At 37.9% G+C, this 64,737-nt stretch overlaps 3 protein-coding genes and 1 long non-coding RNA gene across 22 annotated transcripts in view; 1 reads left to right on the top strand and 3 right to left on the bottom strand.

Moving 5' to 3' along the window:
• Nucleotides 1-12,072: 12,072 nt before the first annotated feature.
• LOC103932842 lies at nt 12,073-12,391 on the bottom strand. The gene is made up of 2 exons (XR_665051.3): nt 12,268-12,391; nt 12,073-12,121 (listed from the first exon to the last, which is right to left on the bottom strand). It is a non-coding gene; the product is annotated as an uncharacterized LOC103932842 (long non-coding RNA).
• Nucleotides 12,392-15,192: 2,801 nt separating this feature from the next.
• On the bottom strand, nt 15,193-34,934 carry LOC103935322. 14 transcript variants are annotated; one of them, XR_007259563.1, is made up of 25 exons: nt 34,777-34,933; nt 33,906-34,336; nt 33,014-33,080; nt 32,867-32,895; nt 31,920-31,972; nt 30,392-30,437; nt 29,327-29,410; nt 28,267-28,312; nt 21,283-21,673; nt 21,091-21,155; nt 20,706-20,895; nt 20,491-20,576; nt 20,073-20,335; nt 19,855-19,977; nt 19,649-19,733; nt 19,521-19,549; nt 18,926-18,996; nt 18,716-18,811; nt 18,466-18,531; nt 18,261-18,295; nt 16,981-17,032; nt 16,493-16,557; nt 16,182-16,273; nt 15,960-16,073; nt 15,193-15,588 (listed from the first exon to the last, which is right to left on the bottom strand). XR_007259563.1 is itself a non-coding variant. In XM_048587322.1 (24 exons), the coding sequence occupies exons 14-24, from the start codon at nt 19,926-19,928 to the stop codon at nt 16,037-16,039; spliced, it is 702 nt and encodes a 233-aa protein (XP_048443279.1). In that variant the 5' UTR covers nt 19,929-19,977; nt 20,073-20,335; nt 20,491-20,576; nt 20,706-20,895; nt 21,091-21,155; nt 21,283-21,762; nt 28,267-28,312; nt 29,327-29,410; nt 30,392-30,437; nt 31,920-31,972; nt 32,867-32,895; nt 33,014-33,080; nt 33,906-34,336; nt 34,777-34,934; the 3' UTR covers nt 15,663-16,036. The 14 variants fall into 14 exon arrangements, 13 of the variants coding, with proteins under 13 accessions (XP_048443279.1, XP_048443278.1, XP_048443277.1 ...); XM_048587322.1 differs by lacking the exon at nt 15,193-15,588 and having other exon boundaries at nt 15,663-16,073; nt 21,283-21,762; nt 34,777-34,934; XM_048587321.1 differs by lacking the exon at nt 15,193-15,588 and having other exon boundaries at nt 15,663-16,073; nt 20,695-20,895.
• Nucleotides 34,935-36,196: 1,262 nt separating this feature from the next.
• On the bottom strand, nt 36,197-40,603 carry LOC103932846 (glutathione S-transferase zeta class-like). Of its 6 annotated transcripts, none has more exons than XM_048587368.1 (11): nt 40,442-40,602; nt 40,219-40,345; nt 40,056-40,112; nt 39,837-39,922; nt 39,630-39,701; nt 38,744-38,797; nt 38,574-38,649; nt 38,362-38,423; nt 37,566-37,622; nt 36,682-36,804; nt 36,197-36,534 (listed from the first exon to the last, which is right to left on the bottom strand). In XM_048587368.1, the coding sequence occupies exons 1-10, from the start codon at nt 40,442-40,444 to the stop codon at nt 36,703-36,705; spliced, it is 696 nt and encodes a 231-aa protein (XP_048443325.1). In that variant the 5' UTR covers nt 40,445-40,602; the 3' UTR covers nt 36,197-36,534; nt 36,682-36,702. The 6 variants fall into 6 exon arrangements, with proteins under 6 accessions (XP_048443325.1, XP_048443326.1, XP_048443329.1 ...); XM_048587369.1 differs by having other exon boundaries at nt 40,219-40,333; nt 40,442-40,593; XM_048587372.1 differs by lacking the exon at nt 39,630-39,701 and having other exon boundaries at nt 40,442-40,603.
• Nucleotides 40,604-63,751: 23,148 nt separating this feature from the next.
• Nucleotides 63,752-64,737, top strand: part of LOC103932841 (endoglucanase 25-like) — a 3,348-nt gene continuing 2,362 nt past the window's right edge. Inside the window, exon 1 of the mRNA XM_048587357.1 lies at nt 63,752-64,531. Within this exon, the coding sequence (XP_048443314.1) occupies nt 64,147-64,531 (385 nt within the window). The 5' untranslated portion in view covers nt 63,752-64,146. The remainder of the gene's footprint in view (nt 64,532-64,737) is intronic.

Here is a 64,737-nt window from a genome sequence, read left to right as displayed (position 1 = left end):
TGAGATCATTACTACTTACATTGCACAAACCATAAGGTGGAGGAGAAACTCTAGTCTTCCTTAATTAATAAGTATGACGATCCCAATTCTCTCTATATCTCTCTCTCTCTTAAAGAAATTAAAGCTTCATTTGAAGGGGAAAAGGAAGAGAGAAAATAATCGACCTCCCTACTTTTTGTCTCTTGTTTCTTTACTCTTAAGAAAATGAATGTTCGCTCAACCATCAAGCCTTCATACTTGGTTAGCTAACTCAGGCATCCAAGGTTTCTGGGCTAGTATCACATTGGTGCCTTGCATAATATCTCTATTTAATGGAAGAAGTGGCTAAGGTAAGGTATGGAAGTCCAAATAGAGCAAATCAATCAAGTTCTACCTTCCTTTCGGCTAAGGCATGGGTACCTTACTCTCGGCTAGGGCATGGGTCTTATGACATTGTTTCTAGCTTGTCTTAGTTTAGAATTAAGGGATTGTGTTCCTTTGTTTTTATAATTAGTTGGTAGCCCTTATAGGAGTGATTTAAGGAGATTGGTTGGAGGTTACTTGTAAACTCTCCTTCTATCATCTTCTCTTATATATGCTTCTTCCTTGTAAATGATACATACAAGAAATATACATCTAAAGTTCAACATGCTATCAGAGCAGGAATTCTAAAATCCTGACTCTGAATTTTTTTCGTTGCAATTTTTTCTTCACACTAAGATGGCGGAAGACAGTTCTTCTGAAGCTTCTTTGGCTAATGCAGCAGGTTCTGATGTTGAGGTTAATCCAAACCAACGTCTCAGTTCTGTCTTGTTGAATGAATTCAACTATCTTCCATGGTCTAGAGCCATATCTCTTGCACTGGAAGGAAGATCTAAGCTTGGATATGCCAACGGTGCTATATGGGCATGATAGGATTAAAAGCACACCACAAAGTAGCACACAAATGTCCTATTGATTTTCCTTATTAACACTAAGATTTGTCAATTGTAACATATGAAAATAAGGGTCTTTCCCGCAGAAGATTGTTTTATCTAACTACTTAAAATGTCACAAAAACTGTGTTGCTGTCCCTACTGACCAGTCACTGAAAAATAATTATTAGACCGACTTACACGTATCTAAAGTCTACGAAATTTTATATGAAGACACTAGACACACAGAGCTACAGTCACACAAATTTTTGGGATTTTTGGAGTTGATTTGCTATTTAAATTAAATCGAACAAAGACAGAACAGAAACAGATTTTTAAGTAGTTCACAAATTAAGAAAAACGAGTTAGGGGAATTTCTATCCACCACCAAATAATCATGCAAACATGTTATGTTTCATTCAAATTCTTTTCATTTTCGGATGAAGATGCTCAAGTTGGCTCAATGTTAAAACTCAACCTATTACTCTTTCTTATGTAGTATGTTAAGAGAATGGCGTTTTCAACTTAACTTAGTCCCTAACAAGCAATCTAGAATGGTGTGTTCATAGATTTAACAAGTAGAAATCATCAAGAATGAAAAGAGTTTGAGTCATCACAAGGCATCGTAAGTACTAGCGTTGTCTTACTTATCCTAGTAATTGATTCACATGTTAATCGCAATTAACAAGTACTACTCTAGAACATATGTAGGTCATCATTCGAGAAGGGCAGACACACACATATTCATAGCATTAGAATCCTAGATATACTTACTAAGTATGCATCCATAGAAAACACATAAAGAATTCATCAATGAGACAAGTAGTGAACCAATTTTCATCCATTCATAAAAGTAATTCAAACGAAATGTCATAACAAACTTGCAATCATATTCGGGGCTTCAAACAGCCCCTAACTACTAAAAATTTAGTTACACAATCTTTAAGTTAAAACACAAGATATACATGAGTTTGAGAAAATAGAACCGAAAGAAATCGCCTGAGGCTTCCCCTTTTCTTCCTTCCCCAACACTACTTTTAAACCAATTCTTGCTGCATCATTTTCTTCTCCTTAACTCACCCACTAATAGCCATTTAGTGATGACAATAAGTGAGAGGAAATGGTAAAACAATTGTAACTCCTTGGGTAGCCTTTATGCCAATTACTCCCTCTTAATCCTCATCTTTAATTCCATTTCCTCTGATATTTGAATAAGTGTCAGCTTGTTTGTTCTTGATCGCATCAGTTTTGGCTACTAGTTTTATTGGATTTATTGCTTTCAATGCTTTCTTGTCAGTTACAAACTGCCCAGCCTCTTGGGAACCTTTCAGTGTTAAAACGGCCATAACTTCTTCTAGAAAAATGATATTAACAATCCGCGAAATGCTCCAGAAAATAGACATCCGTAGGTTTCCAAGAATAATAGGCTCATTCTCTAATTCATTCTGAACTGTCCGCAACTTGCTTCCAAATTCAGCTGACCTGCACAGACAGTTTTGACGAATTTGTTACTTAAAATTCCACTTGTGCTATTTTTCTTTTCTTTACTTGACAAATCCTACAAAACACAAAAACAAAGTAAATAGCTCAAAAATATAAGGAACTAACTAAGAAAAGACAAGTGAATTTGATGTAAAATTTATATAAATAAGAGCTTGTCAGGGCACCGGCTACCACGACTACTACATTTGAGGCATGGCAATGCAAAGATCAACTGGTTATGTCCTGGTTGCTTGATTCTATGGAGCGTAAGATTGCTGAAATCTTCAGTTATTTAGAGTCATCCATGCATTTATGGAATCAATTCAAAGAAATGTATAGGAATCAAAACAACGCTGCTCGTGTTTTTCAGCTTAAGAAAGACATTGCAAATCTGCAACAAGAAGGCACGTCTTTTGTTCAGCATCTCGATAGCTTGACGAGTATGTGGAACGAACTCGATATTTATCGACCTCATACCATTGATGCTACTATCCTCATTAAGAGAGGAGGATGAGATCTTTCAACTTTTGGCAAGCTTGGGACCAAGGTTCGAAGATCTTAGAAGCCATGTATTAATGAATGTCGAACTACCATCTTTCACGGAAGTGTGTGCTATCATTCAAAGGGAAGAAGTGAGGAAGAAAGTGATGAACTTAGAGACCAAATATACCTGAAACTAAGGCTTATATCTCTAACCATAGTCACAGTGAAGGAAGGCCTTACAAAGGTAAAAGACCTGACCTGAAATGCAACTATTGTGATTCTGTTGGGCACACTCGAGACAAATGTTGGATTCTTTATCCAGAGCTGAAGCCAAGCTCCCTAAAGGATAGCAAAGGTCCCCATAAAAGTTTGAATCATCCTTTCCACCGAGCCAACCACGTAGCTGGTTATTCAAATGAAGGGATGATCAATTTCACAGCAAATCCTGCCACATTGATCAACGAGTTTGCAGCTTATCTGTCCAAGAAACAGTTGAACAATGACTGTTTGGAAACCACCATGTCTGAAAGCAACGATCACATTGCTTTATTGGGAAAGTTCGCTGGATTTCTTACAGAAACTGATTGTGTTCAACAGGGTGATATTCTAGGTATCTTAAGCTCCTTCTCTACTGCTCTTAATGCTAGTCATGTGCATGATTATTGGATTATAGACTCGGAGCTACGGATCATATGACAAATCAACTCACCAAATTGCATGATTTCAAAACCATGTCTATACCATTTCACGTGTCACTAGCTAATGGGAAAGGAGCCTCCATTGTAGGAAAAGGAAAAATCAATCTTCTTTCAGACCACATAGAATCAATAACACTTTATGTTCCATCATTTCCTTGTCAACTTTCATCAGTAGAAACCCTCACAAAATCTTTGAATTGCCTGGCCATTTTCTCCCATCACAATGTTGTTTTTCAGGATATCATCACCAAGAAGACGATTGGTGAAGGTTTCCTTTTGAATGGACTTTATTATCTAGCCAAAGATTTCAAGACTTCCAAAGTTTTTCAAGCTAGCTCCAGTGTACCACAAGACCAACATCTTTGGCACCAACGGTTAGCTCACCCCTCTGAAAAAGAGATGTCTATTTTGTTTCCAAATCTTTGTAAAGACAAAATTCAATGTGTTTGTCACTTGTCTAAATTTGTCAGATTACCTTTTACCTCATCCTTGTCTAAGGCTAGTAATCATTTCAAAATCATTCATTCAGATATTTGGGGACTAGTTATCGAGTCCTTTGATGGATATAGGTATTTTGTAACATCTGTGGATGATTTTACAAGGATCACTTGGTTGTACCTCTTAAAGTTTAAAAGTGAATTCACTAGTGCGTTTCAAGATTTCCATAAACTTGTTAGCAATCAATTCTCATCTATATTCACATAATAAGATCCGATAATGGCACTAAATATATGTCTAATAATATGTCACAATATATGAGCAATCATGGCATTCTTCATCAAACAAGTTGTGTTGGCAGCCCTCAACAAAACGGGGTTGCCAAAAGAAAAAATCGAGACCTTCTTGAGAAGACGAGCTCTCATGTTTCATATGCATGTACCCAAGAAGTTTTGGTCACAAGGAGTACTTACAACTACATACCCCATCAACCGTCTCCCTAGTAAAGTGCTAGGTTTTAGATCTTATGAAGTGTTGAAGGAGAGAAAGATTGATCTGTCTCACTTAAAGGTTTTTGGGTGTATATGTTTTGTTCACACTCAACCTACTCATCGTGACAAACTTGATCCTCGGGCTATTAAGTGTGTGTTCATGGGTTATTCACCTACACAAAAGAGGTATAAGTGTTATAATCTAGTCACTAAGAAGCTTGTAGTGTCTAGAGGTGTTAAGTTCGATGAGTCAACTCCCTACTTTACAGAGGAAGTGATTTATACAAATTAAGGGGAGTTTCTGCATGATTTATTTCCATTACCTAGCATACCTTCTTGTCAATAAAAAAGCATAAGGAATGACTCTCCAAACCCTCACATAGAGTCCTTATCTCAAATCTCTGAGTTACTAGCTCCAACACAAGTTCCAACTCGGAGAAATCCCACAAGAGATCGCCATCCTCCATCTAGACTTGTTGATTATGTTACTTATACTACAAGATATCCCCATGCAGATTTTGTTACTTCAAAAAATTGTTCATCCTCTCATGCTGTTTTTCTCAGTGCCCTAGATAATACTCATGATCCGCAGAGCTTTCAAGAGGCAAATGATCATGATATTTGGAACTGCTATGAAGAATGAACTTTAAACTTTCCATGACAATGGAACCTGGAGTGTTATTAAGCTTCCTCAAGGAAAAAAGGCAGTAGGTAGTCGTTGGGTGTATAAGACAAAGTTCAACTCTGATGGGACTGTTGAGAAACACAAAGCTCGTTCGGTAGCTCGTGGCTTTACTCAAACCTATAGAGTAGATTATAAAGAGACTTTTGCCCTAGTTGCCAAGATGAACACAATGAGAGTGTTGTTGTCTGTTGCAGTTAATCAATCTTGGCCTTTATATCAAATGGACGTGAAGAACGCATTTCTGCATGGTGAGCTGGAAGAGGAAGTGTACATGAAGTTGCCCCCGGGTCATCCTCAATTTCATGATACTGACATGGTGTGCAAACTTCATAAATCTATCTATGGTTTAAAGCAGTCTCTGTGGGCTTGGTATTCAAAACATAGCTCAGTACCTAAAAAATTTGGCTTTCATAGAAGCAATGATGATTCCTCTCTTTTTGTTCGAATTGGTTCAGTAGGCAAGTTGGTTGTTTTAATTTATGTTGATGACCTTATAGTGACAGGTGATAATATTGAGGAAATTAATTCTCTCAAGCATTCCCTCCATGTCAAATTTGCTCTCAAGGATTTGGGAACACTCAAGGATTTTCTTGGCATTGAAATCGCCACATCTCAGAAATGACTTTCTAAATCAAAGAAAGTATGTTCTTGATCTTCTAAAAGAGGCTAATATGGGGGATTATAAACCTGCTCGGACTCCTTTTGACAGTAAACTTCAGCTTGATATACAAAATGATGCTCCCACAAATATCACTGACTATCAAAAATTAGTTGGGAAATTGATTTATCTTACAATCACACGTCTTAACATTTCCTATGTCGTGAGCCTTGCTAGTCAGTTCATGCATGCTCATACCATTGCTCATTTACGCATTGTTAAAAGAATCATTCGTTATCTCAAAGGCTCTTTTGGTCAGGGCATATTGATGAAAATGAATGGTAACACTGCTATCATGGGGTAAACAGATGCAGATTGGGCTGGAAATTCCCTTGATCGTAAGTCAACCACTGGTTTTTGCACATTTGTGGGTGGAAATTTAGTCACATGGAGAAGCAAAAAACAATGTGTCATAGCTCGATCAAGTGCAAAGGCTGAGTATCGAGTAATGACATCCACTGCTTATGAGCTCATTTGGCTTAAAGGTCTTCTCTCAGATTTAGGGTTTCCAAGTAGTCAGCCTATGTCTTTGTTCAGTGACAATCAAGCTGCTATGCACATTGCTTCTAACCCAGTTTTCCATGAGAGGATTAAACATATCGAAGTTGATTGTCATTACATTCGGGCACAAGTTCAATCAAAAGTTATTAACACCCATTACACACGTAGTCATGATCAGTTCGCTGATATTTTTACAAAATACCTCTCTATTGCTCAATTTCAGCGTTTATTGTTCAAGCTTGGCTCAACGAACCCCCTTGATCCAGCTTGAGGGGGAGTATTGGAAGAAGCGGCTAAGGTAAGGTATGGAAGTCCAAATGGAGCAAATCAATCAAGTCCTACCTTCCTTTTGGCTAAGGCATGGGTACCTTACTCTCAGCTAGGGCATGGGTCTTATGACATTGTTTCTAGCTTGTCTTAGTCTAGAATTAAGGGATTGTGTTCCCTTGTTTTTTATAATTAGTTGGTAGCCCTTATAGGAGTGATTTAAGGAGATTGGTTGGAGGTTACTTGTAAACTCTCCTTCTGTCATCTTCTCTTATATATGCTTCTTCCTTGTAAATGATACATACAAGAAATGTAAATCTAAAATTCAACAACATTCCTACCCAACCCATCTTCTCTCTTTTTGCCGGAAGTGATAGTTGCGGCACCGTTCAAAGAAATACAGTGGTCACTGTCTTACATTTGACCCTCTCCATTGTTCCATGGCTTCCGCCGGCCCACCTTATTCCCTCATTCCCTTCTTCCCTGTCATCAGGGTTCCTTCTCTCTACAGCTTCAATTCCGCGTGTTCCACGTTGTTTCCGTTAACTAATGATTTGAATTTTAGTTTTACCTAAACTTTTATGAAGATTGATCTAACGTGCTGCCTGCCTGCATTTTTTAAGGGTATTGCCATCACACTCTCTTCTCCTCTATTAAATTTGAGATAATTTTATCTTATTAGAGATTAGATAATCTTCAATATCTCTCAGCCTGTATTGGAACCCCACGCAATCGTCTACGCAGCTCTATCACTACACAATACTGAACAACGCCATTGGCAACAGTATCCTCCCCATGGGACACTAGACACAAACCGAAATATAATTCAAGTCAACAATCCAGAACACCCAAGAGATGGACGAAATGGAAAAACTTCATTTCATCCAAGGGTTGGGTTGATGTAGTTGGGAATCCTTCCCTTGTTAAGAGTACGCACACAAAATCATTTAAATCATACACACGCGATTGCTAAACAACTAACAAGTCAAGTACATTTGATGTGTACTTCAAAAGACTAGTTTGACAGACATTCCAAACCATTACATCACTCAACGTTTCAAACACAACATTCTACAGTTTCATCATTGTTCCATAAGAGCAACTCCGGCGTTGGAGCCCTCCCCCCTGGCAATGCACTATTCAATCCACCTAATGAACAGTAACTGCCCTTAATGAACAGTAAATAGCCCTGGCAATAGAATTTGCATCTCCACCGTTACACTTCATTAGCCCTGGCAATAGGCAATAAAATATTAGTATTTTTTTTATTTATAAAATAATACAAAATAATTTTAATTGTAATATCGGATAAGATTTGTAATCGTTCTCGTTGCGCCACGTGTCATTATCCGAAGTATTATTAAATAATACAAAATAATACAATTATTGGTGATGGATTTCTGATAAGATTATTAACCAATCACGTCGCGCCACATGTCATAATCTGTTCACAATCTTTGAGGATAGATTTCCATCAGATTTTTAACGAATGATGGCATGCCACATGTCATAATCTGTTCACAATCTTTGAGGATAGATTTCCATCAGATTTGTAACGAATGACGGCATGCCATGTGGCATTATGCACAACCTAATCCTTTCTGGATCCTCTATATAATCCACCATCCATCCTCACAAATCTCACACCAAAATTCTCAAGATCTCTATCAGTATTCATAGTTTCTGCTTCCTTATTCACAAAAATCTGTATCATTATTCATAGTTTCTGTTTCTTTCTTTCAATGTCTTCTTCTTCTTCCTCAAGGATGATGTGGGAATTTAATCAGGAAGAGGAAGAATTGTTTAACGAATCAGAAGCAATGTTCAATCACCAGGGGTAAGAAATGAGAGGAAAGAGGATGAGGAGCGTCAAATGAGAGATGACGAAGTAAGAAAGGGCAGAGCCTCACATTCCCGTCGAGTCATCCAAGCTGCGGCTCAGATCTGCAGGCCCAGCCGTTCCGGAAACCTTGATAGAAGCAGGCAACAACGAGGTATGGAACTCTTGGATGATTATTTTGTTCCTAATAGTGCATTCCCTGATACGTACTTTAGACGTCGTTTTAGAATGGAACGACATTTGTTCAACAAAATCATGATTCCTGTTTGCAACCATGATTCTTATTTTGTGCAAAAAAAAGATGCTTTTGGTGCTATGGGTCTATTACCTGAGCAAAAAATTACTGCTGCCTTGCGGATGCTTGCATATGGAGCATCTGCAGACCAAGTGGATGAGATAACGAGGATGGGGAAATCAACCATTCTTGAGTCCCTGATGAGGTTTTGCGGAGCAATCGAATCTATCAACACCGATGAGTACCTCCGCAAACCTACACACAAGGACTTGGAGCGGCTGTTGAAGAAGGCGGAGATGCGTGGCTTTCCTGGGATGATTGGAAACATTGATTGTATGCACTGGACGTGGAAAAACTGTCCAAGTGCATGGCAAGGCGCTTACGGGGACAGAAAAGGAGCAAAAAGTATCATTCTGGAGGCGGTGGCATCTTTTGATACATGGATTTGGCACGCCTTTTTCGGGGTCCCGGGAGCTCAAAATGACATCAACGTCCTTGCCCAATCCCCAGTGTTCAACGATGTGCTGCAAGGAAAGGCATCAAAAGTTACGTATGAGGTCAACGAACGTATGTACGACAGGCCATACTAACTAGCTGACGGCATCTACCCGCGCTGGTCAACATTTGTCAAAACAGTGCCACGTCCGCGAAGTGCAAAGGAAAAACACTTTGCAAGCTGTCAAGAGGGGTGCAGGAAGGATGTGGAGCGTTGTTTCGGTATCCTCCAAGCTCGCTGGTTGATCGTCAGAGGTGCTGCCAGATTGTTTGATTTAGAGTCGCTTCGATCCATCATGATGACGTGCATCATTCTTCACAACATAATTGTGGAAGATGAGTACGATTATGAAGTTGTTGATGAATATGAGCCAGACCCGATGAACAATTCAAGAACACGTATATATTGTGCTCATGACGCCACCGATGAGCCCGTGCAACATGACCCATTACAAAGGGATGGACGTTACAATGAAAGGCTCATTCAACGATATACTGCATTTCAAATGTCAGACATGCACAATGCCCAACAAATTGACTTGATAGAGCACCAGTGGGCATTAAAACAAGCTGAAGATAATTAAGTTCATTTAGTGTGTTTTTTTTAATTCGGTATGTTTATGTTATTTTATTTGGTGTGTTTTATTATTTGGTATGTTTATGTAATTTTTTTATGTTTATGTTTATGTAATTCTTAGTATATGTAATTCTTAGTATGTTTATGTTTATATTTATGTAATTTTTTTATGTTTATGTTTATGTAATTCTTAGTATATGTAATTCTTAGTATGTTTATGTTTATGTTTATGTAATTTTTTTATGTTTATGTTTATGTAATTCTTAGTATATGTAATTTTTTTATGTTTATGTTTATGTAATTCTTAGTATATGTATTATAAGAAGAAAACAGAGTCACACTTCGTGTGGGTTTTAATCTATGTAAAGGACTTTTAATTAGAACCATGGACTTTTAATTATTTTATACAAGGACTTTTAATTAGAACGATGGACTTTTAATTATTTTATACAAGGACTTTTAATTAGAACGATGGACTTTTAATTATTTTATACAAGGAGGTAGAGGGTTTGTTAATAACTTACCAAGGAGGCAGAGGGTTTGTTAATAATTTTCATGTCGTGAGGAAAGCAAGGAGGCAGAGGGTAATTCTTAGTATAAATAACTTACCAAATTAATTTGAATAAATATTCAAGAAATTGGAAACAACATAAATAATACAAACAATAAATAATAAATTACAACCCAAAGTGATTGGAAAATTATGGGCTCCGATTACAAAAAGTACTCTATTCATCATCACTTAATCAATTTGTGGTGTTAGGATGATCTTCTCTTGCGGTGCTAGAACCACCTTGGCTTGCTATTGTTTCTCTTGCATGCCTCCTTCGCACCACGTCCGCTTTCTCTAACTTCCAAAAAAATTTAGAATTTGGAGACTTCCCTTCTAAAGACATGTTCATAATCTCACGATCTTGTTGAGCCCGTCTTTCTTCTCTAACATGTTCCCTTTCTTGCCTAAGTAGCTCTCTTTCTCTCTCATTAGCATAAAATTCTCTCTCAACAGCTGCTGCTTTTGATGCCTCTCTAGCCTTATCAGCCTCATCTTTCGCCAGGTCCCTCGCCAAAGTCAATTCACCTTGGCGAGTAAGTTCTTCCATGAACTTTGCATAATCCTTCTTGGAAGCACTCCCTTTTCTCTTTGAAGCCTTCTTACCTTGAGGCCTAATTGGAAAACGGGTCGAACCCGACGCTTGTTCAGGGAGGGGCGTTTTGGGCACTTCTTCTGCATCATCTTCATGAACATGATCGGGTGTAGAGTGTAGAGGGGTGCTGTTCATGTGCACTTCTGGACCGACTGGCACAACTCTAAATTTAGGACAATCTTTGACAATATTCCAACATTCCCACCGGTTGAATGATTTATTTTTGCTTTTGGTTTTGGCAGCGTACCAAGCTTGTGCTTGAAGTTCCTACACAATAAAAATAAGTAACAAATAAATAATACAAATAAATAATTATAATGAAAATAAGTAACAAATAAATAATACAAACAACATAATTATAATGTAAGTCGGTAACAAATAAATAATACAAAACATAAATAATAAATTATGTAGGTAACAAATAAATAATACAAATAATAAATAATAAATAATACAAACAATAAATAATAAATTATGACGGTAACAAATAAATAATACAAACAATAAATAATAAATTTTGTACGTAACAAATAAATAATACAAACAATAAATAATAAATTATGTAGGTAACAAATAAATAATACAAACAAATAATTATAATGTAAATTTGGGTATCAAATAAATAATATATTGTTACCTGATCCGAGTAATTTTCCCCACTTCGAATATTACTACTAGCTTGTGCCAAGGCGTCTCTCCACGTACTAAACGATTGGCTAAGTAATTTCTAACGCACCGTGGGAAGCCACGTTGCTTCCCAACGGTAACTGACAGAATTTTTTTTTTCTGATTTTTGTGTCGTCGGCGACGCGCCCCCACGCGTAGGTGGGGTGCACGCGCCTGACACAAAAAAATTTAAATATTGCGCTGACGCCACCCTGGCGTCAGCCTTACGTCACCCCCACCTCGGACTCTCGGGCTGGCAATCCCCCACGAGCCCGGAGCTCGGGCCTCCCCCTTCCATCGGGCTGGGCAACGCTGGACCTGATCCCCTGGCCCTCGGGCCCTTGGTTTCTCCCCTGTCCCCCGAGCAAAACCCAACGCTGGGCTTGCTCTAATGGGATAATCCTTATTTGGACAGGAACAACACCTGAGTGATATACAACATTTCAAATGCCTCAACTCAGACCTTAATTGTCGACCCTTTATGCTGCACTTTGGGATGGACAAGCTTCATCTGATTCTAAAAAGGAAGTTTCAGAAGAATGGAACCGACGATTTCAAACAGGGTCCCTGAAGCACCAATCAACACAAAAGCAACAATAAGCATTTCGTTCGTATGGTGCCTCACATATACGTCAAATGCTAGATTTAACCAGAACATTAGATAAATGCTGTACTCCAACCAAGAGAGTAACTTAATAAATGTTAATTCAAACCTCTTCAACCCAATTTTTTAACTATGGAGAAGGAGCATCCGGCTGCTTTTCTGGTATAGCATCTAGGAATGCCGGTATCTTTTTGTATGCCTCGTGCAACCTGGCCAGAAGGGGGAACCGAGTCTGCACAAACATTGATTATAAAGAAATTAATCAGAAGATGCCGATGGAGAAAGCCACTTGAAAGTTGGATCATAAATTCTCAAAAAGGCAAGCGTAAGAGAAACCCCTTAGCTCAAACAAGCCAATTAAGAGATGAACAGAGACTTGCTACACTGAACACATTGATTAGACTTCAAATGTCAACCTAGGCCTTGAACTAGTAGAATTGAGTTCTTCGCACCACCCCACCTCAAAAGTTCTAGCAAATGATACGAAGTCCCATATCAGGAAGAGGGAGATACGGTTATTCTAAGTTTACATATCGAGGGAGAAGGAAATATGAATGATAAGCTGTTTGTATTATTCTGAAGGAAAGAGACATTTGGTGCACTCTCTGCATGTACCTTTTCTTAACCAAGTCCCTGTAAGTACCTTAGTTGTGGTAAACCAACCTTTGATATAAACCCCTAATTAATGAACACTACAATTTCCACGTCAATGTGAACAGCTACCATTCGTATCAGAAGAACAGATATGAATGTCAAAAACGAGCTCTTACTGTTTGTGATGAAAAAAAAATATAGCTAAAAATAGAGGAAAGACAGGTTGCTCCTGAAAGTTGGATCAGATAGGAACTTGATTTCTGACCCAAGGAACAACAACTTGATCATGTGATGAAAACATTACAAAACCACAAAACTGGATAGTTTCGATCATCACGCGAATCAAGTGAATAAATGTTCATGGGGTGTGATATTCACACACCCCTTTTTACTTCTCACACATCCTTTTGATTTTCGGCCATCGGATCGGATGAATTGAAGAAGATCAAGGGACAGAAATCAACAAGAGGTGTGTGAGAAGTAAAAAGGGGTGTGTGGATAGCACACCGCATGTTCAATTGCAACAGTTGTAACTTGCACAAGAATCGAATGGTAAGTACCATGTCGAATGGTAACTCAATTTTCGACCCATAATATATCAAAATGAAGATAGGAAAGTGTAAAATACGATTATACCTATTTTGAAGCCCAATGATTGCTGTAGATGGCCAAAAAATAGCCTCAAAGTTGACTAGTTCGAGGGAAAACTGGAAAACTCGCCGAAAACTGGGTAAATTTTAAACGTTCATAACTTCTTCAATACTCAACGTAATCAAGTGATTCAAAAACAAAAATCATACTTATCGATGAGACAAAGATAATGGTGCCTTTTTTGATGGCTAACGCGTCGTGGTTTGGCCGGAAAATGGCTCAAAAGTGGCTGTCTTGGTCTCGAGTTAGCCACTTTCGAGCCGTTTTCTGGCCAAACCATGGCAATTTAGCCATCGAAAAAGGTATCATTCTCTTTTTCTTGTCAAGAAGTATGATTTTTGTTTTTGAATCACTTGATTTTGTTGAGTATTGAAGAAGTTATGAACGTTTAAACTTACCCAGTTTCCGGCAAGTTTTCCAGTTTTCCTTCAGACGAGTCAACTTTGAAGCTATTTTCCGGCCATCTTCCGCAACCATTGGTCTTCCAAATAGGTATAATCTTATTCTACACTTTCCTATCTTTATTTTGATATATTATGGGTTGAATTTGGTTAAGAAACGATTGAGTTACGAAACTTTGAAAATTGCCCAAACTTCTGGCCAAGAGCCTCGAGACACTTAACGGAATGACCAAAATGATGGATGGTGGACAATCTCAGGGACCACTTCTATTGATTTGAAATCTCAGGGACCAAAATAATGAGTTATGCAAATTTCAGGGACCATTTTGGCTATTTAGCCAACTCTAAATTCTCAATCTGAATTCCATATTTCAAGGGTTGTATTTAATTGGAATTTTGAGAGAGTTTCCGAGAATCTAATTTCATGGAATTTGGGAGAATTTGAGAAAATTTGAGAGAAAAAAAATCACTTTCCAGGGATTTTGAGTTAAAGTTTCATAGAATTTACATTAATTGTGAGAGAATTCTTTGTGTGGGCTTAGAGAATTTTAGAGGGTTTATTCATGAATTTCAAGAGATTTGTTTGAATTCCCATGAAATCTGATTATTTTATTTCAAGAAAAGCCAAATTGATTGGTAAAATTGGGTTGTCCCAGAAGGCAAAAGATCCAATCACATCACATGAATACGCATTAAAATATATTGTTCCAAAGCACAAGAGCATCATCGACCCTTCTAGCATTGAGCAACCCGTCCATTAATGTTGTGTAGGTAATTACATTTGGTTCTCTGTCTTCACCAAACATCCTGGAGAGGTAAAGTATCACTTTATCAACATGACCTTGAAGGAAAATAATATATTCGGTAAGAAAAAGAACTCACCCTAAGGAAGCCTTTCTACACTTCATCATTAGCCGCAAACTTCTTTGTGATAGGGTCCCAACCAAATCCAGAATTACGCCTAAAAAGCTGACATATTGATTAATATCGACCTCTCAATGTTTTCACACAGTTCTTAACATGATCTTTAGTTTTTTGACACCCAAATTTTTCATTAAGCACAGGAACAATTTTGGCTTCTATAGTCTGCTTGCTTATTATGCCATTAGCATTACGCCATCCATTTTTTACGGCCTCAACAAGTAGTTGCAACAACATGTTGCTCTCTTCCACGGACCATTGATTATAATTTCCTTTTCCCTTTTCTTGTTGTGAATCTCCCATTTATGATCTTAGATGATACATCATAATTATCTTATTATTCATACATCTTTTATACAACGAATCAATGTAAACAATAAAGACTGAACTACATGCATAGGATTGCAAAGAAGACAAATTGAACAAAAAAGAAATTGAACAACAAACCAATCAAGTCTCACCCTAGTTACGTTGACATTTTGACCGAACTTTGCAAACATCAATTCGATATCCAATTCGACATCAAATTAAAAGCACCGAACTTCAGAACAATTTTTTTTTTTTAATCAAAATCTTTATATTAGCATTCCACTTTGAATTCTCATTTGTCTTTTTTTCGTCTTATACCCATTCTCGGTTAACTTTGGCCTTCTATATTGTTTTTATTGGGAAATTTTTTTACGAACAGAAGAGTGCATTTGAAAAAACACCGCAAGGAAATTTTTTTTTTGATTACACATCATCATAAATCCTTCTGAAGTTTCCAACAGCAAACATCAATTCGATATCCACCGTGCTTTTAATAGGATTTACTAGAAAATATGCCCGCGCGTTGCTGCGGGACTTGAATGCATCACCTTGAACTGCATGGATAAGATACATTTTACCTGAATAAATTCAACACAATCATAAATGAAGAGAGGGATAGATGAGTGAATGGGGTCGGTAACATATGCAGCTTCATTTTTATATACGTTCAACTGAGCTAACATGAAAAGACATTGTACAATGAACAGGACAAAACTAAACGTAACAAACCCATGATGCTACGAAGTGCCTCGTAGCATCGAATCGGGCTACAACACCCCAGGGTGAGATTCAGACTACTTTACATATTTTCATTTTAATGTACCAACAAGGAAACGATAGTATATTCCAAAATTAGCAGTTTACAAAGAAATATAAATATTGTTTTCAATGAATTAATATGATTGCAAATGTAATAGCTCCATACATAGTGAGGTAGGATAAATGATGAAAGACGCACTGAAATTTGAGGTCCATAGGTTGAGAAGAGTCCATAGCATTGATCTATATATGGATAGCTTGCACAGATCTACAATTCAAGCTCTGAACAAAGTATCAATTTATCAGCAATTGTGACATTCATTATTCCTAAAAAAGTTATTGATTCACAAATAAAAAAAATGAAAGTAATCGGAAAAGAAATGCTTACCACATGCTAGTTGAATCCGAACTCAAAATGACCATGATATTTTCCCAGCAATGATCACAAAGAGATTGCTGCCGGGGACTTCTGTCTATCCCCTGAAAACAATGGAATAATATATCCATTAGAAAACATCACAAAAAGATTTACGGTAATTGTCCCAACTATTATAATTATATGGTTCTATTGGCATATTCAGACTTCAAAATAAAATCTGGTAGTTGTTTGCACTTGTAAACAATTTCTCTTTATAAAACTACATAAATTGTAATGACCCAAGAAATCAAAATTTGATTAGGCATTAGAAACAATGTTACCGTTTGGAGAAAAGGATGCTCAACCAAATGGAAGCCCAAATTTAAAACAGCAACTGAATAAGAATCTGACGTTATAAAATCCGTAAGAAGCGTGTAGTGTGTCTAATTTAAAAAGTCTCTCACATATGTAATTGCACGTAGCGCACCGGATTAAAAAAAAAAAAAAAAAAAAAAAAAGAAACCTGATACCAAAGGACTGCAAAGGATTTTGCTTTGTCATAGAAAGTAAAAGACTAAATTGAATCAATTGAACGTGCTTCTACCAACCAACAAAGTAAAACACAGGGCAACAAAATCACAAATCAACATAGGCATCTCTTAAGAATTTAAATAACCAAGATTTCGATGAACTGATTATAAGCATTTGTAAATAGATGTGTCACTATTTACATAAAACATGTGAAGGACAATCAGTTTAGAGTTTCAAAATATAAAATATTAAAATTTCCATAAAAGATAAGTATTGGGAAACAAAGTTGGCATCTCACCTTCCACAATAGGTCGACAAATCCCTTGATTACGGTTTAGCTTCTTGTTTAACTGGAAACACAAATTCATTGTTCAGAATATCATAATTTCATGAAATGGTTCACCTTTGAATCAAGAAGAACTCCTTTGTTTTATGTATAGTACTGATAATCAACTCATAATATTGGATCTCAATTTATTTCAAACTTTTATGCATTTTTTACTATTCTAGGATCCATTTAGGCAATCTCTTAGACCATTAGTTTGTTCCCCTTGACTAAAATTAAAAACAGCACATCTGCTTGCTGCTTAGTGACTTGATAAGTCGGTCACAAAGATAACATGTAGAATGCAAATATGGATCAGGAACAAACAACAGCTATAGAATTGATTATATAGAAGAAGAATACATACTTATTGTGAGGTTATCCCAGCTATCCACTATGACCCAATATATATAGCAAGTAAAAACTATGGCAGCAAAGATCTCACGTATTACATAAACTTTGTTTTTGTACAGTGTCTTCTCCATTCAATGACAGTTTGTTTCTTATCCAGAAAAATAAAATGAGTAGGTTAATGATACTCACATGTGCAAAATGCTAATCCTATGGTCTAAAGTTAACTGAGTTTTTTAGTGCAAAATCCCTAATTTCACTGCATTTCGATTGATCACAGTTCGTGACTTGTTAAACTTGATATATCCTTAGACATTTTGGGAACTTGACAGCTTAAATTTTCTTTAGTCACAGATGTGCTCATAAAAGCAAATTACAGCGACCCAATATATACTAAAGACTTGGAGAAGGGACTCAATTAGTCAACGAACAGGTGCCTCACCTTTCATGTTAAAGACCAAAGAGAGAAAACCAAGCCGAACTCTTCAAAATTCGTTGGCACACATGCATCAATTGAATGTATAATGCATACTTAGATACAACCATTCAAACAATTGTCATAGATTGACATAAGCCTCCAAACTTCAAAAAAATTGAAACCTTAAAAAAGCAAAACCTTTTTTCCTTCATATTTGAACTGTTTCGATTAGCTTATCTCTCTATCACTTGATTCATTATTTCTAAAGGAAGTTCTAATCACTACCAAAACAGCTTAATAACAATTGATTATCTCTAAAAAAAAAAAAAAGAGGGAAAACATGAAATACTAACTGTACTCAAAATGTCAAATGCGTAACACATGGGTCTAATCTAAACCCTGATTCTAAAATTTAGAATTCAACACAAAAATGAAAATTGGAATGATTAGCATGGAAATGAGAGAGGGAGAAGGTCTTCCTTACCAACGACAATGAAATCCAATTGTCATTCAAGCTCCCTCAATCACGACCTGTAGGAAAATATCAAACCCAAACATAAGTTCACTGAAATCCGAATTCAATATAATCAAACACAAACAAAATACCAAAATTATAAATAAATTAAAAACTAAACTAAACTATAAATTAAAACTTTCAATTGAATAACCCCAGAATTTAAATTACTTACCAGTAACAGATTTCTCTGAGTAATCAACTTCTCGATTATGGTCATCGAATACAACATTCTCCAAAACTGCCAAACACATGCAACCATGTTTGATAAGATTTTGAAATATCGCTCCAATCATGACACAGAACATAAACGTTTCACGCTAACTGTCATTTTTAAAGTAGAATGTTCAACTAAATCATGATGTTAACTACCAGTCCCAAATTTGAGTCCTTTGACAAATCAATGCACTTGGCATAGCAACCACCTTCAATGTTTGACACACCATTGTTGCCCCAGCAGTGCTCATCATCTCCAATTAGATACCGATTATGATCCGTAGACAGAGTCATCTTCCCAGTGCCTGCAACAAACATCCCAGGATCAGTTACAAAAACACAAAAGAAACTGAAACACAAAAGATTGATGTATCATCGCTAATTGATCATTGCACACATAAAATTATCATGATTCATACCTCTACGTCGATATGGAATTTTATAAACTGGAAAAATGGAACCCAATTTCATTGACTTCATGGTGCAAGTGCTGTAAAAAAAAAAAGCAAACATTGGCAATATGATCAAGCACATTCCAAGTATTAATACATCCAAATAAAACCTAACATTCATATGCGAATAACAATGAAGGTAAAGATGATTGCAATTGAGTGAATCCGCAGAACTCAATAGACTCAAATTGCAAAACAGGCGGGGAAAAATCAAACCCATCAACAGAGTGAAGAGAAATTTTAAATCTTTAAATGAATTCTAGACAAAATCATGTAAAGGGTTTGTTTTGGCTACCGAGAAACTTAGTATACATTTGAATATTATTACATTTTAATACAAAACTTTAGCTTCATTCAGATGGGAGAGATCAAAGGTTGCATCATTCAGTTTCACACATGGCCACAACACAATTTCAAAAACTCTGTCATCTCAAAGTCACATTCTTTATCAAACTCCCACTCCAGAATCGAACAAAGGTTGATAACGGACAAAAAGAAATACAAAGTACGAAATATAATCAATATCATCAGTCAAAACTTGCTGCAAAGGGTGAGGGTCAACCATGTGACCTTTTGCCCCTTAACCTCTGCCTGCATGGACAAACAACGGAAGAATTAATACCCAAATAACACAAGAACATAAAATGCACATTGAAGATTTGATAAGCAGTGTACAGTACATAACCAAACCTGATAATATATGCCTTTAACAGATACAAAGACTTTACACAATTTATGAGTCCGAAATATGTAAGCTTGCCATTCATGACTCAACCTGGTACGAAAGCAACACCAATATTAAGGGAAGATTCCACAAAACCATTAACTCCTAGAAGTAACTAAGCATCATTTCATACTTCAGAACTCCTTTTATTTAGAAAAATTCAAATATCTACCTTCGACAGTTATGAATGCGTTTGACATCAATTCTGTCCTCAATAGCAGGTAATGCCGCAAAGAGGTGAACCATTGTGAGGCAATCGTCTATATCTCTGAGTGCGTCAACGAATTTTGGATATCTGCAGTTCCAAACATACCAAACAACTGTTAGAGGCTCTACATACAATAACAGACACGCAACTAATTTTTTAACAGTACGAAAAACCCAACAAACCTCTGCAAAATAATTCTATCTAATTTGTAAGTGGGTATTCTCTCTTTCAGGAGAGCAGCTCATTCCTTGTTCTTCTTCGCATTGGCCTTCTTTACTTTTCTTTCGTATGCTTTTATCTCTCTCAACTGCTCGAGTTGAGAGAAACAACAGCTCGTTCATGCTGAATGAAAGAAACATCCTTCAAGTGATAATAGGTATGGTGATTTCCTTTCACCTTTTTGTTCAACTCCCGAGGGAACACGCCCTTTAGAATACACAATTTCCTATAATTTCCAACAGCAAGCACATGTATTAAGTAATCATACAATAATTCAACCGATAAATCCGAATAATGCACAAACCCTAAACCCTAGATTAACATAAATTACATAAATCATGTGAAAATACAGAAATTACAACTTGAATACCAGAGACAGACCTGAAGAGGGGAAGACTGACTTGAAGCTGCTTGACAGCTTCTCACCTGGTGACGTACTTTGCGACATTTCCTTCCTTCTTCTTTCCCTGCAAATTCGAGGGACAATCAACGGGAAGTGTGAGAAAATGGTGAAATTAAATATTGGAAATTGTTCTTTTAATACTGATGTATATAGGAGAGCTTATCGGAGACGGAGGAGGTGACCTAGAACTTACTGCAGGCCTGTAATGCTTATGCTTCACCAGGGCCTCGATTTGCAGATAGAGGCTCGGCCCGATTGAAATGAAGCACAGCATCTCTCCCCCTTGAAATCTGAAATCCCCACCCAAAAAACCACGCATGGGCATTCCTGATGCAAACGGTGGAGTAAGACGACATAGACCAGAGAAGGGATTGGCGAGGGATCTGAGGGAAATTACAAAGTGAGAAAATTTTTACTGGGATTTTTATTGTATCATTTAAGTAGCTAAAAGAGGACTACAACAGTCAAATATAGTGAAAGAATAATTAAGGGCAAGTTGATTGTATGATTAAAGAAATCTCATACCTTCCATTAAAAAAAAAAAAAAATCAAAGCAAAAACCAGGAAGAGATTGATACCTTACCGGACGCTGGGGGTAGCCCAAGTTGACCGAAATGGACGAAACCTTGCTCGACCTCTCTCTCTATCCACATGAGAAAACAACATCACCCAAAAGGTCAGAGATTTCCAAAACCAAAAGGAAATTAAGAGAGAGAAACGGAGGAGAGAGAGAGAGAGAGAGAGAGAGAAAGAGAGAGAGATCGGAGTACCGTTAGTTAAAGCGTGGACGGCGTCGGTTCTCCGACCACTATGCGTAACCCGTTAACCCTAAAGAATACACATACCCATGCTTTCCGCTCTGTATCTCTCTCCCTGCCCATCTCTCTCTCTAAAATGGGAGAAAATCTCATAGATCCTGACAGAGCATCTACCTAAATCTCTCTCACTCAGTCCAAACCCGTAGCTCCCATCTCTCTCCAATCTGTCAGGCCCTGTGTCTCCTTCCTCTGTGATCGCTCTGTTCCCCTCTCTCCGCTCGCCAGAGGCACACCCAGCTGTCTCCGAGTCAAAAATGGGAGTGATTGTCTCCCTCCAATTTGTCAGGCCTGATGTCCCCCTCCCCTCTCTCTTGCGGAGTCAAACATGAAATGCAGCCAACGGCTGAAAGAAGGTTTTTAAGCGTCAGTGGCAACTTTGTAAATTAAGTGAAAGTGGGTTAAAAGCATCTGAGTGGCTATCTTGTAAACAAACTGAAATTTAAGTACAATGAACAGTCAAGAACAGTGCCAATTGCAATGCTTTCTTTAGACTAAAGTAATTTTGAAGTTTTAGCCGATAAAGAAAATACATAACTTAAGTATTTATGAGTTAATGATACTTGTAGTTTGAATGTTAACATCCATAAATTTTTCTGAACATCTTAGCTGCATTCATGCATTGTTAAAAGGTCACTCATTTTCCTAAGTACAGAAGTTGTGATTTTTTCAAAAAAAAAATGTCTAGTTCGTTGAGAGAGCGCAGTTGTGAACAACACATGTTAAAGAAATTTAGGAATGAGATAGTTCACTATTAGAAAACCTAACGAAAATACCAACCAACCAATAACAGAATCACAGATTGAATTGTACAAACAAAATTAAAAATAAATAAATAAAAAACAAACAAACCATTCAACCTCTGGACAATGAGAGGATCACAAAGACAACCAAGAATGAGAGCAAAGCAAACAGCAAACGAATAACATAAAGTGATCAAACCAAACAGTTAATAAAAAACAAAATCATAAAGATAAGCTGTCTGAAACGGAAAAAGAATGGGAAAATACCATATTTAAGTTCAGGTGATATATGAAAGTCTTGATTCAAATGTGATTTAAATATAAGCAAAAGAATAGATGCATATCATTTGTATACACACACCACCATCTGCATAAGCAACAACTTCAATGAATTTGCACAGAATTGCAAACTCTAACCCTAAACCACACCCACCTTCTAAAATCTCGAAATATCCATCGTAACAGAATGAGACCGGAAATCAAATTTCAAAAAGCCTCATTTCTACATCACAACTAACCACTGCAACTATATATTTTGCAACCAGAAAAACGATAATAGTTTCTTATTTTATACCTGTATAAATCCCTTAGGAGAAATGGAGTTAAAATAATATAAACTAAATGAAAACTTGAACAAATATTTCAAACCAACGAAAGTTTCACCCGCCAACACAGATTACATGGTAATGCATTAGCTAATTGTAACAATTGGGAAAAACCACTTAAACAACTCAAAAAATCAGTTTGATCCAAAGCTATAACACAAATCTTAATTTGTTCTTTGCTGATGTTGCTAATTTTATGATCAAGATGGGGAATATTACTCCTCTTACAGGTACAACCCAAAGTATGTGACGACTGGTGAGTGTGTGTGTAGTGATTCTAGTGAAGCATTCACTTGAGATGCTTAAGATAATATTCGAGCAAACTCTAGCCTCAAGGTTTTACTTATCTCAAACCTTATTAGGGAAAATGACAAGTCACCCATTTCAGTTACTGTAAAATAGTCTGTTATCTCTAAATGTACTTAGCTGTGCTAATGTTTGTGATTAGTTAGAACTGTTATAAGGTAGGTAGTTAAGGGGTATCTTTGTAAATAGCCAAAGGCTATATATATGTCTTCACAGTGTACAAACTAATTAATTCAGAAATACAATTGGAAAGCTTACAGAGGAAGTTTCCAGTTTCTAGATGGTATCACGCCATTTCTGCTTCACAGCATCGATCCTTCCGCTCCCTCGACTCGATCGATCGATCGATTCTTGATCGATCTTTCTGTTCTTCTCCTCTGATTCTTCAGTTTCTCTTCTCCGATCTCTCTTGCATCAACGTCTTTGCAAGCTATGGCGGCGCACTCATCTTCGCCACCACCTGAATCGTCTTCTCCGTCGGTTCAAAACCCTAATTTCTCTGGAAATCCAAGTCCTCTGAGTTCCTACACCTCCCTTACGATCCATAACATCGGCAGCATGGTGCCGATCAAGCTGAAACGATCGAACTATCTGCCATGGCATGCGCTGTTTGGCCCAATTCTACGGCGTTACAAGCTTCTTGGAATCATTGATGGTACTGATGTTTGTCCATCACCTTTCCTACCTGATCGCAACATTAATCCTGCCTTTGAGGAATGGTACGAAAAAGATCAAAATCTCTTGATCTGGTTCAATTCCACACTTTCTGAGGAAATCATCCCCTTCACGGTGGGTGTTTCTTCGTCTCGCGAACTCTGGTTGAAGCTTGAACAGAGATTTGGTGGAATTTCAGAGGCTCATATTCATCAATTACGGTCGCGTCTCCAATCTGTTCAGAAAGGTTCTCGCTCCATCTCTGAGTATCTTCAAGAAATTAAGGAAATCTCAGACTCCTTGCAAGCTGCTGGTGCCTCCGTTTCTGATCGCGACCTAATTGCAGCCACACTTCATGGCTTGCCTGATGATTTTGAGTCATTCATTGACTCAATCATGCTTCGATTGTCCTCTACTTCTCTTGATGAACTCCATGGTCTTCTTCTCACTAAAGAACTGTCCATGGCTCGACGCAAAAATATCAGTTCATCCTCTGCTGCTGAACCTTTTCAAGCCTTCTCGGTGCACTCTCAGCCTCCTCTGCTACCTACTCCTTCTGTGTTCGCTGCTCAGCACCAATCTTCATCCTGGCAACAATCAAAATCTGCAAATCGTGGCAAACATAACAGAGGCCATTCCTTCTCTCACAGAGGCAATCGCAATTTCCAAATGAACCGTGGCAATTACTCCAACACTCGTGGAAATCGTAATTTTCAAGGCTCTCGTCATCCTCAAGGCTCTTCCCATTTCAAAGTTCCATGTCAAATCTGTGGTTCTAACAGTCATGAGGCTCTTGATTGTTTTGATCGAATGAATCCTGACATCTGTGGTCGGATTCCTCCAGCTAAACTCGCTGCTATGTATGTCAACCAATCTGCCAAACCAGCTCAGCCTTGGTTGATTGACTCGGGTGCGACTTCTCACATTACTAATGATGTTGCCAACATCTCTTCTCCCACTCCCTATACTGGTGAAGATAAAGTGTATATTGGTGATGGTAAAGGTCTTTCTATTCATCATATTGGTTCATCTGCTTTGCATACTCCTCATACTTCCTTTAAGCTGCAGAATGTTTTACATGTTCCCTACATGAAACATAATCTCTTGTCTGCTTATCAGTTTCTCAAAGATAATAACTGTTCATTGACCCTTGACCCTTATGGATCCACTGTTAAGGATCGTATTTCGGGGAAGATGCTTTTGCGGGGACCCGTTAGAGATGGATTCTACCCTCTTCAAGGTTCCAGCTCTTCTTCAATTTCTTCTCCCTCAGCTCTGCTCAGTGTCAAGGCTCCTGTCAAGGTTTGGCACCGACGCTTGGGTCATCCATCCTCCTCTATTTTCAGAAGGGTACTTTCTACTAATAAACTGTCCTTACAAGGCAAGTCTACTACTGATTTCTTCTGCTCAGATTGTGCTCTTGCCAAGAATCATAAGCTTCCTTTTGGAATTTCTTCTTCCACAACAACTCACAGTCTTCAACTTCTACACTGTGATCTGTGGGGTCCAGCACCTGTTATCTCAAACAGTGGTTTCAAGTACTATTTGCTCATTGTTGATGACTTTAGCAAATATAGCTGGTTTTTTCCTTTGAAGTCCAAGTCAGATGTTTTTTCTACATTTGTTGTCTTCAAATCTTATGTAGAAAATTTACTTGGAAATAAAATCAAAGTTTTGCGCTCAGATTCAGGGGGTGAATTCATCAGTACTGCTTTTGCTTCCTTTCTCAGTACACATGGCATTTTTCACCAATTTAGCTGTCCACATACTCCTGAACAGAATAGTTGTGCTGAGAGAAAGCACAGGCATCTTGTTGAGACAGCTCGTACTTTGCTAGTTGCTTCTAATGTTCCTCATGTATTTTGGGTTGAAGCCTTCTCCACTGCCATCTATCTTATTAATCGGCTTCCCATATCTGGTATTTCCTCATCACCATGGGAATTATTATTCAAGCAACCCCCAGATTACTCTAAACTTAAAGTGTTTGGTTGCCAATGCTTTCCTTGGCTCCAACCATATGTTCACAGCAAATTAGATGCCAAGAGCAAAAGTTGTATTTTTCTTGGATATAGCCTTCAACACAAAGGCTATCGATGCCTTGATCCCCTCACCACTCGAATTTACATCTCCAGACATGTTGTCTTTGATGAAAGTTCTTATCCATTTCAATCCCTGCAGCCTCCCTGTTTCTGTCTCACCCCATCCTCACCAGCAAGCTCTTCCTCTTTGGATCTTTATTTTGAGAAATATATTCCCCATCTCTCTCCTAGCCGTGCCCCATCTTCTTCACCTGTTTCTCCTTCTGCCTCTGCTTCTCCCCATCCTTCTTCTTCTCAACCCATTTCAGTCCCTGCTGCTTCCAGTTCTGACTCTGTTTCTGAATCCTCCACCTTACCCTTAAGTCAGTCCAATCCTTCTCTCCTTCCTCTTAATTCTCATCCAATGATCACACGATCCAAGGCTGGCATTTATAAATCTCTCCCTCATGCCTATGCAGCAACTAAGCATCCTCTTCCTGTTGACACTGATTATGTTCCTAGTACATACCTGCAAGCTTCTAAGCATGCTCATTGGCGAGCTGCAATGCAAGATGAGTATAATGCATTGATCTCTACTGGTACTTGGTCCCTTGTCCCCTCTCATCCTTCCCAAAATATAGTTGGATGTAAATGGGTGTTTCGAGTTAAGAAAAAGGCTGATGGCACCATTGACAGATTTAAGGCCAGACTAGTAGCCAAGGGTTTTCATCAACAAGAAGGTATTGACTTCCAAGAGACCTTTAGTCCAGTTGCCAAGCCCGTTACCATTCGGATCTTACTCAGTCTTGCTGTCCAACATAACTGGTTTCTCAATCAATTGGATATAAGCAATGCCTTTCTTCATGGTGACTTAAAGGAGGATGTCTACATGCAACAACCTCCTGGGTTTGTTGATCCCAATTCTCCTACTTCAGTTTGTAAGTTGCAGAAATCTCTATATGGACTAAAACAAGCTCCTCGAGCTTGGTTTGATAAACTTTTTCAAGCTCTTCATTCTCTTGGGTTTCAACAATCTTCATCTGATGCCTCATTGTTTGTTCTTCCTGGTCCTCATTTGGTTATTGTTCTTGTGTATGTTGATGACATCCTAGTCACCGGTCCTCACTCTCAAATCTGTCAACAGTTTATCACCCAACTCAGTTCTCAGTTTCCAGTAAAGGATCTTGGTCCTTTACACTACTTCTTGGGCTTAGAAGTACACAGATCCTCCCATGGTATTTTTGTTCATCAATCAAAGTACTTAATTGATCTTCTTCAGAAAACACACATGGAGGGTGCCAAACCGTGCTGCACACCCCTTAGTTCCACAAAATTAGATAACAGTGGGCCTCTCTTGTCCAACCCCACTGAATATCGTTCTATTGTTGGGGGATTACAATACCTTACTTGGACTAGACCGGATCTCGCTTTTGCTGTCAACCAGATCTGCCAATTCATGCATGCTCCCAGGGAACAACATCTTCAGGCAGCTAAACGAGTTCTTCGATTTCTTAAAGGCTCTCTTTCCCATGGTTTATGGTTCACCAAGGGTTCCACCCATCTTTCCGCATACTCTGATGCTGATTGGGCTGGCTTGCACTTTTGATCGAAGATCTACCAGTGGCTATTGTGTGTTCTTAGGCTCCAATCTCATTAGCTGGAGTGCTAAGAAACAAAGTACTGTTGCACGGTCATCTACAGAGGCTGAATATCGCTCCTTAGCTCATACAGCTGCTGAACTTACTTGGGTTTGCAAAATCCTCAGAGATCTTCACTTCCCTATCCCTACACTGCCTACACTTTGGTGTGACAACATCTCAGCCATCTCCCTAGCTTCTAATCCTGTTTTTCATGCTCGTACAAAGCATGTTGAGATTGATTACCACTATATTCGAGAATTGGTTCTAGCTAATCTTCTCAAAGTTCAGTATGTTTGCAGTGCAGACCAAGTAGCTGATCTTCACACCAAGTCATTATCCAAAAGTCGATTTCAGTTCCTATGCTCCAAGCTACCCATTGGAATCTGTTCTGATTCCCCTTCTAGCTTGAGGGGGTGTATTAGGGAAAATGACAAGTCACCCATTTCAGTTACTGTAAAATAGTCTGTTATCTCTAAATGTACTTAGCTGTGCTAATGTTTGTGATTAGTTAGAACTGTTATAAGGTAGGTAGTTAAGGGGTATCTTTGTAAATAGCCAAAGGCTATATATATGTCTTCACAGTGTACAAACTAATTAATTCAGAAATACAATTGGAAAGCTTACAGAGGAAGTTTCCAGTTTCTATAAACCTAGCCTTGATCTTCTCTGAATTCACTGTTTCATTAACATGTCTAAAATCATTTTCATTTGCAAATGCAATATCATATTAAGTATGCTGCTACGTCCACTCACATGTTCTATGTAACATATGCATTCAACTCAATACCCTAACATTACAGTGAAAATTAATTAATATTATAAAGAAGTTGAGACTTTACCAAAGCAACAAGGCAACGGTTGCAAACTAATCACATATGTAAAATCTAAGTACAAAAGCTTTGCAAAGGTAATAAAAAAATGGTGTATAACTAATTAGGCTTTGAACATGTAATTAGTGTGCAGAATTGTATACCTAAAGAAGGCAATGAAGCGTATTCTTCCTCCTAAAATTAGGGTTCCTGAAATTTGCAAAGAAAGGAAGTCCATTAGGAAATCTGAGAAATTGGAGGACCAAATCTCATTAAATTTGAGTTAAATGAGTTAACGTACACCAATTAAATGAGATGGTAAACAGGTTTCAAATCTATGAAATGTAATGGTTGAAATCCAACCAAACCTAATCCTTAAACCTATTTTCTCGGATACCCCATACTAAAGAGAATGCATGTGAAGTTTAGTTTATAAAATTGCATGTTGTTTTCTCTCTTTGTACCGTTTAACAATTGACCAGTAAGATCACGTCAAATATACTTATATTAGGAAATCTAACGGCGAACAATGTGAAACCGAAGATGGTTACATCCTTGGTCTTCACAAATTTTCCTTACAACTATAATGTTTTTTCAAGTTTTAAAAATTGATAACTGCAAGCAACAGAGCAGATAGTATTAAGATCCAAAATGCATTGCGGAAACTGTAAAAGTAAAAAAAAAAAACCTGTGATGGAGGAAAGGATTAAATTGGTGAAAGTGCAGCAAACAAAGGGTAAATCTCAGAAGGGTTTAACTGACGACCAGTAATTTATACTTGATAATGTTCTGCATTATCAGCCGGATAAAGCTGTCAAAATGTGTTTTGGAATCAGTCGTCTGATAGCATGTTTATCGACGTTGTTGGGGTCTAAATTTTGTGTCCACCTAAGGTTATTTAAGGCTGAAAAGTTAACTCTACTCAGTTTAGCTTCTAAGTTATTTTATTTTTCAGTCTTCAAATTTAGACTAAATATTTAATATTCCATAGTGTAGTTTCAACTTCAACTTTACCGTGAGAGCTTGTATACTGGATTTACTTCTTTAGCCTTTTGTATGCAATTTATATTACATGACTAAAAATACAACCCAAATAGAACATAAATGGCCCATGAAAAAAAAATGTGAAATATTTACCAAGCACTATTCACATTTTTAGTGAAAGAACTCAAATTTTAGAGATACAAAACAGAGAAGCTTGTATAAATCATTTATAAAGGTTACCTTCTTTTGGTTGAAAAACTAAAGGGTGATGCCAATACTTCTTCTGCTTGCATCTCCTTATGGAACTTTACCTTGTACATGAACCTGAAATCAGCACCCAGTCATTACCTTTGGCAAGCTTATGGGGGTATTACAACATGTATGGGAAGATTATTGCAACTCTAATAAATGAAGAAGCATTCATTTGAGGAAAAGGATTGAACCCAATACACAAAATCAAAATTTTTTTCTGCCAATTCATTCTCTTCATCCAGAAGAAGAAGATTAAACTGAGAGGAGATAAACAGACAGCATTTTGTGGATTCTTTAAACAATACCAATTACAATGTTATCTACTCACACCACACCACACTGAAGAGGTTCAATTGATTCCAAAGAGAAATTAGAAACCAACAAACTGGGAAAATGGAGGAAACTCAATGATTAAACTTCACACTCATGCCTGAGTCCTTTTCTAGATGAACCTCAATTAAATGACAGAACTAATATTAAGCAAATAGTAATTGTATAGCTTCAGTCTTATGACAATGCAATCATGATGATCGCTAATTGAAGGTCTAATAGCCATGCATCTTTGCAAATATACAATTATAAACCATCAGAAAAGAACATGACAGGGTGTTCAAACTTGAAACAGCAAAAAAATCAAGGAATGCAGAAGTAAGGATTGTGAAATGGACATTTAACAACCACCATTCATGGTTCTATAAAAATGGGTATATACTAAGTTGGAATGACCACAACAAACAGTAAAAAAGAACAGAGAATGCAGCAGTTTCTCGTATTTTCGAATCAATTCTAAACCCTGAAATCCTTACGCCCAGACCTTTTATTCACACCTCAGTTGTTTCTGTATCCCTACATCTATGAATCCAATTTCATTCAAGAGAATGCAGAGGAGAAAATCGAAAAAGAAGTATGTCCCCATGATTAATTTTCTCGTTTATTCTTCATAAACTAATTACATATTTAAAATCTAAGTACAAAAGCTTTACAAAGGTAATACAAAATTGGTGTACAATTAATTAGGCCTTGCGCATGTACTCAGTGTGCAGAATTGTATACCTAAAGATGGCAATAAAGCGTATTCTTCCTCCCAGAATCAGGGTTCCTGAAATTTCCAAAGAAAGTAAATCCGTATCTGACAAATTGGAGGACCAAATCTCATTAAATTTGAGTTAAATGGGTTAATGTACACCAATTAATGAGATACTAAACAGATTTCAAATGTATGAAATGTAATGGTTGAACAGAGCCACAATGAAAATAACAGCACGGGAGTAACCAAAAATGTTTAACCATCTTTCTAAATTTGAGTCAAAGGACACACCAACTGAAAACAGTGCATTACCGTGGGGCACACAACATGTATATACGATGAATCATTTTATTTTTAGCAACCTTCAGTGAAGCAGCCTAAGTTGGAAAGGAGTAAAATTTAAATTGAAAAACATTAATCTAACAGGAACAAATTTAAAAAGAGAAAACCATCAGAATCTTTACAGAAACCAACTGAAATTGCAATTTGAAAACAAAACTGCCGTATCTTAGCAGTGTTGCTGCATATATTGGCTTTTTCAGAAATAAATGATAAAAAACAGATGCACCCAATGCATTGTTTTTTCTTCTTCTGTGCAGTAACAAAAAAGGACAACATTCGCGTGAAAACATAGTACATGCATATAATATTCCGTTGCCGGTCATTGATCATGCACAAAGAAATAGCGTATGTCATTTAAGGCTCTACAAAAACAGAGAAGAGGAAAAATTTGTCCTGTTTTTAAAGAAAATTATCTCCCTGTACAAACACACAGAGAAGAGGATAAGGAGAAACAAATATGAACCTTGTTAAAAAGAAACAGACGTATAACCACCTAAACAGGCACGACAACACACATCTGAGATGGGAAAAAGGCCAAAAAAACAAAAAACAAAATTTGAAAATACAGCAAAATAAATATAAATATATAAAAGCAAATGAGTGCTGCAGCATCAGAGAGCCACAGGTAATGACTTTACTGATGCCTTAGTTCAAACTAAGCTATTAAGGGAAGAGAAACTAAGGTTGAGACATGACTTGCAAACTGTGTGCAAGTGCACGTGAGTGCGAGGGTCATGGAGACAAAATCACAACAGAGAAAATAGGTGAATTAGATCATCAAACGCTGTATCAATAACTGAGATTGAATAGAATGGGGTGTCATTGTTGTGCTCAACTTGGATACCGGTATATACATGCTCCGACGGTTGGTACGTACATATTTCCAAAGATATCAGCAAGTTTATTGGATTATACATACATATATATACGGCGGTTAATAAATAAGAAAACAATTCCATCCATTTCAGATCTTATATGTATATATAACATTCGTTAAACTTCAATGGATGCTTAGTTATCTCAGCCTTGACATTAATGAACAATACAGATACGCACACTAAATAGAAAGAAACTCATTTCCAATATAAGCTCAAATGACAAAAATTGATTTATATATTTAAAATATAAGCATCAAAGCTTCACAAATATAAATTAAAAAAGGTAGATAGCTAAATAGGCTTTGAACAAAAATGATGGCGTATAATTATATACCTCAAAACAGCATGGAACCAACTTCTTCCTTAAATGATCGAAATTTATAAAATCTGCAAACAATGTAGATCAGTTAGCAACTTAGACACTTTCAAATTTGAAGAGCAAATCTAAAGAAATTTTAGCTAAACGACCAAAGACAGGCCCAAAAAAAAAAAAAAAAAAAAAAAAAAAAGGAAATTTACAAATATGATGAATTACAAAACACACCTACTGAAAAATCTCACGTTTGTAAAGACTGGAAGCTTTTGCATGTTAACCCGTCTTAACCACTAACATTATCTCTTGTAATTACTCAAGCAATTATTCATCTATTTCATTGCTAACCCAAGCCCTAAAGGTGGAACCACCTGAAGTCAATACTTCAAGAGCTAAAAAGCAGGCATCAGTCTTCCTAAATTTTGATGCTTAAGATATATATTTGGTAATGGACTGATCCTTTTATGAGCATGTTTATTTACTAAACTTCTATGGTAATAAATTTGGCTTTAAGTTTACTCATGCCACAACCTTGGTAACTACTGCATTCTATTTTGTCAACCCTTTTCAACTTGATATACACCCTCTGCTTTCCCTGATCTCCCTTATTTATGATTTTAAATCTTGAGTTATGCACCCATCATACCTTGGATGCCTTTGGTTAAGATATTCAAATTTTAATCTTTATGGTACTTTAGGTATGCACTGGTGCAAAAAGTGAACAGCAATCAAAACAGGCAGCGAGTAAGGTATTTGTTAAATGTTCACAGATTGGTATTAACACAGCAAAAAAAGATAGTGATATATGTGAGTTTTAATAAGTTTTGACCTGATTTTAGGCATTTTACATCTGAGGCAGAGTGATAGTGGGTAAGAATCAACTAAAAAATAAAGGAGAACCAAAAGTATTAAACACAAAATATTACATGGCAATGAGAATATATAAACACACACACACAAATTATTACCTTCCAAAACATTCACCTCCCAGAAAGACCTTGAAATCCCCACAAAGTTGTCCATTGGTTGTTAGAAAGTTTCAAACACAGTATAGAGATTTGCATTATAATTTAGTTCGTACAATTAACAAAACTTTAAAATGGATAGACAAATACCTTAGTAATGGTTCATTTGGTGGCTGTTGTGTGAATGAATGGTTTGATCTCTATGCTTGTGTTGGATCTACATGCATATGAAAAATAAAATTAAAAAGTGCATCACACAAATACAAAAGCAACCAAGAAATGGAAAAACAACCTTGCAACATAGAGATATACGAATGATGTGAAATGGAAAAAGAACCTGAAGGTGATTTGGTGAGAAGCAATTAGTGGGAAAGTATGAAGAAACACACAATGAGCACAGTGCAACCCCTTTATTTATAAAGACAGAAATCTGACTGTAACAGTGAACTAAACAATCTAAACTCCCAAATTTAAAAACAATAAACTTAAAAAGGAGTTTGAATTTTGTTTACCTATAAGCAAAGGGGAAAAAAAAAATCTGAAAAACACAAATATGAAGACAGTGTAATCCCTTAATTCACAAAGACTAAGAGCGAACCCTAATAGCTACGTAAACAATATAAAATATCTATGATAGCATTAATGATAGAAAAAATATCTATGACAATTTTAATAAATGGAATGGCTAATCAAACAGTAAACAACAATTAAAAACAATAAACCGAAAAAGAGTTAACCCTAAGGTGAGCTAAACAATCTACAAAGATCTATGACAATTTTAATTAAAGAACAAAAAATTTGTAACATTTCTAAAACAGAAAAAGGATCAATGAGACAAAAAGTAATCAAGAAACAAACAAATTAAAGCAGTGGAAGACCCTAATTCACAAAAATAGAGACATAATCCTAGCACCCAACTCAACAATTTATAAACATCTATTACTATTTGAATGAAAGAACAAAATATAAATGAATTTTTTTACAAAGAAAATGGCAATTAGACACTAAATAATTAAAAAAAAAAAAAAAAGTGGTGAATTACCTTTTCAATCAATGGAGAAAATTGAAAACACAAACCCTGCCATTCGTCCCTCACCCATCCTCTCCTCACCGCCTCTATGCGTAACCTGTTAACCCTAAAGAATACACACACCCATGCTTTCCGCTCTGTATCTCTCTCCCTGCCCATCTCTCTCTCTAAAATGGGAGAAAATCCCATAGATCCTGACAGAGCACCTACCTAAATCTCTCTCTCGCTCAGTCCAAACCCGTAGGCTCCCATCTCTCTCCAATCTGTCAGGCCCTGTGTCTCCCTCCTCTGTGGTCGCTCTGTCCCCCTCTCTCACGCTCGCCAGAGGCACACCCAGCTGTCTCCGAGTCAAAAACGGGAGCAATTGTCTCTCTCCAATTTGTCAGGCGTGATGTCCCCCTCCCCTCCCTCTTGCCGAGTCAAACATGAAATGCAGGGAACGGCTAAAAGAAGGTTTTTAAGCCTCAATGGCAACTTTGTAAATTAAGTGAAAGTGGGTTAAAAGCATCCGAGTGGCAATTATGTAAATAAACTGAAATTCAGGATGAACAATCAAGAACAGTGCCAATTACAATGCTTTCTTTAGACTAAAGTAATGATCGTGAATTTGTAAAGACGAAAAACCTTTTTGACGCCAATTCGATATCCAACAGCTAGTTTCCATTCAAAATTCAAAATTTCTATGAACCCCAATTGATCTTTTTGACAATCAAAAGCAAAAAATATTCAACAAAACACCAAACCATAAACCCACACACATATTCAGCAATGGGGTTTCAAATCCAGATAAACCCTAGACTAGAAAACCCTAACCCTAGAACAAGATTACAGTATCCAAACAAGAAAAATCCGAAGAAAACATGTACAAGTTGAAAAGTTTTACCTTCAAGCTACTTTGTTTTTGGAGTAGAAGGCGCCCTTCTCTGGAGAGGAGAGCAGCACACAAAGTCGCTCAAAATTTCTAGGGGTGAGATGAGATTTCCCAGGCTGTTTGGTATTTATAGGTCTCACCTTGAAATCCTCTAAAATCCACCAATACACTTAAATTTTTAAAGACTTCAAAAAAATCACAATTGAATACACAATTTGTAGGAATTTTTAAAGTCTCTGTAAATCTCAATTGAATACACTTAAAACTTTTATGAAGTCTTTTAAATTCCTAATTGAATATCCCTAGAATTATTTATTCCCTAAAACTCTCTCAAAATTCCAATTGAATACACCCCCTTCAATTTTACCCCAATCTTATACTTCAATTTCTTTCAAAATTTCTCCACTAACACCACATTTGTTTTAAAATTCAAGTAAGTTTTTTAGTATTCTAATCTCAATTTGGTCTTGGTTGCTTGTTTTATTGTTGATTAATTGTTTTACAAAGTATAATATTTTATATACAAAAATTTAAGTTCCGTGAGGTTTCGCCTCACTCCTTAAGCCTAGGTGGGGGCTATCTATAGAACGCCTCGCCCACACCTCCGCCTTTTAATACATTGCTCTTAAGAGAATGAATGTTCGCTCAACCATTAAGCCTCCATACTTGGTTAGCTAGCGTAGGCATCCAAGGTTTATCGGCTGGTATCACCCTGATGCCTTGCATGATCTCTCTACTCCTACCCAACCCATCTTCTCTCTTCCTGCCGGAAGTGATGGTTGCGGCACCGTTCAAAGAAATCCAGTGGTCACCGTCTTACGTTTGACCCTCTCCATTGTTCCATGGCTTCCGCCGGCCCACCTTATTCCCTCCTTCCCTTCTTCCCTTCTTCCCTTCTTCCGCGTGTTCCACGTTGTTTCCTTAACTAATAATTTGAAATTTAGTTTTACCTGAACTTTTATGAAGATTGATCTAACGTGCTGCCTGCCTGCATTTTTTGAGGGTGCATTTTTTGAGGGTATTCCCATCACACTCTCTTCTCCTTTATTAAATATGAGATGATTTTATCTTATTAGAGATTAGAGAATCTTCAATATCTCTCAGCCTGCATTGGAACCCCACGCAATCGTCAACGCAGCTTTATCACTACACAATACTGAACAACGCCATTGGCAACAGTATCCTCCCCATGGGACACTAGGCACAAACCGAAATATAATTCAAGTCCACAATCCAGAAGACCCGACAGATGGACGAATTGGAAAAACTTCATTTCATCCTGGGGTTGGGTTGGTATAGTTGGGAATTCTTCCCTTGTTAAGAGTACGCACACAAAATCATTTAAATCATACACACGCGATTGCTAAACAACTGACAAGTCATTAAATCATTTAGCCAATCTATGTGTGTGTAGATATATATACAGACCCGATTGCTAAACAACTGACAAGTCATTGTATCGAGAATACAGGAAGCTGTATCGTCCAAGTACATTTGATGTGTACTTCAAAAGACTAGTTTGACAGACATTCCAAACCATTACATCACTCAACGTTTCAAACACAACATTCTACAGTTTCATCATTGTTCCATCATGGGATAATCCTTATTTGGACAGGACCAACACCTGAGTGATATACAACATTTCAAATGCCTCAACTCAGACCTTAATTGTCGACCCTTTATGCTGGACTTTGGGATGGACAAGCTTCATCTGATTTTTAAAAGGAAGTTTAAGAAGAATGGAACCGACGATTTCAAACAGGGTCCCTGAAGCACCAATCAACACAAAAGCAACAATAAGCATTTCGTTCGTATGGTGCCTCACATATACGTCAAATGCCAGATTTAACCAGAATATTAGATATATGCTATACTCTAACCAAGAGAGTTAACTTAATAAATGTCAATTCAAACCTCTTCAACACAATTTTTTAACTATGGAGAAGGAGCATCCGGCTGCTTTTCTGGTATAGCATCTAGGAATGCCGGTATCTTTTTGTATGCCTCATGCAACCTGGCCAAAAGGGGGAACTGAGTCTGCACAAACATTGAGTATAAAGAAATTAATCAGAAGATGCAGATGGAGAATGCCACTTGAAAGTTGGACCATAAATTCTCAAAAAAGCAAGGGTAAGAGAAACCCCTTAGCTCAAACAAGCCAATTAAGAGATGAACAGAGACTTGCTACACTGAACAAATCGATTAGATTTCAAATGTCAACCTAGGCCTTGAACTAGTAGAATTGAGTTCTTCGCACCAACCCACCTCAAAATTTCTAGCAAATGATACAAAGTCCCATATCAGGGAGAGAGAGATATGGTTATTCTAAGTTTACATATCGAGGGAGAAAGAAATATGAATGATAAGCTGTTTGTATTATTCTGAAGGAAAGAGACGTTTGTTGCACTCTCTGCATGTATCTTTTCTTAACCAAGTCCCTGTAAGTACCTTAGTTGTGGTAAACCTACCTTGATATAAACCCCTAATTAATGAACACCAATTTCCACGTCAATGTGAAAAGCTACCGTTCGTACCATAAGAACAGATATGAATGTCGAAAACAAGCTCTTACTGTTTCTTATGAAAAAAATATAGCTAAAAATAGAAGAAAGACAGGTTGCTCCTGAAAGTTGGATCAGATAGGAGCTTGATTTCTGACCAAAAGGACAACAACTTGATCATGTGATGGAAACATTACAACGCCACAAAATCGGATAGTTTCCAACACCATGCGAATCAAGTGAATAAATGTTCATTTGCAACAGTTGTAACTTGCACAAGAATCGAATGGTAAGTACCATGTCTAGCTGGAACCTAATGGCTGCATAAACCTGGGGTGCCAGAAACAAATCTGCCTGCAAATATTTGTCAATATGTTAGAGATAAAGTAATTTCACACTAACACTTGTTCTGTGGAACATTAGAAAGTGACATTGCCGTGCAAATATGCTACTCAAATTTTAGGGTTCACGTAATTACATTTTGAAAATCACAACACTTCCATAGATTTTCTAAAAATCTTCAATGAATACCACAAGACTTATATGGAATCTCTAAAAATTCTAATTGAATACCACAAAACTGCTATGGACTTTTCAAAAGTCTACATCATATACACCTAAACTTCTTTACTCCACCATCTTTTTTGTAAAACCCATCAATTTCCATATGCTCTCATACTTAATGGGACTCTTAGTACTTCTAGGAGTGTTTGGGAGTCCTATTATAAGCCTATAAATATGTATATCTTTTGGTGCCTTGGTATGTCCTTTCTTCTCTCTTCACCTTCTATTATTCTTTATTTCTCTAGAATCACAGAAACCCCAAAACATTCATTCCCCATAAACTCTTCTGGTTACCCAAACCCAAACTTCCATCAATCTAAAACATACCATAATAAAAAAAATAAAAAAAAAACCAGTACCCTCAGACCTGCCTCAAAAATGGATTTTTTGTGGTTAGACTCTAGTTTTTGAGTCAAATTATTTCAAAATGTTTCCATCAGTTTTCTTATTTTCCAACATAGAAAAGGATTGTGAGTCTTTTTTCTGAAAACGAAGAATAAAAGAAAAAGGACAAAATGAGCAAACAGACCATGTAAACTTCATCTCCAGTTGCATATTTTCCTGCATGGTTGTTCAGCAGTTCTTCAAGTGCTGAAAGACATGAAAGTATCACATAAATTATGATTTGATAAATCTTCCACATTTGGGGTGAGTTGGGGAATAGAGAAGCAAGTTTGAGGTGGAAATATCATTATATCTATTCTAGGGGAAGGATGAATTGATAGCCTTGGCAAATCATACCTGAAAAGCCTTTTCCAATATGAACTTTAACCCATTCAAGTTTCTCATCGGGACTAACTTTTTCTTCAATGTACTTCTGTAAGTTGGAAAAGCAGCAAAACAAGATCTATATCATTTAGGTTATAATAGTATCATGAGAAGTGAACTCAATATTTGATCCAGCTAATTACCAGTACAGCCAGATTTTGTAGAGGTTGTATGCTTGAGGAAACAATATTTGCAGCCTGCATATCAGGTGATAAGGGACATGCTAATAGCATTAGAATTTTGAACATATATTTAAGAATCTTATTATAACATAATTTAGATAAGTTATTTGGTCAGAATAATGAACATTCCACAGTTATAATTGGAAACTTAAATTACTAGTAATATATCCCACGGGCAGGGCATGATACTTTTTCCTTAGTTGAATTAGCATCACTCAGTGTGCTAAACACAATATAGTACTAAGCACCACTACAGGTGAAATTAATTTTCCATTCCTCAAAATGACAGTAAAAGCAACTGATCCACATCATGTGTGTAGCCGTGTAGGCCATAGCGTACTCATCAGTGCAGTTCTGGGAAAGTTGCAAATGTTTTGCCAAGTCAAAAGGATAAAATTGGAAACCATAATATAACTAATGAACTCAGCCAATGATACTGAGGGTTGTCACAGGCACACTGACGACAATATCTTCATCAGTTACAACATTTGGCAGAGAGAGTAATTGAGCTGGGGTCCTCATGATCGGACGAGATGTATGGTTACCAATTGGCTAAGCCGTGGCCGCAACTTGTTAAGCATTTATGTTCTCATTGTGACATTAGCACAATTACTTGTATTGCACCAATAAATTGAGTCACTCCGCCTATTTTAAAGGCATTGAGTGCATGATGCGCCCAATTAGTTCTAAATGGAAAAACATAGTATAACGGAAGGGGAGTTTTCAAGGACCATATGCATACATCTATTTTTGTTTGGTTTCTTTCTCCTTTGAATTGGTAATACTAATAGTTGAGAAAAGGAATGAACAATTAAAAGGAGAAGAGAAAGAAGCAGTTAGGCCTGACCTGGTAATTGATAGCTTTTTTCTGAAGATCGAGCGGTAACAATGGATGTTGCGGGTACTTTTCTTCTAAATACTAGATAAAGAAGAAGATTAATGCAATGCAATGGAATATTGGGTATTTGGAATTTGGAATTTGGATGGAGGAGAAGCAATGAACAAGTGTAATAAGAAGATAGAGGAGAAAGTAGAAACAAGAGGTACCAATTACCATTAGGATGGCAAATGAGTCAGCAACAAGGGTGTCCCCATCCACAAGCACAGGCACATACCCGAGCGGATTCAGCTTTCTGAACTCTGCTTTTATTGCAACAATTTGCAATTTGCAAACAACCAAATTATAGTAAATAATTTAAACAGAAATACAACAAATGAGTTAGGTGTTTGTCAATTGTCATAGGACGGAGAGGGAGAGAAAAACTAAACTAACCCGGACTGAATTGCTCTCCCTTCAGTAGGTTTACAGCTTTGTACTCGTATTTCAACCCTAATTATTGTTAATTCAGTACATAATAAATTATTGCATGAATGAACCAACAATTGAATGAATACTTAACTTTTTTCTTTTAGAGAAAAAAGGGGGAAAATTTGACCTTTCAAGTTGAGAGCAATTCGAACACGGTAGGCGCAAGAGCTCCTCCAGTAGGAATAAAGCTTGAGTTGTTGATCGCCACTTTCAGTCGCCGCCTGCGCCTCCACCTCCACCTCCTGTGCTTCCATCTTATCAGTTGTTATCATTTGTTAGGGTTATTGTTATCTATCAAATCAAATCAATCAACCGAATATTATTTAAACGCAGAAAAGAAATCCACTCACCATTTTGATAAATTAAACGCAGCAGAGCAGCATCAGCCTCAGCCCACCCTGAGTTTTCGACTTTTGAGGTTTGACAGGCAAACTATTCTATTATGTTTTGAGTTCTGACAGACAGATACCAAGGCGAGGATTGAGTTGAACCACAGCTTGCTCTATTACTTTGTTTGACTTGCTTTAGTTTCTCGCCGTTTGCGCTTTTGTTTTTGGGGATTGTTATTGCCACTTAAAATTTTTTCCAAACTTTCTATATTCGGAAAAAAAAATACATTTGTAAGAAGTGTAGAATAAAAATTTTGGAGTGTCAATAACACTTTTTTTTTTTTTATAAATTAAGTTCTTAAAACCTCAAAAAATTTAGGGGTGTAGTTAACTTTGATTTCAGAGGAATTTAATAGACCTTTTTAAGTGACATATTTTAAAGAATTTTAATAAATTCTACAATCTTATATGGATTTTGACAAATTTATATGGATTTCACTTATAGATTTCTATGGATTTGTATAAATTTTTCCATGGATTTCTGAGGACTTTTATCATGCCCATCAACGCACAGCCTACATAAGAATTCATCTCCAATTTCTTCTCAACTACAAAACACTCCACCCACGTATCCAGACTCAAATCTCCCATGTCCCCGCATGCTCAAGAATCGTCGCCAAAGTCGTTTCATTAGGCTCAAATCCATCACCCTTCATTTCCCAGAATAAACCCACCGCATTTCCAGCACATCCCATTTTGCAATAACCAGAAATCATGGAATTCCACGAAACCAAATCCCTCTCAATAATTTCTGTAAACACAAAAATTATGTATTGAATGAAACGAGAACACGTGTACAAAGTAGATTTGTATTGATGAATTTGTAAGGTTACAATCTCTGTTTACAATTTTCCTCTAATTCAGTCTTCAAATTTGATGTAGATGCGTGATTGTTGATCCAAGGGTTGTGATGACTTGATCTTGAACGAAAGGTTGAGTGATTGCTTCAAGTTTTGAGCTTGAAAACAACGTGTAGATGATCTTCACCTCAAGGTGCGGCAAAGGGTAATGTTTGATGCGAGATTTCGTTGCTTCAAGGGTCTTGAAGAGGACCACACCATGAACTGAAGCTTAAGTTCCAGAAATTATGAACCTTTAACACATTCTTGTGATTTTGTTGTTTCTGGTTTTGTTGCTGGTTTTCAATTGTACTTAGTTTGAAATTGTAAATCTTACTTGTAAGATTGGTTTTAAGGGAGGGGTATTGTTAGGATGTCTTGTGGTGACAACTAGAGTTGAGTATTAGCATAAATAGTACATTGTAAGAGAAGAAAGGCAGTTAATGAAATTGTATTGTTGTCCTCATGTTATGTTACTATCTGTCTGTGCAATTGTGGAAGATGTAGAGTCACCACAAAATGATGCGATCTGGCATCCTAACAGGAGCTGCCTCTTTGAGTTCCTCATCAGAAACCCTAGCCACAAAATCACACTCATGCATTAAACACTCAAATAGTTGCATATTAGGGTAGCATTGTCATTGTGATTTTGTTCAAAGTTTGTGGCCAAGTTTTTCAAGTTTCAAATCTTCAAACTAACCTTTTTTGGATTCACCTTAGTTTTATCTTTTCAGTGTTTGATTGGTGAAACTGACTACAGATTGAATCCAAATTTGCATCAACTTTATCATTACATCATTTACATAAGTTGATTTGATCTCGGTGCCAGAAGGTGAAGAGCTCAAAATGAGCTTCTACTTTGTGAAGACCGAAGGAATTCATCTCGTGAAAGGCAAGGTTGCACAAAGGTACAAGCTATTCCGTAGATTAGGATCTAGGAATTGAGCTGGTATGGTTACTTTGTACGAATCTTGATTTCACTAGTGGATTGGACTCAGTGGAGAATCCTTGATTTTTTAACTCAGAGGTGGGTTTTTCCGGCCAAAAACTTATTGTGTTCTTTGTCTTTTAAGCTTGTCCATATATCTTATTTACTTGCATATGTTTCATTCATCTTATAAATTGTTATTTGATATGTTTTTGAGACTAAGTTTACACTGCACATTATGAGCAATAAACTAATTCGTTGTTCACTAAGATAACTCGTAGTGAACTAAGTTTGTCGTAGATTTGCCTTTGATTAACTGATGAATCTGTACTTAGTTGACTGGTGAGCTTGACTAGTCAATCCAGCATACTTTAATTCATAATTGTTTTGTTATTCTTGTGTGCATAATGAACCGATATGTAAATGTGTTTAAGCTTAGGAATTATTATTGTGAAACTAATATGGGCAGACTATGATTAGTTGGACGTATTGGTAAGTTAGGTTTTGTTCTTACAACTGCCCTTTATATCACTAACTAATTTGTAAAAGCAAAGTGTGATTAGAACCCAGTGAAGTCACATCAGCTATGGCTAATAGGACAGCAAGGAATGATATCGTCATTGCCATCTCATTGACTTAATTCAACCACATTTGATATTGCACTATGGCAAACAAGAGATTCAAAAAGGAGGAAGGAGGTTGCCCTTCAAAGTGTTGAAGAAGCTTTGGTCACCAAGGATTCATCTAATCAATCTTTTGAAGATAATCTAGTTTTATTTGTTAACAATTCAAAATGACTATCAGGAACAAAGGAAGGGATGTCAAAAAGGCTGGAGAGTTTTCAAAAGATTCCTTGTTTCAATCTCAAGGAAATTTCACTTTTGGTAGGAAGTAGGGAAGAATAATAAGTCATACAGATAAGCCTTCTACTGATGAACCTAAACCTTGTTTCTCTTGTGGTAGTATTAGACATCGGGTTGCTGAGTGTGCAAACAGCAAGAAACCGAATTAGAAATGTGACAATACAATGGTGGCTACCTGGTGTGAAAACGAGAGTAAAGAATCTGTTTGTTCTGGCAGATCATTAGATGATGAGCAAAAACCATTGAAGAAGTGTCTCCTAGTGATGATGAAAAGTGAAGATTTTTAAGGGCATGTATGTTATTACACTTTATGTTTTTAACCTCATTATCTCAACCATTTGTGTCCCTTGGTTCAGATTTCTTCATGGTATCTTAGGCACTTAAATTCTCTAACATCTCTAGGGTTTCACTTTCACCTCCGTTGCTACTATGCACCCTTCTGAGTTGTTCGTTTGTCGCTATGACATAGAAGCCTACCAACGTCAAGCCTATCAAGACCCCCACTGTTACTTTGTCCAAAGGGCAAGCCTTTAAGTCGTATCTTGAACAATGGAAATCTCATTCTTGATGTTGCCAAAGTTTTTGCATGCTATGCTCTCTCTCTGATGTGCCATTTACATATTTAATTTTTCGGTCTATACTTTCCAAAAGAGTCTTAAACTAGTTTTACTTATTCCCTTCAGGGCTTGTGGTTTTGCTGTTATTTATTGGTGCAATGATTACAATTGTTATCATATTCTCTATCTTTTTATGTGTTTGCAAAAATATGTTTGGGTACATTATTTTTTGCTTGTGCACATAACTATTTGTAATTGGACATCTTCTTTTTTTTGCTAAGTCACTATCCCTCGTCAGAAAAGTGAAATCTTTTAAGGTTTTCACTGTTAATGCTTATTTCAAGTTGTGGTCTTGGTTTTTGGGGGAGTTCATTTATAATGCATACATCCTTTGTGGGGAGTTGGTTCACTTACCTGTGCTTATTTGCTTGGGCGTTCTCGTATGATGTATTACTATTTGTTATCCAATGTGCTTTTGCTATACTTGTATTGTGTATTTACTACAAATGTGGATATTTCCGATCTGGTGCTACTACTTAGTTTGTAAACTTTAAGGTTATAAGGAAGTTTGTGTCTAGGAGAATGCTAATTATGGGGGTGTTCAAATTTTTATAGGTAATCATGATCTATTTTGGCTTTGTTGTATTTGAACCTCTCTTCTGTTGAACTTTGTTTGTGCTAATCTCTGGTCAATTTGGGTTGGATGACTATATCTCTGACGACGATTTCTATTTTGTAGAGTTATGTAATTTTGTCTCTTATACATTCTAACTTGAAAGTTGTTGGGGTATTGCTTGTCGGGGAGTTGTTTTTAGGAAAGTACTAATCTTGGGGGTGTTCAACTTCTATTAGGTTACTTTTTGACAATTGTGCTTTAATTTGTAATTTGAAACTCCATTTTTTTTATATGTTGTTCTGCTAGTTTAGCTGTTGTTAGTTATCCTGAACAAATGGGTGATTTGAACTAATTACATTGACATGTTCTTATGCTTGGAATTGTTGGTACCGAGAATTGTACGTTGTGCTTAAACTTCATTGTTATGTTATGTCTGTGTTGTTGATTCCTATTTACTTCTGTTTGTGGTTGGATATTTCTTTCATGAGCTTAATTGACATATTATTTATTTTGTTTAGTTGAATTGGCATGTCACTCATTTTAAATCATTTCATGACAAAATATGGGAGAAAAAATCGTGTCGCAATTAATTTACATTCCTTGTAATTTCTTTAACCTTCATAACTTTTCTTTTGGATTTGCATCAGTTTCATCTTTCAAGTGTTTGACTGGTGAAACTGACTTGACATCGAATCCAGATTTGCATCAACTTCATCATAACATCATTTGCATAAGTTGATTTGATTTCGGTGCCACAAGGTGAAGTGCTTAGGAGGAGCTAGCACTTCGTGAAGACCGAAGGAATCCATCTTGTGAAAGGCAAGGTTGCACAAAGGTACAAGCCGTTCCATAGATTAGGATTTAGGAATTGAGCTTGTGTGGTTACTTTGTAAAAATCTTGATTTCACTAGTGGATTGGACTCAGTGGAGAGTCTCGGGCTTTTTAACCTAGAGGTGGGTTTTTTTTTTGGCCAAAAACTTCTTGCGTTCTTTGTCTCTTAAGCTTGTCCACATATCTTATTTACTTGCATATGTTTCACGCATCCTATAAATTGTTATTTGATATGTGTTTGAGACTAAGTTTACATTGCATATTATGAGCAATTAACTGATTTGTTGTTGACTATAATAACTCGTAGTGAACTAAGTTTGTCGTAGATTTACCTTTGATTAACTGACGAATCTGTACTTTGTTGATTGGTGAGCTTGACTAGTCAATCCAACATACTTTTATTTATAATTGCTTTGTTATTGCTGTTTGCATAATGAACCAATATGTAAATGTATTCAAGCTTAGGAATTATTATTGTGAAACTAATCTGGGTAGACTTTGTGATTAGTTGGACGTATTGGTTAGTTAGGTTTTGTTCTTACAATTGCACTTTATATCACTGACTAACTTGTAACTAGTTGACTAGCTCATTTGACTAGTCTAGTGCAAAGTTAATTTTTATTTGCAAGATATTCTGCCTAGTACCCAATTTCAGTCTATTTATAAAAGGCGATTTGAAATGCATAATTGAAATGTTTATGAAACGTGAGGGTTAGTAGGAACCGTTAACCCATTGCCATGGGGAGTTGTCGCATCGAAAACGTGTCATGTCTTGTTTCGTTGAGCCATTCTAAACTAAGTTCCTTGAATTCTATTTGGTTTCGTTGAGTGGTCTTAAATCGTGTTCCGCTAGGGTCCCGTTTAGTGGTCTGGATACCCTGCTTCATCTCGATTCATTGAGCAGTCTGGAATCGTGTTTTGCTTGGATTTCGTTGAGTGGTCCGGAATCCTTTCCTGTACGTGTTATGTTTAGTGGTCCAGAATCGTGTTTCACCATAGTTCCGTTAAGTGGTCCAGATACCTTGCTTTGTCTCAAATTCGTTGAGTGGTTTGGAAACCCTTTTTCCATTCGGTTCCACTGAATTGGTCTGAACTAGATTCGGTCTAGAATGCGAAAATATATAAGTTGTAGGTTTTGACTGAATTGTGTTGCGCTAGCCTTAGTTTTCAGCATGCTTATGAATGGAAGATTTGGGAACCTTTGTGGTATGATTTAGGAAGGGCGATGGATGTCTAGGTGACATTTAGGAATTCTAGCTAGTTTATTTATAATTTGTAAAGTATGGTTTACGAATGATTTTTTTTTTATATATATTTTATTTTGATCATATTGGTTAATCAAGGTGGTTAAAGGTTAATATTATGCATCGTTGGTTCCATGAAATGTTATATGTTGTTGATTGTGATTTTGTGATGAAATAGCATATGGGTGCATCATGCATGTTGGGTGTAGTACTGAATTATATGTTTCTTGAGAATATTAAGAGGTTAACAGAAAGGTGAGTTGTGAATGACTTGATTCTGTCTAGGGTACGTAGGCAGTCTAACTTGAGGGTCAGATGCAACCATGAAATAAATAAATAAATACAGTTACTACGCTATTGAACTGTTAATTTGTTTTTCATCACGTCTCGTGAGCGATGCACGATAGTTGAAGAGGTACGTGGTAACGTCACATGTCAATCCTGGACGTATCGTGGGATCGGGGCATGACAAAAGATGCATCCACAAGATAATTGCGGTGTCTTAAGTCAAATGACTACTTTGCAATATTCCAACTAGGGAGTTATCATGTGACATGAGTATGAGAACTCATGTTTGATCGTGTGTGCAGTGAACTCACTCTCTATTAAGCACCTACACATTTGTCTTGTTGTCTTTCACATAATGACTCGAGACCGGTCACTATCTAAAGAGAGAATGACCTCAAACATTTAAGATATGTGTACGAAAGAGAAAAGTCTCATAAATCCAACTTGTTTAGATTACATTCTTTCTATTAAATATTCTTTGAACTTATTGTTTAAGTATATGTCACATTTAATGAGATGTCTATGACCAATAATCTTTGTTCTTTTAAGGGGTTTTTTGAAATATGTCCAAAATAACTAAAAATTGGACATATTTCAAAAGTCAAAAGTCACTAAAATTTGGACCTATTTCAAAAGGTAGTCTATAAAATTAGACCTATTTCAAATTTTTTCTTTTTGTTTTTTTTTTTTAATTAATATATAACGTAATGTCCATTAAAAAATCATTTTATGATTAGATTTAAGGACACTTCTAATAAACATACCAATAAACAATGATGGAGCAACAATCGATTAATGTCATAACGAATCAATGCCATAACAATGAAATCTAACCGACCTATTCATCTCTTTTTCCTCCCTCGAAACCAGTTACAATCGGCGGTGAAATATGAAGTGGAGGAGAAAAAGACGATACGGACAATAATCTCCGACTGACATCTTCGATCAAGACTAGGTAGGAAAAATAATCAATACATTTTGTTATATATATATATATATATATATTTTTTTTTTTTTTACAAGTAATATTATTATTTTAAATTACATTAAAATGAGGGTTTGAATTCAAAACCAATGAGTTGTAGAGAATGGAAGAGCATCATCTCTGGATTAATTCTATCTGGATCTAGGGGATCAACAAATCCTAATTGTTCAAAATTGATCTTGCGGTTAGAAATTTTCTTTATTTTTTCACACACAACGCTTCCTAGAATTATTTCCCCTTCTTGTCTACGGTGGTTCCAGCAAGAGCATTGCCACCACCAACTAAGTTCGCAGCGCTAAAAGAGTTCGACAACCAAATTGAGTTCTTCCTCATACTTTCTCTTTCACTTTCACATGTTCACCACTCATCGATCATTGACCGCCATGACTGCTGTCATCCCACTCCCATCCCCTCCTCTTTCCTCTCCCACGCCATGACTACCATGATCCCACCCCATCCTCTCCATCTCCATAGCATGCACCTTTCCCTTATGATTTCATGGTTGCATGATTAAATTTAATGGTCAAGATTAATGGATCTGTCAATCCCGGAGGCAAAGCTCCAGAGATGATCTTAGTCAATAGAGGATGACCATCAAAACAATCCACACCCAATCTATAAATCTGAAGTAAAACATGACAAAAAAATTGATTGTTTTACCATCTCCAACCATTGGGTTAAAACCTAAAATTTTTAACCCAAAAAATTTAGGTTTTAACTTAGAAACAATTTTTCTCCTCAGGTGAACTGCCAATTTAGTCATTGAATTATCACATTAGTGAAAATTAGGTCTCTAAACTATTTTTTTTAGAAAAATTAGTCCTTGAATTATAAAAATCAGCCAACTACATCTCTAATATTAAATTCAAAGCTACTATATTCAATTTTTCATCAATTTAAGTCACGTTACTTGCATGTGATACACATTGGATGGTAGATTGGTAATTTTCATAAAGAAATAGTGTATGAAGGGTAAATTAGATGTTAAATTCATAACCTATAAGAAATGTTAAGGGCTTATAGCAAGAAAATGACGGTATTATATTCTAAAGTGTGTCAAGTGACTTAAGTTGTCGAAAAATTAGATAAATAACTTTGAATATAGTAGTAAGGATGAAATTAGCAATTTTTTAAGAATTTAGGGACTTATTTTACTGAAAAAATAATTCAGGACCTAATTTTCACTGAGGTGATAGTTCATGTACTAAATTGGCACTTCACTCTTTCTCTTCCAACCCTTCTTGTTAAATTTTTAGCCCGATATTATTAAAGAATAAATTTAGGATAATTTTTTTTCTTAAAGTAACTTTCAAAAAAAAAAAAAAAAAATTATGTAGACTATCCTAATTTAATTTTATGGACATTTTAATCTAAAAATATTTAGATTCCGATAAATATTGAAAAATCATTAAACTGACACTATGAAACTCGTAAAACATTATGAAAGAATATAAAAACAAATACAACCATTTTTTTAATTACTTTAGCAGTTGAATTTAAATTTGGACCATTAGATCTTTTTTATTACCATAGGATTTGATTATATTAGATCTTAACTATTGAATTCAATGAATTTATAAATATAAAATTAAAAAAAAAATACACAAATATGGTTGGTCAGCCCTACTAACCCAGGGGATGAATTTCGGCCTAAATTTGCTGCAGAGTTGAGTTCTGGGTTAAAACTCGTATTTTCGTCAAAGATTAGAGCAAGTTAAAATAAGTTTAAAACTTAGAAATTTGAGTTTTATTGTAAGGAGTAATAGAAGATGGACATTCTTTAGCCAATAACGTGGACTCGTGGAGAAAAAGAATTTCAATCTAACATTGGTTGGGCTTGGGTTTGGGTTTGTAAGAGCAACTCCAGCGTTGGAGCCCTCCCCCCAGGCTATGCACTATTCAATCCACCTAATGAACAATAACTACCCTTAATGAATAGTAATAACCCTGGCAATAACATTTGCATCTCCACCGTTACACTTCAATAGCCCTGGCAATAGGCAATAAAATATTAGTATTTTTTTATTTATAAAATAATACAAAATAATTTTAATTGTAATATCGGATAAGATTTTTAATCGTTCTCGTTGTGCCACGTGTCATTATCCGAAGTATTATTAAATAATACAAAATAATTTTATTTGTAATTTCGGATAAGATTTTTAATCGTTGTCGTTGCGCCACTTGTCATAAAATCCGAAAAGACAATTATTGGGGATGGATTTCCGATAAATTTTTTAATCGTACTCGTTATGCCATGTGTCATTATCTGAAAATACAATTATTGGTGATGGATTTCTGATAAGATTATTAACCAATCACGTCGCGCCACGTGTCATAATCTGTTCATAATCTTTGAGGATAGATTTCCATCAGATTTTTAACGAATGACGGCATGCCACGTGTCATAATCTGTTCACAATCTTTGAGGATAGATTTCCATCAGATTTGTAAAGAATGACGGCATGCCACGTGGCATTATGTACAACCTAATCCTTTCTGAATCCTTTATATAATCCACCATCCATCCTCACAAATCTCACACCAATTTTCTCAAGATCTCTATCGTTATTCATAGTTTCTGCTTCCTTCTTCACAAAAATCTGTATCATTATTCATAATTTCTGTTTCTTTCTTACAATGTCTTCTTCTTCCTCAAGGATGATGTAGGAACTCGATCAGGAAGAGGAAGAATTGTTTAACGAATCAGAAACAATGTTCAATCACCAAGGGGCAAGAAATGAGTGGGAAGAGGATGAGGAGCATAAAAGGAGAGATAACGAAGTAAGAATGGGCAGAGCCTCACATTCCCGTCGAGTCGTCCAAGCTATGGCTCACATCTACAAGCCCAGCCGTTCCGGAAACCTTGATAGAAGCAGGCAACGACGAGGTATGGAACTCTTGGATGATTATTTTGTTCCTAATAGTGCATTGCCTGATACGTATTTTAGATGTCGTTTTAGAATGGAACGACATTTGTTCAACAAAATCATGATTGCTATTTGCAACCATGATTCTTACTTTGTGCAAAAGAAAGATGCTTTTGGTGCTATAGGTCTACTGCCTGAGCAAAAAATTACTGCTGCCTTGCAGATGCTTGCATATGGAGCATCTGCAGACCAAGTGGATGAGATAACGAGGATGGGGAAATCAACCATTCTTGAGCCCCTGATGAGGTTTTGCGGAGCAATTGAATCTATCTACACCGCTGAGTACCTCCGCAAACCTACAAACATGGACTTGGAACGGCTGTTGAAGAAGGCCGAGATGCATGGTTTTCCTGGGATGATTGGAAGCATTGATTGTATGCACTGGACGTGGAAAAACTATCCAAGTGCATGGCAAGGCGCTTATGGGCACAGAAAAGGAGCAAAAAGTATCATTCTGGAGGCGGTGGCATCTTTTAATACATGGATTTGGCACGCCTTTTTCGGGGTCCCGGGAGCTCAAAATGACATCAACGTCCTTGCCCAATCCCCTGTGTTCAACGATGTCCTGCAAGGAAAGGCACCAAAAGTCACGTATGAGGTCAACGGACGTATGTACGACGGGCCATACTACCTAGCTGACAGCATTTACCCGCGATGGTCAACATTTGTCAAAACAGTGCCACGTCCGCGAAGTGCAAAGGAAAAACACTTTGCAAGCTGTCAAGAGGGGTACAGGAAGGATGTGGAGCGTTGTTTCGATATCCTCCAAGCTCGCTGGGCGATCGTCAAGGGTGCTGCCAGATTGTTTGATGTAGAGTCGGTCTGATCTATCATGATGACGTGCATCATTCTTCACAACATGATTGTGGAAGATGAGTACGATTATGAAGCCGTTGATGAATATGAGCCAGACACGATGAACAATTCAAGAACACGTATATATTGTGCTCATGACGCCACCGATGAGCCCGTGCAACATGAGCCATTACAAAGGGATGAACGTTACAATGAAAGACTCATTCAACGATATACTGCATTTCAAATGCCAGACAAATTGACTTGATAGAGCACCAGTGGGCATTGAAACAAGCTAAAGATAATTAAGTTCATTTTGTGTGTTTTTTTTGAATTTGGTATGTTTATGTTATTTTATTTGGTGTATTTTATTATTTGGTATGTTTATATAATTTTTTTAGTGAGTTTTTAATTATTCCGTATGCTTATGTAATTTTATTTGGTGTGTTTTTGTCATTTCAATAAATATTCTCTTAGTATAAATAACTTACCAAATTAATTTGAATAAATATTCAATAAATTGGAAACAACATAAATAATACAAACAATAAATAATAAATTACAACCCAAAGTGATTGGAAAATTATGGGCTCCGATTACAAAAAGTACTCTATTCATCATCACTTAACCAATTTGTGGTGCTAGGATGATCTTCTCTTGTGGTGCTAGGACCACCTTGGCTTGCTATCGCTTCTCTTGCACGCCTCCTTCGCACCGCGTCCGCTTTCTCTGACTTCCAAAAAAATTTGGAATTTGGAGACTTCCCTTCTAAAAGCGTGTTCATAATCTCACGATCTCATTGAGCCCGTCTTTCTTCTTTAACATGTTCCCTTTCTTGCCTAAGTAGCTCTCTTTCTCTCTCATTAGCCTGAAATTCTCTCTCAATAGCTGCAGTTTTTGTGTTCTCTCTAGCCTTATCAGCCTCATATTTCGCCAGTTCCCTCGCCAAAGTCAATTTACCTTGGCGAGTAAGTTCTTCCATGAATTTTGCATAATCATTCTTGGAAGCACTCCCTTTTCTCTTTGAAGCCTTCTTACCTTAAGGCCTAATTGGATAACGAGTCGAACTCGACGCTTGTTCAGGGAGGGGCGTTTTGGGCACTTCTTCTGCATCATCTTCATGAACATGCAAGACATGATCGGGTGTAGAGTGTAGAGGGGTGCTGTTATGTGCACTTCTGGACCGACTGGCACAACTCTAAATTTAGGACAATCTTTGACAATATTCCAACATTCCCACTGGTTGAATGATTTATTTTTGCTTTTGGTTTTGGCAGCGTACCAAGCTTGTGCTTGAAGTTCCTATACAATGAAAATAAGCAACAAATAAATAATACAAATAAATAATTATAATGAAAATAAGTAACAAATAAATAATACAAACAACATAATTATAATGTAAGTAGGTAACAAATAAATAATACAAACAATAAATAATAAATTATGTAGGTAACAAATAAATAATACAAACAAATAATTATAATGTAAATTTGGGTATCAAATAAATAATATATTGTTACCTGATCCGAGTAATTTTCCCCACTTCGAATATTACTACTAGCTTGACACACCCCGATCGAGATCAGGGCATGCTGGCCGTCACGTGAAAGTGACGTAATCATGTGCACAGTGCGGAAGCTGATAAAACAATAATAGAAGAAATACGAATAAATAAAAACTAGCATATATAAGGTAATAGAAATAAGTGCTAGCGGAAGTGAGACACAAGTTCAGAGCATAACGCCTAAAGCAGTCTAAACTAAAATGACGCGACAACAATACACCCGAAGGTGGCCCTACGCTAGTGATCGTCTGTCAGAAATGCCGGGAAAGCCCTCTGGGAAACCACCAAACCTGCTAGACAGCTAGAACCTGGAGGGGCGCAAAACAAAAGCGTGAGTGGGCAAAAACAAAGCTTTTCGAAAATTATTTAATAAATAAGTTCTAACCCTTCGCCGTAAAACCTGTATACTTCCCAGAAAATAACATATGTACATATATATGTATAATTAAATATGTCAATCATGCATCAAGATATGCCATGCCAAAACACACAATGAAATGCAAGTGCTTAGGTAAAAATCATATCAATCACATATAGTCTGGCAGTCGGAGTCACCTAATGTGACCTGTACGGCTACATCTAGAGCTCAAATCTCAATCTCAATAACTAAACCTGCCCACGAGTCGGAACCACCTAAAGTGGTCTGTACGACAGGCCTGGGTGTAATACATATAAACGCTCTAATGCTACGATCACGTGAAGGCTGTGCGAATAATCGCGGGTCACCTACGAGTCGGAACCAACTAAAGTGGTCTGTACGACAGGACTGTGCACCTAACTTGGATCCAAGCTGAGTGTGTGGTGCGGGAGGTGAACAACACGTGAAAGACTGTGCCCTACTCTGGGCGGGAGCACTAACACTGGGGGTGCAGGTTATGAGCTCTCTAAGCATCTCGAATCACTACTGAATGTAAACATGAATAACACTTACCTGACACTTACCTGTGCGTCCGCAGCACCCAATATGCATATGTGTGTGTATATATATATATCACTAATAATGCAACTAACGATGTATAAATAACGATAATCTAATGCATGGCATATGGCAAATGACAATTCAAATCAATTTCTGGGGAAATATAAGTATATAGTTATATACGGAAAACCAAAAGCCCACTCACTGGTAAGTGGAAGGGTCGTAACCCCCCTGTCTCGAGTGACCACGCTCGTCCTCGAGATACGTCTCACCTATATGCGAAATAATTATAAAAATATTAATTTTTAAAGCACATAACCAAACTTTAGAAATAACTTCTCATACAATGCTCAAATGGGGTGTATGAATACACCAACGTGATCTACTCAACCTCAGGAACATCCCCATATTTTTAAAATAATTTTTCACCACTGCACGCGCCCCCACGCGCCGGCCACGCGCAGGCACACGCATGGCACGCTGACGGCGTCAACTGACGCCGTTAGGAATATTCCGTCAGATTTAACAAATTCTGTCAACGGCGTCAGGAATATTCCGTCAGACTTGACGGAATATTCCGTCGTCTTCTCCGGCGAGCCTTCGGCACCATCGCTGGCGCCGGAAAATCGCGAAAACTTTAGAACGTCCTATCTTCTTCGTTTTTCATCCAAAGTTCACAAAATTGGTACCAAAATGAAGCTTAGAACTAGAGGAACATAATCATACCACTTTCAAGGGTTAAAAACCACGAAATCTCACCTGAAAATTCAACCCAACTCCGGCCAACTTCGAAACTAGTGATCCCGACGTCCAAAACCATCAAACGAACCACCTCGAGCCTCCTAGGGACCTCACCAAGCTATCTACAAGCTTGAAATTCCCTAAAACGTGAGAAATCACGTGTGCATGAACAATACTTCAAATCAGACATCGTGAAATTGACGTGAAAACGAAGGTGTTCTTACCTGAAAATGGTATAGTTGGACTCCTACAAGCCTCACGAGCTCGAATATGTGCTTGGTTTCTTCGATCTGTGAAGGTTTGATAGGTTTGTGGGTGTGTCCGTACGTTTCAATGGAAATGGGGAAAGGAATGGGGCTCGGGACATGCGCAGGAAACAAGAGGAAAAGGCTGTGGTGTGTGGGAAGGTGTGTGTGGCTCCAAACATGCCAACCAAAACTCAAAACAACCAATAAACGTAAAGAAAACGAACTAGGGGCAAAATTGTCTTTTCACGCATACGTTTTAACATTCCCGAGACGGGCTGTCACAACCTACCCACCTTAATAGAATTTCGTCCCGAAATTCAAAATAACCAAACTCAACCCTTAGTGACCAAAGAACAACCTAGGGTACAAATCCCTCATCCGATCTTCCGTTTCCCACGTAGCTTCCTCCACGGAATGATTTCTCCACAAAACTTTTACCAAGTTCACCGTCTTGTTCCTCAGAACTTTTTCCTTCCAATCTAGTATCGTCACTGGTTCCTCGTCATAAGTCAAATCTGGATTGATTTCCAAAGGTTGAAGAGGTATCACGTGAGACGGATCAGCAACATAATGTCGAAGCATGGACACGTGAAAAACGTTATGTACTCTAGCCAACTCCAGAGGCAACTCCAACCTGTAAGCTACCTCACCAACTCGCTCTGTGACCATGTATGGTCCAATGTACCTGGGACTCAACTTGCCTTTCTTTCCAAACCGCACAACACCTCTCCATGGTGAAAGTTTCAGAAATACCCTATCTCCGACCTCATACGCTCTGTCCGTAGCATGCCGATCTGCTAAACTCCTCTGCCTGTCCTGGGCTGCTTTCAGGTTAGACTTAATTACCTGAACATTTTGAGTAGTCTCCTCAACAATCTCCAGACCCACTAAGACTCTTTCTCCAACCTCTGACCAACACAACGGTGTGCGACAAGCTCTACCATACAATGCCTCAAATGACGCCATGCCAATACTCGAATGAAAGCTGTTATTGTAGGCAAATTCCATCAAATCCAACCGCTGGTGCCAAGCATCACCAAACTGTAACACCGAAACTCGCAACATATCTTCCAAAGTTTGAATAGTTCTCTCTGACTGTCCGTCTGTCTGAGGATGATACGCCGTACTATAAACTAGTCTCATACCCAAAGCTTCCTGAAATGCCATCCAAAACTTAGATGTAAATCGTGGATCACGATCCGAGACAATACTCACAAGGACACCATGGTACTTCACAATCTTCGAGATGAACAACTCCGCTAATTGGCCCAAAGAATACTTTTCCCTCACAGGAATAAAATGTGCTGATTTAGTAAGCCGATCAACGATCACCCAAATACCATCAAAACCATTATGTGTACGCGGAAGTTTGTACATGAAATCCATAGTGATATTTTCCCATTTCCACTTTGGAACGGGAAACGGCTGCAACAACCCAAACGGCTTCTTCCTTTCCGCTTTAACCTGCTGACAAACAGCACACCTACTCATATACTCAGCTATCTCCCTCTTCATACCCGGCTAATAATAAAATGGTCGAATGGTATGATACATTTTAGTAGCTCCTGGATGCATGGCATAAGCCGAGATATGTGCTTCATCGAGAATTTCTTTCTTTAAATCCAAATTATTAGGCACGAACATTCTACCCTTCTGCATCAGCATGCCATTCGAATCACGAACTCTGAGGTCTCTTCTTCTCCCTCGATCTCGAGCTTAAATTAATTCCTGAGTTTCCCTATCAGCCACCTGAGTTTCACGTACCCGATCAACTAAAATTGGCCTAACTTGAAAATTAGCAAGTAAAGCCACATCTCTATCTTCTGCTTCTAACCTCACTCCCGTAGAACGCAAGTCAGCCAAAAGAGGAATACGACTCGCATACAACGCATTAATGCAGCCCTGAGACTTCCTGCTAAGTGCATCAGCAACTACATTTACACGACCAGGGTGATAATCAATCGTACAATCATAATCGCTGAGCAACTCCATCCACCTCCGTTGACGAAGATTAAGTTCCTTCTGAGTAAAAAGATATTGAAGACTCTTGTGATCTATAAAGATCCTACATTTCTCTCCATAAAGGTAGTGTCTCCACAACTTCAACGCAAAGATAATAGCGGCTAACTCCAAATTATGTGTAGGGTAATTTAACTCATGAGGTTTCAACTATCGCGAAGCATAAGCAATCACCCTACCATGCTCCATTAACACACATCCCAGACCATTCAAGGAAGCGTCATTATAAACCTCGAAACCACCACTATCGTCCTGGAGTGCCAAAACAGGTGCATGAGTGAGACAATACTTTAACTGCAGGAAACTCTGCTCACACTTATCATCCCACTCGAACTTAACATCCTTCCTCGTTAACCTCGTCAGTAGTAAAGCAATCACAGAAAAATCCTTAACAAACCGTCGATAATACCCCGCCAAACCAAGGAAACTCCTCACCTCAGTGACGGTTCGCGGTTGCTCCCATTTCTCCACAGCTGCCACCTTCTGTGGATACACCAAAATACCTTGAGCAGAAATGACGTGCCCCAAAAACGCAACTTGGTCTAACCATAACTGGCACTTGCTAAACTTAGCATACAATTGGTGTTCCCTCAACCTCTTCAACACCAAAGTAAGATGTCGAACATGCTCCGCTTTAGACTTAGAATACACCAGAATATCGTCGATGAAAACAATAACAAACCTATCCAAATATGGCTGGAATACCCGGTTCATCAAGTCCATGAAAACAGCTGGTGCATTCGTCAAACCGAATGGCATAACCAGAAACTCGTAATGACCATAACGAGTCCTGAACGCCGTCTTAGGAACGTCATCCCTACAAATCTTCAGCTGATAATATCCAGACCTCAAGTCAATCTTGGAGAATACACAAGCACCTCGAAGCTGATCAAATAAATCATCGATACGTGGCAACAGATAACGGTTTTTAATCGTCACCCGATTCAATTGCCTATAATCAATACATAACCTCAAAGTTTCGTCTTTCTTCCTCACAAACAATACTGGAGCTCCCCACGGTGAAGTACTAGGCTGACTAAAACCCTTATCTACTAATTCCTGCAACTGAACTTTCAATTCCCTTAACTCAGCGGGTGTCATATGATAAGGAGTCAAGGAAATAGGATTAGTACCTGGAAGCAACTCAATGGTAAACTCCATGTCTCGATCTGATGGTAAACCAGGTAAATCCTCAGGAAAAACATCGAGAAAGTGTCTGACTACTCTCACATCCTCCACTCTACTAGGAGCAGCCTCACCCAGCACCACATGAGCCAAGTACCCCTGGCAACCTTTAGACAACAATCTTTTCGCTCGCAAAGCCGAAATAACACCATGTCTCACCTCACTCTGCTTACCCACAAAAGTAACCACAGGTAGTCCAGGACGATGGAACGTAACTATTTTCCCGTAACAATCAATATTGGCACGATAGAAATGCAACCAATCTGTGCCCAGAATCACATCAAAATCAACAATATCCAATGGGATAAGGTCAGCTAGCATAACAACATTCTCCACTATCACTGGACATCCTGGGTACACACGATCTACAATACATCTCTCCCCTCTAGGCATAGCGAACTCTAAATCATACCCTAGAGGTGTGGGGCGAGGTTGCGTCATTTGAGCAACTGTATGAGAAATCACAGAATGTGTAGCACCACAATCAATTAATACTCTAGCAAAATAACCAAGGATATTTAACGTACCCATGATCAAATATGGATTGTTCTGAGCGTCCTACAGAGAAATATTATGAATACGCCCCTGGGTCTGCTGTCGTCCACCACGACCTCTGCTCGTTTGACCACCATGACTCTGAGTGTCACGCCCCTGACTAGGCTGACCAGACTGCCTCGAAGACCCCGCGCTACTCGAAGCAATCTCTCCCTGCTGGAACTGTCATCCCTGAAACCACTGAGAACCGCCTGCTAGAGCTGGAGGATACGGCATATAGCCGCCAGAATACGGAGGATAACCACCCTGAGAATATGGGTCCTGGGGATATTGATACTGTCCCGGGGCATAGGGAACAGCATCACCCTGATAGTAGAAGGCACCACCTCGGCCCGACTGACCGTAACTACCCGGACCCTGAATCTGCTGAATCGGTGCAGGTGGCAGCAAGAAAGTCTGCTGCGGCTTCTGCTGCTGGCTCTGGGGATAATTCGCAGCCCGATGTCCCATCTGCCCACAAGTAAAACAACCACTGCTGCCACGCTTACACTCACCAAAGTGCCAATTATTACACCTACGACAAAGTGGGGCCCTGCCTCTGCCACCATCACCCTGCCTCTGGGCTCTAGCACCACCAGCAAACCTACCTCCACGTCCCTGACCAGTGGCGCTGAAACCACCGCTAGAAGAACTCGAGCTAGTACCACCCCTTTTAAAGTTCTAAGTCCGACGAGGCCCGATCGACGCTTGACCTTTACCCTTATCATCTTTCTTCTGATTACCATCTTTCTCTTCCTCATCACTCTAGCTCAACATGTTTTCTAAATCCTCAACCCTCAGTAGAATCTCATAAAAATCTTGGTAAGTATCACAGTGGGTAGTGGTCGCCATCGAACGCCATTTCTTCTTAGTGCCTAAGCGAAAACGACGAAGCATCTCCGCCGGATTACCAGCAATCTCAGGATGATAGCGAGACAAATCAGTGAACTTCCGATAGTATTCATTCGCTGTCAGCTTCCTTTGTCTCAACTCAGTAAATTCCTGCTTCTTACGATCGATGTACTCAGGGGGCACAAACTTTCTCTTGAACAAATCAATGAAAACATCCCAATCAGTCTTCTCAGCTGGAGTCAAACGACGGAGTTCCTGCTCCCACCAGGCTGCAGACTCCGTACCCAGAAACCACGATGTCGTCTCAACCCACTTCTCGATAGGAAGGTTCCCCTGATTATGTAACACACGAAAAGTCTTCTCAATGTGCTCTAACCATCGCTCTGCACCCTCGTGACCCTCATTACCTTCAAACTTATCTAACTTTAAATTATACATAGTCTCCAGATGAGTCCTCTGGGGAAGGCGGATCGTCGACTGAATAGCTGTGGCAATAGCTTCCCCCAGCTGAGCAATATCGGGGAAACTAGACTCAGCAGAGCGACGTGGTTCCCGACGAGACGACATAGTTCTGACAGAAGACACCAAAACAATTAGAATACTCACAAAAGTACAGGACTGCCAAACCTAGGCTCTGATACCAAACTGACACACCCCGATCGAGATTAGGGCATGCTGGTCGTCACGTGAAAGTGACGTAACCATGTGCACAGTGCGGAAGCTGATAAAACAATAATAGAAGAAGTACGAATAAATAAAAACTAGCATACATAAGGTAATAGAAATAAGTGCTAGCGAAAGTGAGACACAAGTTCAGAGCATAACGCCTAAAGCAGTCCAAACTAAAATGACGCGACAACAGTACACCCGAAGGTGGCCCTACGCTGGTGATCGTCTATCAGAAATGCCGGGAAAGCCCTCTGGGAAACTACCAAACCTGCTAGACAGCTAGAACCTGGAGGGGCGCAAAACAAAAGCGTGAGTGGACAAAAACAAAGCTTTTCGAAAACTATTTAATAAATAAGTTCTAACCCCTCACCGTAAAACCTGTATACTTCCCAGAAAATAATATATATGTACATATATATGTATAATTAAATATGTCAATCATGCATCAAGATATGCCATGCCAAAACACACGATGAAATGCAAGTGCTCAGGTAAAAATCATATCAATCACATATAGTCTGGTAGCCGGAGTCACCTAATGTGACCTGTACGGCTGCATCTAGAGCTTAAATCTCAATCTCAATAACTAAACCTGCCCACAAGTCGGAACCACCTAAAGTGGTCTGTACGACAAGCCTGGGTGTAATACATATAAATGCTCTAATGCTACGATCACGTAAAGACTGTGCGAATAATCGCGGGTCACCTAAGAGTCGGAACCACCTAAAGTGGTCTGTACGACAGGACTGTGCACCTAACTTGGATCCAAGCTGAGCGTGTGGTGCGGGAGGTGAACAACACGTGAAGGACTATGCCCTACTCTGGGCGGGAGCACTAACATCGGGGGTGCAGGTTATGAGCTCTCTAAGTATCTCGAATCACTACTGAATGTAAACATGAATAACACTTACCTGGCACTTACATGTGCGTCCGCATCACCCAATATGCATATGTGTGTGTGTATATATATATATATCACTAATAATGCAACTAACGATGTATAAATAACGATAATCTAATGCATGGCATATGGTAAATGACAATTCAAATCAATTTCTGGGAAAATATAAGTATATAGGTATATATGGAAAACCAAAAGCCCACTCACTGGTAAGTGGAAGGGTCGTAACCCCCTGTCTCGAGTGACCACGCTCGTCCTCGAGATACGTCTCACCTATATGCGAAATAATTATAAAAACGTTAATTTTTAAAGCACATAACCAAACTTTAGAAATAACTTTTCATACAATTCTCAAATGGGGTGTATGAATACACCAATGTGATCTACTCAACCTCAGGAACATCCCTATATTTTTAAAATAATTTTTCACCACCGCACGCGCCCCCACGCGCCGGCCACGCGCAGGCAAGTGCCTGGCACGCTGATGGCGTCAACTGACGCCGTTAGGAATATTCCGTCAGATTTAACAGATTCTATCAACGGCGTCAGGAATATTCCGTCAGACTTGACGAAATATTCCGTCGTCTTCTCCGGCGAGCCTTCAGCACCATCGCCGGCGCCGGAAAATCGCGAAAACTTTAAAACGTCCTATCTTCTTCGTTTTTCATCCAAATTTCACAAAATTGGTACCAAAATGAAGCTTAGAACTAGAGGAACACAATCATACCACTTTCAAGGGTTAAAAACCACAAACTCACCTGAAAATTCAACCCAACTCCGGCCAACTTCGAAACTAGTGATCCCGACGTCCAAAATCATCAAACGAACCACCTTGAGCCTTCTAGGGACCTCACCAAGCTACCTACAAGCTTGAAATTCCCTAAAACATGAGAAATCACGTGTGCATGAACAGTACCTCAAATTGGACATCGTGAAATCGACGTGAAAACGAAGGTGTTCTTACCTGAAAATGGTATAGTTGGACTCCTACAAGCCTTACGAGCTCGAATATGTGCTTGGTTTCTTCGATCTGTGAATGTTTGATAGGTTTGTGGGTGTGTCCGTACGTTTCAATGGAAATGGGGAAAGGAATGGGGCTTGGGACAGGCGCAGGAAACAGGAGGAAAAGGCTGTGGTGTGTGGGAAGGTGTGTGTGGCTCCAAACATGCCAACCAAAACTCAAAACAACCAATAAACGTAAAGAAAACGAACTAGGAGCAAAACTGTCTTTTCACGCGTACGTTTTAACATTCCCGGGACGGGCTGTCACAAGCTTGTGCCAAGGCGTCTCTCCACGTACTAAACGATTGGCTAAGTAATTTCCAACGACTGGACATCGATTCTTTGGTTCTTTTCCCACCAATTTTCTCAAGATAATTGGTATGAATAAGACTCCACATTTCTCGCAACTGCATCTCATTACCCGTAAAGGAACTATGAGTAACTTCAACCCAGCTAGTACACAACGCAACATCTTTAATAAGCGACCAATTCGTACCTGCACTAGTGGTCATTTTGTTGAAAAAAATGGATTCAAACTTTGAGACAAAGAAAGGAATGTGATTGAAAGTAGTTGAGAAAATATGAAATTGTTGTGTAAGGTAGATGATAATGAGAAGGTATTTATAGAAAAGTAAAAACAATTTTTTTTACAATTTTTTTTAGATTTTTTTAGATTTTTTTAGACTTTTCAGATTTTTTTTTTAATTTTTTTTAATTTTTTACAATTTTTTTAAAATTTTTATTCAATTAATTAATCTCTGCTGTTGGATATAAAAAATTTGAATTCCAACACTCCAGATTGTGCCATGTGTCACAACGGTAACTTTTCTTAATTTTAAAACTATTTTTTCTTTTATTTTTTTATTTATAAAGCATATTAATATCCACCGTTGATCTCAGATCGAACGGTGGATATTAAATAAGACTTTTTTATTTTTTTGACCGTTGAGATCGAACGGTCCAAATTAAATAATCGTTGAGATCTAACGGACCGTGGGAAGCCACGTGGCTTCCCAATGGTAACTGACAAAGTTTTTTTTTTTTTTTTTTTTTTTTTTTTTTTTTTCTGATTTTGTGTCGGCGACGCGCCCCCACGCGCGAGTGGGGTGCACGCGCCTGACAAAAAAAAAAAAATTAAATATTGCCTGACGCCAGGCTGACGTCAGCGTTGATGTCACATGGCCTCAGGCTCTCGGGCTGGCAATTCCCCACGGGCCCGGAGCTCGAGCCTCTACCTTCACTCGGGCTTGCCCACGCTGGAGCTGATCCACCGGGCCTCGGGCCCTTGTTCTATCCCCTGTCCCCCGAGCTTGCGCCCACGCTGGGCTTGCTCTAACTGGGTGGGTGGACGGAAGGAATAGTACCAATGGTGAAGTGTAAACAAAGCAAAGAAGTTCGGTATGGTATTATTGGAAAGAGATCCTCTTCAAATTCCTTCCATCAAATTTACCAAATCCACCAATTCGGATCTATGAAATTTAATCAAACTGCTAAAAACAAAAGTTTTTTTTTTTTTTAAATTATAATAATTGTAACCGTTTAATCAAATTTCAAAAATCCAGATTAGTGGATCATTTTTCCTATTATAATCCCAGCCAGTCAATGGCAAATTGGCATAGGCGCGTGGGATAGGAAAAAGTAGGCAGTGTGTCGTTGTCGCAGCGGTGGAGTGGTCAGTGCCATTAACTAAATAAATATAAATATTAAATTGATTATATTACTTAAACTTATTCAACAAAAATAAAAAGAAAAATAATTAGGGGAAGGAAAAAAAAAAAAAAAAAATTCCATCCCATCACAAAACTGGAAGTCTGGAAGCCACATGGTACGAAGAATATGAGGAAATCAATACAACTGTAATCTGCTGTGATCCTTTCTGGGTTGAAAAAGAAAACAAGAGCTTCTCCCAGCGTCACCCATCCAAGTTCAACATTCCCAATTATTGAATAAATTAATAGATAATACAACAGAAAAAGTCCAAACTCAGTCCACATTTTCCTTTCTATTGCCAGCAACAGCAAGACAAAGCAACTAGCTTGTTTGTTTTGTGAATTGAGTTCATTCATTACTCATCAGATCTGATCGCTTTGCTTTGGGTGTCGGTGTCGGTGGAACTCAATAACATCTGTCGGTCGGCAGGCATTCTATTAGAGCTATGAGCATGTACGGCAGGGACCCCTGGGGGGGCCCGCTGGAGATAAACACGGCTGACTCTGCCACCGACGACGACCGCAGCCGGAACCTACAGGATCTGGACAGGGCGGCGCTGTCGTCGCGGCCTCTGGACGAGACTCAGCAGAGCTGGCTGCTGGGTCCCTCCGGCGAGCAGAAGAAGAAGAAGTATGTGGATCTGGGATGCATCATCGTCAGCCGTAAGATCTTTGTGTGGACGGTCGGGACGCTGCTGGTCTCGGCCTTCCTGGCGGGCTTCATCACGCTCATCGTCAAGACTGTGCCGCGTCACCGCCACGCCCGCCCTCCCCCCGACAACTACACTTTGGCGCTTCGCAAGTCCCTAATGTTCTTCAACGCCCAGCGGTGTATGTTTCTTTTTTCCTTCTATTTTTGGTTGGTGCTGCTTTTTTTACAAAAAAATATAAGACTCATTTAATACCCTCAGAAACATAAAGTGTAACTGTCAAATCTGGATCATGTTTGTTTGTTTTTGGTTAATTTGGCTTCCTCAGATCCTGTCATCACTAATATGTCTGTCATTCATTCAATAATTATGTCATTCATATTAATT

The sequence above is a fragment of a genome, unplaced genomic scaffold (genome assembly GCF_019419815.1).
Source record: "Pyrus x bretschneideri cultivar Hongxiangsu unplaced genomic scaffold, Pyrus_bretschneideri_v1 Contig265, whole genome shotgun sequence".
NCBI lineage: Eukaryota > Viridiplantae > Streptophyta > Magnoliopsida > Rosales > Rosaceae > Pyrus > Pyrus x bretschneideri.
The sequence above is the reverse complement of the archived record's forward strand: the minus strand, read 5'-3'. Positions and strand labels throughout refer to the sequence as shown.

Bases quoted from the DNA above. Each gene is read 5' to 3' on its own strand.
- LOC103935322 (XM_048587322.1), bottom strand. From the start codon at position 19,928: ATGGTTCACCTCTTTGCGGCATTACCTGCTATTGAGGACAGAATTGAT. The intron at 18,532-18,715 runs GTGGTTGCTATG...TGTGTTTGGCAG, and splicing joins TGGTGTGTCAAACATTGAAG to TTTTGGAGAATGTTGTATTC. The intron at 16,558-16,980 runs GTGAGATGCCAA...TTATAACGTCAG, and splicing joins TTGTCGACCTATTGTGGAAG to ATTCTTATTCAGTTGCTGTT.
- LOC103932846 (XM_048587368.1), bottom strand. The intron at 39,923-40,055 runs GTTAGTTTAGTT...CAATAAAAGCAG, and splicing joins GGGAGAGCAATTCAGTCCGG to AGTTCAGAAAGCTGAATCCG. The intron at 39,702-39,836 runs GTAATTGGTACC...TTCTTTATCTAG, and splicing joins ACTCATTTGCCATCCTAATG to TATTTAGAAGAAAAGTACCC.